We start from the raw sequence: 72089 nt of genomic DNA, 5'->3' as shown, positions 1-72089 counted from the left end.
TTTCCTCATAATCAGAACATCACTAACACCTTCAGTTGCTAGAGTGTTGTCATTTGCAAATTTCACCATGTTCTTCATTGAGGGATTTATGTTGACAAACCAATCTTTCCTTCCAGACATGTGTGATGAGCATCCTGAGTCCAAGTACCACTGGTCCTTGAATCTCTCTTCATCTCTTGTTGTAACCATCAGTAACGTTTCTTCTTCTTCGTGTTTCTCCAACTTTGCATAAGTTTCTTGATTCTTCTGCTTTTCTTGACAATCACTAGAATAGTGACCATACTTTTGACAATTGTAACACTGAATGTGACTTTTGTCTGGCTTTTGACCACCACTTATTCCTCTACCTGCAACACCACCTCTTTGGTTGCCTTGGTTTCAGGGTTTTTTCTGATTCGACCAGTTTCCTTCTTGCTGATTTTGACCAGTCGAATTGTTGTAGCCTCCTCTTACTTTGTTGTCATTCCAACTTCCTTTGCCTTTTCTTTCTTTTGCAGATTGAGTCTACAAAGCCATATCACTCTTCGACTTTCCTAAAACTCTTTCAGTCATTCTTTGTTCATGAGATTCAAGTGTCCCTTGAAGCTCTTCCTTTGTTAGTTTTGATAAATCATTCGACTCTTCTATGGCTACTACCACGTGGTCGAACTTTGGAGCCAACAACCTTAAGAACTTTCCAACAACAGATCTTGATGTCAACACTTCTCCATATACCTTGATTTGATTCACCAGTTTCGTAACCTTGGTGAAGAAATAAGTTATGCTTTCATTGTCTTCCATTTGAAGTAATTCATACGTTCTTTTGTGAGTTTGTAACCTCACCTCTTTCACCTTCTCCGCGCCTCCAAACGATTTCTCCAGAATTTCCCATGCTTTTTTCGCTGACTCTGCATCACTAACCTTTTCAAAGTTATATGCATTAACACGTTGATGGATTATAAAGAGATCTTTATAATCTTTCTTCTTCAATTCTTTATGTGCAACCTTTTCATGATTTGTCGTGTCTTCTACAAGCGTTGCTACTCCTTCCTTCACAAGATCCCAAAGATCTTGATAATAGAACACAACATTTATCTGCTTGCACCAATTCTCATAATTTTTGTTCTTGAGAATCAGAAGATTTGCTGGAAAATGCCCGTTTGGATGATTCGTTGCCATGGTGATTTTCTTCCCACGAATCGTTTAACCGGAGCTCCTGATACCAGATGTTGGAAATCCCCCAAAACCTATGGAGAATTTCAATCAATCTTGATGAACAAGATTGTTATCACCCACACAATGACAATAAAAGTAGAACAATGGAGAAATAAAGAAAGTAAAGAACGATGAAGGAGAAGAAGAATTAAATTCTACAGAGTTTCTCTCTGCCCACAAATTGTGGAAAACTTCTTATTCACTTTGCAACTGCAAAATACTGTGAATACAATGTTATGAATGCTATATTCATTTCATTTAAAAAATAAGGGTTACTCCCTCTATTTATAGATTTAGGTTAACTTGGACCTCAAGTCAAAGCCCAAAACTATAAAAGCCCAAAATAGCTAACACTACTAAAATAGGCATAAGTCGAAATCCTGTGTGAGGCAACATGCTTCGACACTTCGACACACTAACACAACTTAACATACTAGGTGGTTCGACACTTCCTTACTTTTGTCGAGCAACCTGCTTCGGCACAAGAAATTACAATTCAACAATTCTTAATTTAATATATTGAGATGCATGTGAAAATTTCTCTTTCCGCCGGCCTGTACTAGCTTCCCCTTACCTTTTTTTTGTTTTGTTAAATCTTGTTTTATGATTATTTCTTTCACTTTTAATTAAATAAATGAATATTAGTTTATTAATTATATAATGAAACGATTCTTTGGCTTTCCGGTTCCAAGTTCCATGATTTCTCATTGGAGTTTGATTCTGATGAAGATTCTAACCCTTCTTTATATCTTTGTCAACACCGAACATCTTTTTTTTCTTACTCTAGAATTGATTTACTCCTCTGGAGTGAAGAGAAATCTCATCTTCTTCGGCAAAAACTTATTCACATGATTTTTGGATGAAATCCAAAACTATTGATTCCTTAACTTGCTCATTTCCTCATTCTAAAATAATCAAATATAGACTTTGCAGAGTTTCTATTTGTAATCTTTTCATACTCTTAATATGAGATAACATAAATCAAAATGTTCCTGGATATATGATAATTTTTGTGATCCTTTCTTTGTTTCTCATTCATCAGATTTCTATCAAGCCTTAAACTATTAGCATCCAAAGGATTTGTGTAGTCATTTATGTTTCAAGAAAATGGATCTTTACCAGAACCAGAGCTCTGATACGAATTGAAGGTACAAGAAACATAAGAAAGGGGGTTTGAATTAGGTTCTTGGATATACAAACCTTTTCCACCCAATCTATCAAACAATTGGGATAATGATAAAGAAGACAAGTATTTTTATCCTACTTCACTTTTAACAAAGCTACTTTCAGTCCACCCACCTGAGTGATTTCGCCTTCAAAAAGGAATTAATTTAATAATCATATTGATTACAATCACAAAGGCTAACCGTCAATGTCTTCTTGAGAAATTCTGACTATATCCTAGTCTCTCAAAGGAGCCAACTCGAAGAAAAACTGTCTAAGACTTCTTGAGTATTCAGACTAACACTAGTCGCTCAAGGACTTAACCAAAGGTTAAGAATACCATGTTGTGTTTACAAAGATTGCTTCTCAAATAAGCATATAATAGACAAAATGTAGATCAAATGAATACACTTAAAAAGATATACAATGAAAGCTCTAAATGTTTCTCTCTTTGTTGTTGTTATGGTGTTGTAGCTTTCGCATAGGCAAAGACACTATTTTACATATTCTTCTCTCTAAATATATAAGAGATAAATAGATCCGTTGGAGGGAAGAATAGGAAAATTCTATTAATTCAAATACTATAAAAACAGTACAAAGATGTCACAAATCGTGAGGAGTGGATATAAAATATTTGATAGTTGTTGATAGTACAATCCTTCAAGATATGGTGTGCCCGTCCTTTTAAGGAAATCCCTTTTTGATTGTACTTTTTTTGAATATATTACTCTTCTTAATTAGAGGCTTCATATAAGAGTTTATTTAAAGCTTGAGTAGAGTTCAAAGGCTATATCTGACAGAGACTTTTGTCAGAACCGTTCTAAAAGATTCCTTATAGAAGCATTGACTTTGATAATCCTGACGCTTGACTTTGCTTTAAATACACCTTTATATTCTTTCTTTTTGTTCAAAGTGTGTCTTCACTTTAGAATCTGTCTTCATCTTTCTTCAGACTTTGTTTGCATTCAGATTTGACTTCTTCAGAGCCAAAATATGCTTTCTTTTATCTGCGCACTTAACAAAAATAGTCAGAGTACAAAATATGAGTGCAACTTCCGTTACATATGTTTTGTATGATGTCAAAACTAGGATACTTTAACGTAAACTTATATTGGACAATATCCTCTGAATCTCTATGTGCGTCTTAGCATTAAGAAGCATAAAAGTATTTGGAAACAACGTAGGAAAGGCCTCATGCATCAAACATACATGGAAAATCAATGTTTGTGAAAAATAGCAGTACAGGTCGACACATAGAGCTATAGGTCGACCTATGGAAAAACTTTTCTGGCTATAGGTCGACAGATAGAACTACAGGTCGACCTATGGAAAAAATTTCTTGGCTATAGGTCAACACATATGCTGCTGTATTAAAGCATGTGGCATTTGTTTCATGTGCCGAATCTTCAGGTCGACATATAAGGAGCACATAACTGTCATAGGTTGACACATGGCCTTGGACAGGTCGACATATGTATCGAACAGGTCGACACATAACCGGTATAGGTCGACCTATCCGATATTTTTCTTCAAAAATTCATATTTTTTATCCTTTTTTGCATTTCTTTTTCCCTAAATCACCCATGCATATAAATACTTCATACATGCATCATTCTCTAGTAAGGTTTCTAGAGTGAATAAGACCCACATGAATCCAGGATTTCAAAGCATCTCATCATCTTCAATTCAATCTATGCATACACATAATCAAACTACACATAATCATTTTTTGATTGGGTGTCATCCATGTTAGGATTGATAACATCCAATTAGGTTTGTTATACCGAGAATATTGGGTTGCGATCTTTAAGGGATTCATATAAGAAAACCGATTTAGGTTTTTCCTTCAAGTTCGTTAGGGTTTGAAGGTTTTTGAAAAGATTGTGAAATTCGGATCCGATCGAGTGAAAGTCTGTGTGTCAGCAAGGGAGTAGTGTGAAATGGTGGATCATGTTGACAAATCTTGGGTTCAACAAGTGTGCGTTTGGGATTAATTCAGTCGGGTGAAATGCTTGAGATAAGGAGGTTGTGCAAGGAAGTAGCAACAACAGGTGAATTGAAGCGGAATTGTTGGTTACACGATCATACGCTTCAGATTAATTCAGTCGGTTGAAAGCCTTGGGACATGGAGAGACTTGCAAGGAAGTAGAAACAACAGGTGAATTGAAGCGACATGGTTAGTTACTTGATCAAGATTGATCAAGGTTTTTGGAGGTGCTAGAGTCAAGAACAAACTTAGGGTTTGCGGGATTTGATTTCTCATCCCTTGTATTGATACTTTTGCAAGTAAGATTTATTATATTAATATCTCAATTCGAATTCGAATTGAAGGCAGAAGTACCCATAGCGAGGTTGATTGGGGAACTTCCTAAACAAATCCTTGTGTACTCTCTCTATCTCGTTTATTTATTTTTGTTCACAAATTGTTAATTACTTTGATCTCGTGATCAACATCGTTTGGATAATAACTTTTGAAATCTTTGATAAATTGTGTTGGTGTAGTAATCATTTACCATTTGGTAATGATTGGTTGTCAAAAACTACAAACACTACACTAATATCCAAACCTTGTTGATTGCACGCAAAGTGTTTGATAAATTATGTCAACAAGTCTTTAGTATGTTGTTGACATTGGAGATAGATAGTTACTATAGTAGAATATTCAATTTAGTGATTGAAGTATTGATAAACCAACTAGTGAATTATTATCATACAATTGGGACTCATACACATATCCGAGTGTTTCACTAGAAGATTTGATTAGACGATTTTGGATCCGAGAAATATTTTTAACTTGCTTCCGCGCCATAAACTTTTCTAAATCAAAGTTTTAAATAATTTTTTAATTTGGGATCTATTCATCCCCGCCCCCTGTAGATCTAGGCTTACCGTCTAACACAAAATTATTCTCTACATTTTGTTATCATTAAAACATAATAATAGTTGTAGAACTAAACTTGTTCCAACAAACCCTAGGTTTGACATAAACATATAAATACATCACTTCTCAAGGGGATAACAAACATACTCTAAGTCGTACACACTCTCCACAGTTCAAAGAGCACCACACTTATTACCATCTTAACATACATGTAACCATCCGCCTGTAATCCTAGCAGTGTCGGCCACCAACAAGGCATCTCACCTCGCGTGAGTTGGTCCCTTAAATAGCATGAAAAACCACCTTACAAGGTTTCTCGCCACCGTGAGCAATTCCTTACTATCAAAACGTGTTATACACCTACTAAGGCCTTTGAGTATCTCTGCCCTTGCAGGGGAAACAAACCCACCTATACTTTTTGACCAGTACAGTCACGTACACCGTGGGCCCCCGACAAAACTAACCTGAGCCACACCTTATCTCGTCACCATCATCCTTCCTGATGTGATCCTTCATTCCTCCATTTAGCCACCCTCAACTATGGTTGCTATGAGAGCTCTATCTCTTACACTGAAAGGCACCAACGATAACGGTGATGCCGACGTCATGGAGGAGATGCACACTGCCATGAATGAATTATGATTCTATAACCGGATGTTGGAAGATGACGTGCATAACATTAGATACCACCATAAAAAAGTCAATATATTACACATAATTTATGTGGTTATAATATACTTATATTATTTGAAGGCTTATAATTCTATTTAATTAGGAATTCAAATTTTATTTTTATCATCAATATCGATTGAACCCACTCATCTGATTCGTGAGTCAATATACATTTTTTTTAATAAAAAAATCACAAATGTACTTTCATATTTAACCACATATAAATAAATTATAATACATTTGTCCTGAATATAAAACCATCTTCTTAAATTAACCAAAAAAAAAACATCTTTAAATTTTGTTTCCCCTTTATCAAACACCTCTTACAATTTTAATTGCATATCAAAATATTTTTAATTATATTATGTATTTGTATAACTTTTGTGACAAATATTCCAATAAAAATATTAAACAATGAATTATCTTAAAAATAAAATTTATAAAATTAATATAAATTATCAACAAATTTATAAGTACAATTAATTTCTTAAACCATATGACTTGTTGAATAAGGTTATTAGTATTGAAGGACTATATAATACATAAATTTGAAAATGCTATTATATTTTCATTTCATTATAAAATATAATTAGATATATGTGTAAATACTTTAAAGTTATCATATTTATTTATTAAATTATCCGTTGATTTTGATAAGTGTTTTCTTCACTTCTTTAAGATATTACATTTATATTTAAAAATAAATTTAAATATCACAATCACAAAATAATATGAAAATCAACGGATTCATAACCACACAAATATATGATTTAATAGAATATATGTATTAAAAATTTTACACTATTGATATATAAATTAAATAAAAATATAATATAAAATAAAAAAAATTGGTACAAATATAAAACTCAAATTAAAGAATGCTTGTAGTGATTGCAACCTTTTTGAAAATAAATAAAGGAAGAGGAAGCATGCGGTGCATGCATGTGATTCGGTAAAGAGCACTTCAATAGCAATAATAAATTTTCTTTTGAAGAATTAAAAATTAAAAGTCTTTTAATGTAAAAAAATATAAGTTAGGGTGCCACGTTTCTCTGTAACGTGGCCAAACCATCGCAATCTATGAGATAAACTCTCATGATATAATGAATTAAAACTTCAATTTTTGAGTAAACGAAGTGTCCACCTATATATTTGAAATTATTTGATGTATCATTAAAATGCTTAATGATTATAAATAGGTTTTTAAGTCCGATAGCGTGTTTTTTATTTTCGTTCGCAGAAAATCTGTATGTTTATTTATGATTTTTAATTTTACAAATTAAAATTAAATGAAATACAATATTTTAAAATTTTATTATAATAAGATAGAAACAAAAAACAAAAATACGCTATCTTATATAAATAAATAAAAACTATTTAAACTATGTTTTATTATGCAATTTAATTAAAATATGTTTTTAGATGATTCTTGGATAATTTGAGGGATATCCCGCATTTTTTGGCAGTCTCATAATGATAAATATTTAAAAACTCATCATGTCCAAGAGAGGGAGTGATAATAGTCTTAATTTTTAAATTTTACCACAACTTTTCTGTTTTTTCTTTAGTCTAATCATCTTTCTCTTTGTTTACCACAACACCATCAACTTGTTCTGTGGGAACATAGACCATTTTTCTATACCTTTTCAAATATCAAAATTCATCTCCTCTATAAAGATTCACATATTCTCTTTTCATAAAGCATGCCCTTCTTCATTAAAGAATGATAGTTTATTTAGTGAATCGTTTGAAGTCATTCTTTCTTCTCGGAACGATTAGTCTTAAAATATGAATTAAACTCAGATGTCACTTGTTGACTAAGTGACTCAAAATACAATCTTACAGAGATATTAAGAATAATATTTGTGGTATTTACATGATTTTTTTAACCATTTAAATCAACCTTACAAAGATATAGTTGGTTTCATCATGATCAGCCATGAGAATTTTTTTTATCATTTGTGAAACTGTGTTATTATTGTTTCAGACGATGTAAGTTTTCTAAGTTTTTTTGAACTTTCTCTAATTCTAGTTCATTTTCTAATTTTTTTGACAATTTTATCTCATGTGACCATTCTTTCTAAATTGAAAATATGTAGGAGTAAATGAGATTTTTCAATCATTCTTTTGTTGTTCCTCTTACTGTTTTTAGTGTTTAATAAAATTTTTAAAGTTCTGAACGATTAATATCACTTTTATATCGAAGTTGTAATCTTTTTCTTCCTCGGTTTTGAGTACTAGAGTTTTCTTCTTCTTGTCACTTTTCTCATCATCTGTAAGTCTTTTCAGCTACATCTCGTGTTCTTGCAACTTACCAAAAAGGATAACCAAATTCATGGATCACAAATTCCTAGATTCATAAAGCGCAATGATTCTGGGTTTTTCAACTACTGTTTAAGAATCTAAGGACTTTTACAACCAAGTCCATATTTGATTTTTTTTCCTAAAGTTCTCATGTGATTTACAATGTAGATGAATTATTTTTTCATATCATAATATTTTTTTGGGTTTCATTCTAAAGAGTTCATACTTTAGGGCTAATGTGTTCATCTTTGTCATTTTTACCTCAATTGTTTCTTCATGGATAACTTGAGGGGTATCCCATATTTTTTGGCAGTCTCATAGTGATAAATATACAAAACTCATCAAGTCCAAGAGAGATAGTGATAATAGTCTTAGCTTTTAAATTTTACCGCACCTTTTCTGTTTCTTCTTTAGTCTAATCATCTTTCTCTTTGTTTACCACAACGCCATCAACTTATGTGGGTTAGTGGATCTTTAAGAAAGAGAGGTATTACATGGATTGAAGAACTAAGGTTTATGGCAAGATTTGTAGAAAAAAGGTTTACTCAGGTGGATTAGATTGATTACAATCAGATATTTCCACTTATGGTAAATCATTGTTCCAAAAGATTATTTATGGAAATTTCATTTCAATAGATCTTAATTTGGAACAGATGGATGTCAAATGACTTTTTCCATGGAGACCTTAAAGATAAAATCTACATGGAGAAACTTGAAGGTTTTGTAGAGGACACGTCTAAGGTATGCTCGTTAAAGAAATTTTTGGATGAGTTGAAACAAAACCCATAGAAATGGTGTTGTCGATTTGATGAATTTCTTTTTAAACGCGTTTTTATGAGAAGTAGTTATGGAAATCATAAACACATATTAAAAGGAATGGAAATCCATTTTCTACCTTCTTCTACATGCTAATGATATCTTGATAGAAAACTCTAGCAATGAAGACATTTGTAAGCACAATGAGATTTTGAATGGTGAATTTGAGATGATATATCTTGGTGAAACTAAGAGGATCACATGGATGGATATCATGAGAAACAAAACAAGGAGTGCATTTTTCTTATTTCAATATGACTACTTGAAGAAAATGACGGGGAGGTTTAGAATACAAGATCTAAAATCATTAAAACTCATTTGGTCTATCACATAAATATTTTGTTTATGCAATTCTCTCAAATTGAATAAGATAAGATGTCATAGAGTACACTCTATGCAAGTGGGGTTGAAAGTATCATGTACGGTATGATGTGTAGTAGACTATACTTATCATATGAAGTTAGTATAGTAAGTCGGCTTATGGCCAATCCAAGCCAAATTCATTGGGACGACTTGAAGTGAATGTTTAGATATTTGAAAGGTTCATTAAATGGTAGTTTGAAATACACAAAGTCAACTCAAGTTGAGACACTTTGAAAGGTTTTGTGATGCATAATATATAGGAAATTTGGACACTAGAGAATCCTTATTGAGTTTTGTATTTAAGTTGTTTGGAACATATATAAGTTGGAAGGAAAAACATATGTTTTTGTGTTATATACTAATCAATTAAAATATATTTTCCTTGTTAAAGGGGTAAAGGATGCCATATGGGTGAGATGCATGGTTAGGGAGTTAGAGATCACTCAATAATGTGTTAAGATACATTTTAATAGTCAAAGTGAATTTCACTTGGAGAATCATCAAGTGTATCATGAGAGGATAAAGCATAATGACATTCATTTTTATTTCATAAGAGACATGATTGAGTTGAAGGAGATTGTGGTTCAGAAGGTGGATTTAAAGAAATTTTGGCATATGTGTTTCCCAAGTCACAACCTAGTTCAAAAATCAAGCATTCCTTGGACTTGACCAAGTTTTTTGGAGTGTTATTCAAGCTTTAAAAAGAACATAAAGGTTATTAATGGGTAAATTGATATCACCATCGATTTTAAAGCCAAAGTGGCGAGTTATGGCGTTGACTTCAAAATTTAAGAAAAAGGTTTGCATGAACACAATCTGTTTGGCATGAACATAATGTGTCTTTCATTTTTTTTAGAAACGCAATTCGTTTTAGGAAAACGTAATTCATGATCTTTTGAAACCTTTAAAAGATAATTTCTAACCCCTTTTTAAGTAAAAGAGACATACAAGTGTTATTGAGGAATTTTATAGAGAGAGAGACTCTTAGAGAGGCAAAGAGAGATATTCTTGGGATCCACTTTTCTAAAAATTGGAAGATCTACGGGTGTATTGTATCTAAGGGGATTGAAAATACAAATAAACACCGAGTTTTTCCAATTCATATATTTAAGGGTTAATAATATTTTATCCCCTAGGCGAATTCTGATTTACCCCCCTATAAAAAAAATGTTGTAAAACTAACTTTGTCATACGAAAATTATGTTGTTATAGACTCTTTAAAATTGATTTTTGTAAAAATAATCTTTGTCATATGAAGATTATGTTGGTTTAGACCTAGTAAAATTGCTTTTTGTAAACTAATTATGTAAAGTTACTTTTTTTAAACTAACCTTGCCATATGAAAATGGAAAGGTTAGTTTTATAAAAAACAACTTTACATGGTCTAAAACAACATAATCTTCGTATGACAAAGTTAGTTTCACAAAAAACAATTTTACAGGGTCTAAAACAACAAAATCTTCGTATGACAAGGTTAGTTTTACAACAAAAACATTACAGGGGGATGTCGCGCCACAAAAAATACTGAATCGCCACCGGATTTTATTTATTCCAAAGGAAAGGGAAAATAGCGATAAAACCCCAAGAGAATGGTCTTCACAACCAAGAGAGGATTCAAAAGTCGGTTATGCAAGGGGGATGTATTATCACCCCTCACATTTGTTATACTCAATAGGAACTATTATGCTTGTATCATGCGTATGTATGTTATTATCGAAAGGTTACTTGCTATCGGTTAATGGAGTGAATAAGAGTGAAAAAGAAAATATAATTATTAATTTGAAAATAAAATGGAAATAATTATTAATGTGCTCGTCAAAGTTTCAAACCCTTGTGCTCCGTAGTTCTGATCACAAATGGAGTATTTGTTAATTATTTTTAATGGACAATGATAACATTCGTGTTCTAGAGGTTGAATTTGATTGTATGCTCACATCATGGTAGACTTAAGTGTTTGTTTGTTTGTGGTAGAATGGATGCGCTTGGATCATATTCTAGCAGTTAAACATTACTTGTTTGCTCACGCATGAGAGGCTTAAGCTTCTTCATGGTAGAACGAAAGTAACTTGTCCTTTGTGAAAAGGTTTTGAAAGATGCCCCAAGGAAGAAAATGGATTTGATTGGTTGTGGTTGATTTTCGTACAGAGACAAGTATCAGACTACAAGCTAGGTACAACTGATAATCTGAATACTTGGGAGTTGAGAGGACAATTCAATCCTAACCATTTTTTTTAATCCAAAAGGAGTTTTTATTTGTGAAATTATTTGGCAAGTTTTAATCATTGGTACTTAGAGGGAGACAAGTATCTAACTCTTGGCTAAGTATAACTAACAATCAGAATACTCGGGAGTTGAGAGGACATTGACATCCTAACCATTATTTTTCTCTCTCAGAGCACCTGATTGGACTCGTTTTATTGTTAGGTGTTTTGAATGGAAGTCAACTAATCGGGCTACAATCTAGGTACGACCGATAACCCAAGTACTTGAGTGTAGTGCACAAGTACGCACACCCCACTTTTGCATTCCAGTTTATTGAGAAAAGGTTCTGAAAAAGGAACTCGGCGTTGGATAAAGTGTTTTGAATTTATTGTGAAAAAGTGTGTGAAGAATGGAGATAGAGATAGAGATAGGTTGAAGAGTGAGAGAAAATGGAATGCATAATGATGATGAGGTACTTGACGTAGGATCAAGCAATCACGTTGCTTTCAAGTAAGTTTGATTTGGAAAACACTTGATAATGGATCAAGTGTGCTTTTTGTCTTTTGAAAAGTGTCTTTTTATCGTTTGATTTTATCTTTTAGTTAGAATGCATTGAAAGCAATAAAGGAAGATAAACCTAAGTTATTACACTTTCATGGGGAGGGGGGACATATGACCCACAATGGGGGGATGACACCAAACAATACAAAGAAAGGGAATGGAAATCATACAAGTTACAATCCAAGTACCATGCCTAGAACAATCAAGTGACATGGTGTCCTCACATGTAAACAACCAATACAAGGAAAATGATAAGCAATTATGATAATGGGAATATAACTTGGATCAAAATTGAAGTCACATGATCATGGTAAACACACAAGGCAATGGGAGTTAGTATGGCTCAAGGCAAATGAAAATAATACATCAAAGTATACATATTAAATGGCATTTACCAATCAATAGGAAATGAATTCCACATGGACAAATATGAAAGAATTATCTCATGAACATGGTGAAAGAAGTGACATACACAAGGCATACATCGCACAAATTTAAATGACATTTTCAATTTACAAGATAACCACAAACCAATGGACAATTTATGAATGGAATTAACCTTAGGTTAAAAAATCATCTAAACATGGCATACATGAATCAAGTTAGCAAAAGGAAATTAACATGAATTATCAAACCAAATCACATTTTAACCTAATCTAAACATGAACATGATAATTACAAGGCAATTAACATGGCAATTACATCAATCATATAGGAATGAACCAAGATCAACAATTAAACGTTAGCATGTAAAGTGATTAAAATGATCCATTAAAGCCTAATCTAAACATGCTCACATATGGATCAAGTATTCTACATGGTCATTAAACTCATGATTAACATTACATCAAAATGAATTAAAAACTCAATAAAATCCCTAATGAAAATTAACACAATCAATGGCAAATTAAACAAGTTTTTATCACAATCGATATGTCAAGATATAGTGGAGAAACAATGATAAAAAATGGTGAAAAATCATGTTAAAATGAGTAAAAACAGGGGAGGTCAGAATAACACAAAGGGTGCAAATAGAAGTTTCAGCGATGGCCCAATAATGGGCCCATTCATCAATCTGCCATTTGAACAGGGGGCGTGTAAGCAATAAATGGATGATATGCAGTAAAATGGCACAAGGCCCACAACAATTAAGCCCAAACAAGAACAAGCAATGCAAGTGTAGCATTCAACATCCAAATTTCAAATGGAATGAAATTTAAAACAAAAAAAGAAACGCGCCAAACAAAAATGAACACATTTAAAAGCTCGGGATGACCACCACCGTTGACCACCGTGTCGGAGGTTTCATCCGGCAGTGGTGGTGCCAAAAAATGAAATCAAGATCATCCTCTGAAGTTCCATGACATGTTGAGAAAGAATATGGCAATGGATTTGGGAAATTCTCACTAAGGAGCTTGAATCAAAGATGAACAGGTCAAGAACCCTAGGGACTCAATGTTAAATTAAATTACATATACGAGGAGTCAAGCCGCAAGACCTTAGGGCTTTTATTCCTCTAGTCAAGGATTACATGGTGGTTACTAAAAATCTGAAGAATTCGAGGGTTTTAGGAGTTACCTCGCCGGAGAAGATGACTGAAAAATGTCTTAGGTTAGCTCTTTTCTTTCTCTTTGCTCTTCATAATCTTCTTCTACTCTTCTTTTTTGTTCTTTCTTCTGAATTCTAGAGTTTTTGTGAGTTTTTATGTGTTTATTTAAATGAGGATGAGGTTCTAATGAAGATGAACGGAGGTTCTCCGGTGAAGATCAACGAGAGGTGTCGAGTTTTCAGGGATTGAAGTTAGGTGATTAAGAGATGAGAGAGTTCTGAGATTTTTTTGGGATTTGAGAGTTGAAATGAATGAATTTCTTTTATGATTTGTGAGAATGAGAAATAATGACTACTAGCCACTTGATTGAATGATTATTGTGTTATTTATAAGTGGTTAGGTCCTTGGGGATTTGTGCATTTAGTTGCAAAAGTTTGTTACAACTGAAATCGAGGGTAATTTGTTAGTAACTGTTTTGATCAAATGCTAAATTCGAGGCATTAGCTGGCAATGGAAGTTAAGTTTAGTTATGTTGATGTGACAATGTTAGTTAGTGATAGGGTTAGTCAATGATAACTTGTGATGTTGAATGGAATTTGCTGTTATGTTTTAGATATGTTCAGCTGGTGTATTTATGAACTTGCTGCTGGTGTGTTTTGCAATGTTTGATATGATATGTCCTGGTTTCACTACATGTTGCAAGGCTTGCACTTGATTAATTACATTGTATGTCTGCTCAATGGCAAGGCTTTGCTTAGTTGGCTGGCAGGTTCATGGAAAGTCCGTGTGGTTTGGACTGATGCAAGCATGTTGGTCTTAATGCATGTCCGTTTATGTTGTAGGCCAGGTGTTTGCTGCAAGTCTTGGTCTTGGCATCTTACTTGGTATGGTTGCTGCAAGGTTTTGTGATTTGGACTGATGTAAGGTTTTGCATTGTGCAAGCATGATTATTCTTGTTGGTTAGTTGCAGTTTCTTGGCTTTGGCAAGGTTAGCAAGATGCATATGATAGGTTTATGATCTGGTCCATTTGCAGGTCCATTTGCTGGTATGACCTGGTTGGCTATGGTCATGGACATGGGCATGAACCATGTAACTTGACAATGAAGAAATCAAAGGCAAACATGAATTTTGATGATGAATCAAGGCAAGATGGATGAAATTAGGTCTTGGGGGGTCAGTTGACTTTGGTCAATTGGTTGACCAAAAAGTCAATTGTTGACCAAAAATAAATTGTAGTAATTTTTTGCCAGATTATAATTTTGGTATGCACATGGATATTCTTGTAATAAAATGAACAATTTGTGAATGGAAATGATATTTGTATGAAATTGTATTGAATTTGAATGATATTGTATGATATTGAATGTATGGATTGAAAAAGAATTTGGACTTGTGTATAGAATGTGGAATAATGGAAACGCATAGTGTAGAAATCCAATGAACCAAGTGTAAGACCTAAGAACAAATAAACTTGAATGGGCGATGAAGGAATGACATGATTGAATGAACCTAAGATCAATGAACAAATCATCAAGACATTGACAGTGAGGTGGACTTGGATGAGTAATAACCAATGACCAACGACCAATAAAACCAAGGACTAATGTGGAATGAGACTTGAATGGAAGATCAATGGACTTATGGATAAGCATGAGTGGACCAATCAAGATTTACCAATGACCAGATGAAATGATCAAATGAAATGACTATGGATGGGCGAAGTGGAACTTGGGGTGCCATGAGAATGGACTTTAACCCAAAAGATACCATTAAACAATATATGAGCATGTAATGACTTGAAATGAACTTAATCCAATCAATGAATCCTCATAGTGAACCAAGAACAAGTGGCCTTGAATGTAGCTTGAACAAGCAAGTGAAGCATGCACAAACGAATGGTAGTGAATCAGATTTAGGGCTAGGTGTACCCACAACGAAGGACAACCACAATTAGGGTTTTACTTCACTAAGAAGTTACAAATGGTTCCTCAAAACAAAGTACACACATAAAGATCAAAGGGACAACCTGTTAGGGTTTTGGTTGGTTGAACAACCTCAAGTTGCTAGGAAACCCTAGCTTGTACACACCACAATGCTTTGAATCAAAGATATATGTCCTCTTGTCTTGAATAATGCCTATGCAAGTAAAATGACTGACCATGAAAATATGCATATGAATTAGGGTTATTGACCTAGATGAACATTGTGAAGGGTAAGATAAATTTTGGGGTATGACAGAAGATAAATTAGAATTCACCTATATGACAGGAGGTAAAATGACATTAATACTATATTTAAAAGATTAGATATTGAGAAATATTCTAATAGAAAAAAAAATATTCTTAAGAACTTAAAAGATTTTTTTATTTTTATAATTCTTATAATCTCTGATAATATTAATTGAAGTATTGTGGATCTTAAGAATTCTCTCTTTTTGAATAGTTTAGTTTCATCGAATTAAACAAACAAATTTTTTATATGCTCACATTTTAATTTCACAATGAAACTTTACACATTATGAGAGGATTGGATTAAAGCTACTTGCAAGGGCTATTGTAGCTAAACCTCTTTCAATACGAGAATATAATCAAAATCTAAAGATAAAACAAAGTCTAAGGAAAAAAACATGAGCATTGAAGATAAAAAAAAAATTAACACAACTTGACAAAATTGAACCAAGCCAACCAATTCTTCACCAGTTTAGTTAGTTTCCGACTATTTAAAATTTATTGTAAAATCAAACCAATTATTTTTAATTAATCCAAATTTATTTTCTCCCAAAATCTGCATCAAATTGTCCTTATATAAAAATTATGAATTAATGACAAAATTTAAAATCCTTCTTCAATAACTAACACAACCGTCACTATTCTGATTACATTGACAAATTCATATGAATACACACCTTTTTTTTTGTCTGAAAACGACTAAATTGTTATTTACAAATAAAAAATTATCTAAGCAAGTTGTCATGTTAATGAAACTAAAAAAATAAGTGACATAATCAATATTTAGAATTTTCAACTCAACCATTGTATTAATGCAATTTAATATTCATCTCCAATTAAATAATTTATTTGACTTGTACCTCTAGATTAACTGAACTCTCTCTCTCTCTCTATATATATATATATATATATATATATATATATATATATATATATATATATATATATATATATATATATGACAAAACATATTTACTACTAAAGAAAATATATATCATTTTCAATTTAATTGAAGATTTTGATGTAAAAGATCATAGTTATAAATTTCCTAATAAAATTATTCCATGTAACACCTCAACCACAACTCTTCAATTTCCACATATTCTATAATCCACAAAATTAACCAAATCCTTACACTTATTAAGATTTCTTCTCTCTCTTTTTTTCAACTCCAAAATCAAAATCTATCATACCCTTTTCTTCTTAGATTCTCTCTTTCTCTAATCCAACCAATTCGTTTTATCATCATCTCTCACAACCACAAATGTTTCTATCAAAACATGGCCCCAAGTTCTTCAAATTTAGAACCCCAATTTCATTCATATGTCATATCTATAATCTTTTCAATTTCTAAGTTACTCTTTTAATCTTTCCAAATTCTCTTCAACCACAAATATCTTCAACCATATTATTATTACTCTTTCATCTTTTTTTTTTTACTCAAATGGTTCATAAAAAATTCTACGAAATTTCATGCGGATTTATTGAAATGGCTTGGATTATGCTAAGTGTTGATTACTCAAGACTTTTATGGCAATTATTTGGTGTTTTTTCTTATGAGAATCATGAGTGGAAGCCTCGGATTATCTAGCATATACTTTCACTTGAATCATACAAGATAAGATTAATTAAATATAATTTCCCATTAATTACTTTTATTGTTAAGTTAAGTAAGATTAGTTGTTAAAGTCATGTTTAAGGGAAGAATAGGAGGCAAAGCTAAGCCTGGATATGTTGAAACTGATCCTTCCGGTCGATATGGACGGGTAAGTATTTCTAATAGATTCTTATATTTGTATATGATATAAATATTTTTAATTATTTCATTGAATAATTAATCGATAGAATTTGAATTCGAATTCTAATGAAAAATATCTTTTAGATAAAATTAATTCACATCCAATAAAAATTTGGATTTCTAAGCCATTTTCTTCTGAAAATAGGAGTATTAAGACATAGAAATCTGGTTAAATTAGAGGGATGTGAAATCGTAGACTCATTAGTCAAGAAAAAATTAGAATTGAAATCCTTTCTTTTTGCATAAGGATGCTACTCAATTTACATAAATTAATTCTTCCTATGAATCATAATCTTACTTTATGCCTAGTTTTGCTTAGTTTCCAATTTAGAGATTTTTTTTCATGGTTTTAATAAAAGGGGTCATATTTTTTATTTTACTATTTAATAAATCGATATTTTGATTCTGAAAATATATATAAGTGTCTATAATTTAGTTTTTTTTTTTACAAAATATAAAATTAGTTCATTAAACTATAGAAGATTCATCAATTTTATTAGTTTTGATAAAAATTAAAGTTGAAAATCCATCACAATTTTCAAGATAAAAAATAAAGTTGAAAATCCATCACAATTTTATTCTTTATAAAAAAATGTTCTTTTGAATTTAAAAATGAATGTTATATATAAACTATTATTAAATTCAATTCTTTTAGGACGATAAACAAATTAAGCATCATGTGTTATGTTTTATCCTTTTACCAAGTCTTGGATTGTAACTATGTGACACCATCACAAAAATTAACTCTCCAGTACATCCAAGGGCCATTTATATAAAATATATATATCAAAGTGAATTATTGATACTCACTAATGATATATTATTACACACCAAACTCATAAGTTTGACTTTTAAATAAAAATTTAAAACTAATTCAATTTTTTTTAAAATATATTAAATATACTTAATAATAATATTAAATTATTGTATACTACACATAGACAAACATGACTTTGACAAAAAAATAATACTAATATATGTTGGACACCAAAGATGAGTTAGATTAGAATAATGGTGTTTGAGATATTATTAATTAGTTATGATTATTGGTGTGTGTAGTTTAAGGATGTTCTTGGCAAAGGAGCTATGAAGGTTGTGTATAAGGCATTTGATGAAATCCTAGGACTTGAAGTGGCTTGGAACCAAATCAAACTTGATGATGTTTTTCAATCACCAGATCAACTTCAACGGTTGTATTCAGAAGTTCATCTTCTAAAGAACTTGGATCATGATTCTATAATTACCTTCCATAGTACTTGGATTGATATTGAAAGAAGAACCTTCAACTTCATCACTGAATTGTTTACCTCCGGAACCCTAAGAGAGTAACTTTTGAACCATTACTTATTATCATTACTCTCTTTTATATGTTTTGAATCGTTTTAAATCTTAGTCGCTGGTATGATTCTAAATTGTAGTTGCGATTTAAAATGTTGCAAAGAAATAAACATAATTAACTTGATGCATATATTTGTAGTTGCAAACCGTAATTTAGAGTCATGACAAATATATTTTCTTGTACTTTTCTATAATGCAAGTGTTTGTTAGAGGTGGATAACAAACAGAGTCGTTTTTGAGAGTATGTAATGCAAATTATTGTGCAGAGTCTCAAATTTATTAGGATTAAACTATAGTTAAATAGTGTCTTATAAAATATTATTTAGGTCAAATTTTGTCATGGTTAAACTTTGTCTAACCTACATGAAGCCTTCAAAAATTTGAGATGAATCTGAAAACAAATATGACTGTGTTATTTAGGTCCGTCACAAAAGTAAAAAAAAAACAAATTGAACCGGACAAACATAATAGACGGTGCAAATCAAAAATATTGACTTTCTCCAAAAAAGATAAGATAGAGTAGATCCAATATCACTAAAATCTAAAAGTGAAAAAAAAACATGCCAAAAAGTAGGATGGAGTAGAGCATGCATAGGAGATAATGTCGATTTTGAATTTTGATTCAATTTACACAAAATTATAGACAAAATAGATATGTTCGGTGAATTAGACATGTTTTACCATTCCTAACGTTTTCAATGTAACCACGACCACAAGCAACTTCAAACCTCGATCTCAAACACTTCCTAGTCGTTTATCATTTATAATTCTTATATGTTCTCTTTCATTTGTGATAACATTATTACATGTTTACATAATTTTTTAGGTATAGAAAGAAGTACCCTCGTGTAGATATCAGAGCAATAAAGAATTGGGCTCGTCAAATTCTAAATGGTTTGGTATATTTACATAGCCATGATCCACCTGTAATACATAGAGACCTAAAGTGTGACAATATCTTTGTCAATGGCCATATGGGAAAGCTCAAGATTGGTGATTTAGGTCTTGCAGCAATTCTTCGTGGATCCCAACATGCACACAGTGTCATAGGTAATTTCTCTAATACAACAGTTAAACTATGACTAATCTGTACTGAATTATCAAAAATTTAAAACAACACTCTGAAGAACATGTCATAAATTATTTTCATATGTTTAGATTGTTTTACTCTTGTAAATTATATGTTTATAAAATTGATTTTATTTTTGTCTTTGGAATTATTATTAGGTACACCAGAATTCATGGCACCAGAATTGTATGAAGAGGAATATAATGAGTTGGTAGACATATACTCATTTGGCATGTGCATGATTGAGTTATTCACTTCAGAGTTTCCATATAGTGAATGCACCAACCCTGCTCAAATATACAAAAAAGTTACTTCAGTAAGTTTAATTTAAAAAAAAAGCACTTATTCTTTTAATTCATTTACTCATTTATTAAAAAAAATATTAAAAATTGATATTAAAGGGGAAGCTACCAGAGGCATTTTACAAGATCCAAGATATAGAAGCTCAAAAGTTTGTTGGGAAGTGTTTGGCAAATGTATCAAAGAGATTGTCAGCAAAAGAGCTTTTGTTGGACCCATTTTTAGCCACAGGCCAACATGAGTCACCATTGCTTAGTCCAACTTCAATTCAAAAAAGCAATTTCAATGCAATAATTGCCAAACAGGAATTTTCATTGAATGATCAAAGAAAAAACACATTCATGACAATCACAGGGAGTATGAATGAAGAGGATGATACTGTTTTCCTTAAAGTCAAAATTTCTAACAAAGAAGGTATGATTAGTTTCATCACTTATGGTAGTTTTAGACAAATAGATTTTTTTTCTTTATATTTTTAAAATGATTTTTGTAACTATATTTTTTAAAATATAAAAATAAACTTATTTTTTATAAATTAAAAAAAAATATTTTTTACATTTAATAACATATATATACATTATTAAAAATTAAAATATAGTCAAAATTACAAATTCATTTAAAAAGATGTATTTCAAAAATAATTTTTAAAATAATTTTAAATTTAACTGATTTTTTTAATTTTAATATCTAAAAAATTATAATAAATAGTATTTTTTTTTAAATTATCTAAACTAATTTTTAATTTAAAAATATTTTAAATTTTTTTTTGTAAATATTGTTAAACAAAAATATGTAATATTATAAAAAATTATTTTCCAAGAAACTGAAACAAATGGGTCCATTATATAATTTTTATTTTTTGATATAAAAAAAACTTTTTTTAGGTAAATATCCAAACTGGTAGTTAGAAAAAAACAGAAACCTATTTGGTCTATTAGAAATAAAAAAATATCAACTTTATATTCTCTTAAATATTGGTCAAAATTATTCATATAAAGAACCAAATAATTCATGAAGTATATTAATTTAATCAATATTGGAGATGAAATACAAAATTGGTTTGTTAAAAATATTAAATTTTGAATATAGGGAACACAAGAAACATATACTTTCCATTTGACACAATAAAGGACACTGCCATTGAAGTTGCAAATGAAATGGTGAAAGAACTAGAAATTAGTGACTTGGAACCATTGGAGATTGCTGAGATGATTGAACAAGAGATTTCAACTATTGTTCCAACATGGAGGAATTGTGACAACTCTAAGTATGAAAAACAACATAGTTTTAACTATGATGAAGAGGATGATAATCACCATCCTTTCTTCTCATCGCCGCCGTCTCGATCTTCGTCTCATGGTTCTCTCCCTATGTTTTGTGCTTCCTTCAACAACAATGGAAATCTTTGTGGGAGCCATTATCCTTTTGCTCAAGATTGGCCACAAGGTACTTCTATTTTTTAAACTTATTGATCATTTGACTAAGTTGAAGTGTTTCTTGAAAAATTTAAATGGAAGGAGGCATCAATTTACTTTGGGAAATTCTAATGGTCTAGCTTTTTAGTTTGTGAGATTAGAGAATTTCAAAATGATGGTTGAAATCTAAATTCTTATTTTTGTCAGTCGCATAAGTTCAGTAAATAAATTAATTAACTGTATTTCAGAAGGTCTGTTAGTTTAAATGTCGGTCTCATATCTTATATGAGTTAGTCAAATAATTCACATAGTTTCTTTTTTTACAGATATTTTAGTCTGACGAAATATATTAAATAAGACATCAGAAATATATACAATTTATCGAACTTTATGATCGCGTTCTTTGCTTTTGAATTTACTCGACTTAAAAGAGATTTTTACTATAACTTTTAGTATTGTTTAAGACTTGGAACTATTTTGCAGATGATCATCAATATATGAATGATGATACAAGCTCACAAACCTCAATGAATTCCATCAAGTGTTTCAATTTCCATTGCAACGATTCATGCAACGAAGACGAACACGATTCAACTCTTCAATTAGAAGAAGAATCCTTTTGTTGCAATCCAAAAAGCAACAACAAATGGACAAGATTTTGTCCTCCGAAAGAGATGGTGGAGGCTGGTTTCACCAAACAGTTTTGCAACATGAAAATGAGTTCTCAAACTCACAATCATAGGAATCATCATGGAACAAAGAACAGATGTAAGAGACTAACAAGGATTAACTCATGTGTTGATGTGAGGAGACAACAATTGCAACGATCTTTGATGGAAGAGATGCAAAAGAGAAGGATGTTCAACACGGTTGATGCTATTGAGAATGTTGGGTTTCAAAATCTAGAAGGAGATGGATGTTTTTCTTGTTGATTTCATGCTCTACATGGATTAAGAATGTACTATATATTTTATTATTTTGTTGCTTTTAGGGTGTTTTTTATTTATTTATTTCCTTGGATTATGTTGTGGAATAATTGTAATATATTTTAACTTGTGCATATGTTAAAAGATGTTTAATTACTTGTTTGTGTAAATGAAAATATTAAATGTTTATATTTATTTGTAATCTAAAAAGATAGCAACCAACTTATTAACCGTTTGCTTTCTAATTTCTAATTTATGTAGTTAATATTACTATGAAGAAAATGTTTAGCATATAATTATTCTTTTTTCTATAATAACTATAGAGAGGTGTTAATTTACATTTGTATGTGGGATAATTATAGAGGGGTGTATATTTGCATTTGGGTGTAAGATTCTCACTTAGATTGCCTCATTTTATTTTTATTTTAAAGTAAGTTTTATCATGTCACACCTGACACCCCACATATTTCAATAAATAGGTTGTCTTTGAAAAAATTATAAATAAAATTTTTGGATAAAATATATGATAGAACAATTTAAAAAATAAGATATTTAACAAAAAAAATTCGATAATATATATGAAAAATCCTGTGCAAATATCCTAAATTTTTGCCTAGACCTGATTTTTGAAAACACTCGGAAGTTACCGGATACTTCGTCCATGAATGAAAAATCCAGTAGTTATAAAAGAATGAAAATTGAAAGGTTGAGGTTTTGCCGATATTTTTGTACGACTCTGATTACAACGACCGTTTTGTGTGGTCAAGAATGACTGTAAGTTGTATAAACATGGGTCATATGTTGTTAATAGTAACATCTTACAATGTCTCTTCCTCGGGTCTTGTTCAAAGAAGAAGTGTATTTCAACGAGGTGAAATCTCCTGTTGAGTTTCGACTTCCGGAGCACATCACATGTCTCGCCGTCTTGATATCCAAATTGATTGATTTGTTTCTGGACACCGATGACATAAAGTTGATTAAAATCGAGTTTCGATGGATCCACTATGATACCACCACTAGATATCACATGACTAAGGAACTTCACTTCTTTCATTCAGAACTCAAACTTAGACAACTTCACATACAACTTATTTTCTTTCATGGTTTGCAACACAACTCTCAGATGCTCTGCATGCTCCTTATCAAACTTAGAACATATCAAAATATCATTGATGAACACAAACACAAATTGATCCAAGTACGAACATAATATTCTATTCATGTACTCCATGAACACTCCAGGCGAATTAGGCACATCAAACGACATTAGAGAATACTCATACTGACCATATCTCATTCTGAACGTAGTCTTCGGAATATCGTTTAACTTCACACGAATTCGATGATAACCCGAATGTAAATCAATCTTTTCGAACATGCAAGCCTCAACCAACTGTTCCATCAGATCATCAATTCTCGAAAGAGGATACTAGTTCTTGATAGTAACCTTATTCAATTTTCGATAGTCAACACACAATCTCATGTTACCATTTTTCTTCTTAACTAACAACATCGACGTTTCCCATGCTGAAACACTCGCTCGAACAAACTTCTTCTCAAGTAGATCCTCTAAATGTTCATTTAGCTCACTCAACTCTGAAGCAGACATCCTATATGGAGCCATTAACGCCAAACTAGTAGCAGACACTAAGTCTATAACAAACTCCACCTCACGATCCTACGAAAACTCACTAATGTCATCTGGGAAACTTCAGGAAACTCACATACAACAGGTAGATCCATAATCATTATCTCGCTTCCCCCACTCAAGGACACAAACACCATGAACACTTGAGCACTCCCTCTCAAGGACATCTCTACTCACCTCGCGGTCATGAAACTCGATTCCGTACTCTCCTTGGATTTAAGAAACTTCACTGATTTATCCAAACTATTGATAAACACATGGTTAAATTCCAACCAGTTCATTCTCATAATAACATCAAGTTGACTTAGAGGAAAAAAAACTAATTCAATTCCAAGATCTCTACTATAAATTGTCAAAGGACAATTCATACACACCAATAAAGTAGTCACTGAACCATACTTTCTTCGGGTTCAGGAAACAACACATCCTCATCCAAAAATTTGCACTCTTGCAATAAGCAGCACGCTAAACCAACCCTCGACACCTGAATTACTCAGAGAAGCATAAGCTTCTCCTCCACTTGTTTGAATCTCGCTCCTGCTGGCAAGCAGTTAGAAAAACAAATGAGCACCGACAGTGTTTCACACAAATGTCGCATACTAGGGAACAAACAACATGAAAAAAACCTGGCCAGACGAACCGACCTACTATGATACCACTATGTAATACCCAGTTGGTGTAAGCCCTAGAGGCCAATACTTATGGTACTTGTATCGAATTATTTATTAATTATAAAAGGCTTTTTCTTTATTATGTTTGTTTAATAAAGTCCCTAGGATAGCTAGTCCGTTTAATGTATCAAGTATGACTTAATCATGAGATCACATTAAACATAAGGACATTATTCTTAAAGTATCCGTAGTCGAGCTTTATTGTGAAGTGGGATAATATTAAAGCATAAGACTATTATGTATATAGACTGATGATCACATGTCATGGATCATGGATAAGGAGTTATCAAGTCTTAAACATGGGTATGAATATTAAGAGTAATATCTATACTTGATTGACCCGCTATGAGAATACTATATAGAATGTTATGCAAAGTGTCATAAGTTATTCTCATGGTGATAATGGTGTATACCACCCTTCGACCTGAAACCACTATGGACCCTAGATGTAGAGTCGAGTGCTTTGTTGCTGATCAAACATTGTCCGTAACTGGATGACCATAAAGACAGTTGATGGGTACCCCACGAAGCATGCTAAAGGACATGAGTGGCTGTTACCACAAGAAATCTATAAGGCATGTTGAAGGCGTAATCAATAAAGTGCCTTATGAATGTAAGGTTTATACCCCATCAAGAGGTGGAGATGTGCCTAAGATAAGCAAAAGTTGAGAAAAACATAAGTCACCAAGAGATGAAACCGACAGAAGAATCATGTTTGGTCGAAAACCCATTCTGTCGACCGAAATAAAGACTGGGACTTAAGGAATTTCTAGTTGCATCAAACACATGTGAGACAGGGTCGACCTAAATACCTGGGCGGGAGAAGTTTGAAATTTAAAGTGACTAACAGTTACAAGGAGATTAAGCGCCGGAAGATGGAGCAGTTTGCAGAACGTGTAGGGAGCAGTTTATAGGTCGTGTGGCACGACGCCTGCTATTTTTTAGAAGTTTTTGCCTGTTGGCAGTTTCTTTAGTTTAGTATAAATAGGATATTCCACGAGGGGCTCGGGGTGTTCACCTTGTACTAAAATCACTTGTAAAAAACTTCTCATTCCCAGCGCGAGGAAGCAAGAGTTTTTAAGATTGCTATGTACTTGAATCACCATATTTATTTCAATGCAACTTCCTTATTTTTCAATTGTTCCCGTTGAACACTTTATTTTAATTTCATTTACCTTTGAGTTATCACTTTACGTTGTCATCTACATTTTCGACACTGATTTTGTTACGATAGTAGAGTTCACCAAAAACGTGTACGTCTTTTGAATGTTGTAGTGTTGTCGGTCATGAGTCACCCATAGGCTATAGCATCATTTAACATTTCGTGTGGAAAAAACATGCGCTTGTTCAATACTTTGTCAGGAGCCGTTCCTCACAAAGTTAATTATCTGTCGAATTGAATAAGCCACACTCACACTAGCACATGTCTTAGGATCAACTGGTCGATCCTGCAAGTAACCCTCAGTTGTAAGGCCTAGGGAGGACCAATGGTTGTTTACCAATTTTCACAGTAAATAAAATGGCACGCCCAGTGGGACAATGCTAGTGCAGTTACGAAATTGCATGAAACTTAGAAGTGACAAACTATATAGTAAGCCACAAGAAACTTTGAAAATGTCAAACTCAAATATAGATGAAGTGCCACAAGGGACTTTATCCACTACGGAAACAGTAATCTCGCAGGTTACAACTTTGCCGCCGATGACAAGTGCAACCTCAACGATGTCGACTACGGGTGCGGTTGGAGCATCAATTCCTTTACCTCCACCGGGAGGTTCAGGATCAACGATAACGACGTTCAGACCTTATGTGCCTTGCTTTGGCTCCACAGATCCTCTTTATGGAATGTCGTATTCCTTAATGCCAGGATATCAGTCGATATCAAGTACAACATTGTTTTCAGACAATGCTCAAAATACTAATCCCTCATTGCAAGGATCAGCGCAAGGGGGCAATGTTCAGAATAGGAATAATACTCAGAATAGAACCATGCCGCTGTCGAACACTTCAATAGCGGTGTTGAGGCAACAAATGGATGATAGTAACCATGAGTTGGTTAATATGTTAACCAATCAAATGGGTACAGTTTTTAATCCTGTGATACAGGAATCTGCTAAAACAAATAGGCAGGTGGCGAATCAATTGACGCGCTTGTGTAATTTTCTGGGGGCACCAGCTCGACAGATGGCACAAGTGTTTAGACAAACCGTTCCTGTTCAGATGGAGATAGGGGCAGCAGAAGATGAGACATTCCACGAGGGACAAATCCTTAGACCCCAACAAAATCAAGGCGTTGAATCAGGAGTAGCAGGACGTAACCAAATGATGTTGGTTAACCAACACCAAGACGCTGATCAAATTATCGATCAACATCGACAAGAAGACTTAGCAGTAGAAAATAATTTAACAACTATTGTCGAAAGGATTATGGTTAGGAATGGTATGAGTGCTACATTGCAAAGGCCATTATATGCTTCCCCGTTGGCTGAATTTATCCTCCAAACCGAGGCACCTAGAGGAATGAAAGTGCCTAAGTACACTAAGTTTGGGGGAGAATCTGGTGAGTCGAAAATAGAGCATATTGCCAGATACCTAACAGAGTCAGGAGATTTAGCTCATAATGAGTGTTTGAGAGTAAAAATTTTTCCCTCCTCTCTGACTAAGGCTGCCTACACATGGTTCACTTCGTTGGCCCCAAGTTCGGTTGATTCGTGGGCCAAGTTAGAAAAGAAATTCCATGAACAGTTTTACGAAGGACACTCCAAAATTAGTTTGGCGGAATTGTCTAGTATTAAGAGAAGGTTTGCTGAGAGCATCAACGATTATCTGAATAGATTCAGATCATTAAAGGCCAGGTGCTTTACGCAAGTACCAGAACATGAACTTGTTCAGATGGCTGCTGGGGGGTTAGATTATTCCATTAGGAAGAAAATAGACCCAACTTTTGTGAAGAGTATGTCACAATTGGCAGATAGAGTTCGACATCTTGAACGGCTAAGGTTAGAAAAGGTTAGACACAATAAGGCTAAGAAAGAAAAAGTAGCGTTTATCGACTATGACGCGACATATCCAATATATGAGGCTGATTATACCTCATCGACCGAATTAGAAATTGACGTGGCTGAGTTAAAGCCAGGATCTGCCTATGAGTGTCGATCATTACTTCCTGCGCAAGGAAAATGTCCTGTCGAAAACAATTCAAAATTCCCTTCGAAAACTTATACTTTTGATGTGACAAAGTGTGAGGAAATTTTTGATTTGTTAGTTAAAGATGGCCAAATGGTGGTGCCACCTGGTACTAAAATACCACCTTTAGAACAAAGACAGAAAAGAGGATTTTGTAAGTATCATAATTATCTTGGTCATAATACCTCTAATTGTTACCTTTTCAGGGTTCTGGTTCAGAAAGCGATTCAAGAAGGCAGGCTGAAACTTGTTGTCCGCAGAATGAAGATCGACGCTGACCCTCTCCACCAAGAGGAAGCTTTATTCGTGGAGCCAGTCGAGATCAACATGGTCGAGATCACCGAATATGATCAGGCCGACATGCTGGAGCAAACTGGTGAAAGCCCAGATATCGACATAGCTGAAGTTTACCCAAGGGCTGATGAAGACTTGGTAGATTTCCTGTATCGCTGCAAGAATAAGGGTTCACAAGTTTTCCTGTGCCCTAGATGTGGTGCTGTCACCGACAAGATAGCTGCTGAAAATTTCCAAAAGCTACAATTGGGCAAAAGCAAAAGAAATGGGCTGAACAGAGAGCGCCAGAATGAAAAAGTCCCAAGGAAGGTTGTGGAAAGTGCTCAAGCGAGGCCTAGGAGCTTCGTGCCATCGGCAAGTGTTCCTAGAGGCACCTGGGTCAAGCCTCAGGGGAAACAAGAAACTCCACAAGGGGTTGTTGCTGCTGCTAGAGGAGGTCTAGCAATTAATTACAGGCGTGAGTTCAAGTCTGAGAAAAGGACTCATGTCTCTGAAAATTATTTAGGGAAGAACCCCATGTTGAGGACTCAATGGAGACGCTTTCAGAGGCGTAAGCAGACCAAAAGAGAGGCTGCTAGAGGAATAGCTGGAAAAGGCATGGCCAGTGGGGCGAATGCTGGAAAGAAAGTTGTTATGAAGGTCGATACAGCAGCAAAAGAACGGATCAAGGAGTATGTCCACCGACCAACTGAGGAATGTTCTGATAAAGTTACTGATGACTTCAATTCAGAATCTGAAGCAAGTCTGGACATCTTAGTCAACGTGGTGTCAATTCTACCACAAGAATATAATTGCGTGACTGAAGTGGATGAGTCGGTAGATGATGTCGACGCTGAAGAAATGGCTTTACATCAGCCAAGATGCTACTTTGTGTTGAATGATGGCTCTGCTGAGAGCCAAGAAGCAGTTTTTGAAAGGCCCGCGATGACTATGAAAAATCATTTGAAACCATTGTTGATTAGGGCCAAAGTGGAAGTTGTGACTATCAACAAAGTGTTGTAGATTGTGGTGCCACTGTCAACATCATGCCACACCATATTCTAAGGAAGATTGGCAAATATGATATTGATATTAGATCCAACAACGTGGTCTTGTCCGACTACGGGGGCAAAACAAAAAGGACTATGGGTGTGATCATGGTGAATATCATGGTTGGTTCAATAACTAGACCGACACTTTTTATGGTGATAGATGCCAAGATAAGCTACAACTTGCTATTTGGCAGAGAATGACTCCATGGTCTCGGAGTCGTACCATCTTCAGCACACCAAAGATTGGTGATTTGGAGAGAAGATGGAGTGGTCGAAAATATCGAAGCCGACCAAGGGTACCTCATGGCTGACGTGAACAATATCGGCAAGAAGGAATTCGAGAGAAAGCTGGCCAACATTTCTCCTTGTTTTCCAGCTGAGGATGTGTACGCTAATCTGAGTGAAGCTTTTGTTTCTCTAACTCTGCACGAGACTCATGGCTTCATTTGGGATGTGGAACATTTAGATGATCCACCCTATACAGGTATCCGACCGACAGGCTGGGGGGATGTCACTGATGATGATTGAGCTAGAAGCTCTAAAAAGGATTTTGGCATACGTTGTCGAGAACAAAATAAAATCGGCTCTAGAGGATGAAGAAAACATGGCTGTCGAAGCCTATGTGTTAAAGAAAGAAGGTAATTTGGCTATTGAGCCAGAGCCTCCAGATAAGCCAGTTTTGGCTAAAGGAAACGTCAACATGCAGCGTTTGGACTATATTTATGACGATGAACCTTTAGGGTTTTAAAAAGACCCAAAGGCACCAGAGAAGATGCGACCAAAAGACCCATTAGAAGAAGTCGACCTTGGCGAAAATGGCGACAAAAGGCCAACATACATCAACACTAACATCGACAAAGAGTTAAAATCTGAGGTAATATCGTTACTTAAAGAATTTAAAGATTGTTTTTCTTGGGATTATAACGAAATGCCTGGTTTAAGTAGGGATTTGGTCGAACTAAAACTGGCAATAAAAACTGGAAGAAAGCCAGTAAAGCAGACGCCTAGGCGTTTCGCACCAGAGATCATGGCAAAGATAAAAGCTGAGGTAGAAAGGCTCCTAAAAAGCAAGTTTATACAAACTGCAAGGTATGTCGAATGGTTGGCCAATATTGTGCCAGTAATTAAGAAAAATGGGTCTTTAAGAGTATGTATTGACTTTAGAGATCTAAATGCTGCTACCCCCAAAGATGAGTATGCCATGCCCATAGCAGAAATGCTGGTCGATTCGGCCGCTGGCTTTGAATATTTAAGTATGTTAGATGGTTATTCTGGATATAACCAAATTTTTATTGCAGAAGAAGATGTGCTGAAGACGGCGTTTCGATGCCTAGGAGCCTTGGGAACATATGAGTGGGTTGTCATGCCATTCGGCCTGAAAAATGCAGGAGCGACATATCAGAGGGTAATGAACTCAATGTTCCATGATTTTATTAAAGATTTCATGCAAGTATACATTGATGATATTGTGATAAAATCAAATGGTCAACTTACTCACGTCGAACATCTCCGAAAGGCCTTTTTAAGGATTAGGAAATGTGGATTAAAAATGAATCCATTAAAGTGTGCTTTTTGTGTGCAGGCGGGTGATTTCCTTGGCTTTGTGGTGCATAAAAAAGGTATTGAAGTAAACCAAAGCAAAACAAAAGCCATTATGGACGTCAAGCCTCCGTCGACCAAAAAGGAACTGCAATCCTTGCTGGGTAAAATAAATTTTCTTAGAAGATTTATATCAAATTTAAGTGGCAAAACTAAGGCTTTTTCACCACTCCTTCGACTGAAGAATGAGGACTTTAAGTGGCAAGAAGAGAACCAAGAGGCTTTCGACAAAATTAAAGAGTATTTGACTAAGCCTCCAGTATTGGCCCCTCCTGTTAGGAATAGGCCAATGAGGTTGTATATTGCAACCTCAGAAACGACTATAGGAAGTATGTTAGTCCAAGAGGATGAGAAATGTGTCGAAAGACCTGCGTATTACCTTAGTCGAATGCTTAATGATCCTGAAACTAGGTATAGTGATATAGAAAAACTATGTCTATGCCTGTACTTTTCTTGTATGAAACTAAAGCAATATATTAAGCCTGTTGATGTGTATGTATCTTCTCACTTTGATATTATTAAGCACATGTTATCTAAACCAATTTTGCATAGTCGAATTGGTAAATGGGCTTTAGCATTAACTGAGTACTCTCTGACATACGTACCTTTAAAAGCGATGAAAGGGCAAGTAGTGGCATATTTCCTTGTCGATCATTCAATGGTCGAAATGGCGCAAAATTACGTAGACATAGTGCCATGGAGATTATACTTCGACGGTTCAAGGCATAAGAACGGATCTGGGATAGGGGGAGTCATAATATCTCCAGATGGAATTCCAGCAGAGTTCAAATACATAATTGAAGGAGTATGCACAAACAATGAAGCAGAATATGAGTCGTTGATTATAGGACTTGAACTACTGCTAGAATTGGGGGCAAGGAATGTCGAAATTATGGGACACTCTGAGTTAGTAATTAAGCAGGTATCAAAAGAATACAGGTGTGTGAAAGAAAATTTAATCATGTATTTTGTGGTTACTGTCGCTCCCCGGGATTTCCCGAATCCAGGTACAAACGCGAAAAGAGTGGCGAGGAAAAAAAGAGTAGAGTCGTCAGCTATGTACTTTTATCCCAAGAGAAGGGAAAGGTAGTACTGCATAACCAAGAGGGAACGGATAAAACAAAGTCTCGAACCAAAGAAAACTGAGTAAGGGGGCCGGTTACATGAAGGGAAGGTTATCGCACCCCTTCACGCCTGTGGTACTCCACAGGATCCACGTTTGCTATTTATGTCTAAAGTGTGTGTATAAAAAGTCCTATATGCGATGCGAAAGAGAGAAAATCAAAGTAGGGAAAAGAAAGAGTTGTTGCTCACACAGGCCCTACCCTGCTGCATACGTATCTCAAGAAGGATTGAGAATCAGAGCACCGTAGCTCGGCTAACCTATTTTTGTTTGTTTTGTGTTTTTTAGATGAACGACGTTACTACGCAATCTACCGGATGCTCGAGCTTTGGAGACTTACTCACCTGTAGTAGAAGGAGTTAGCGTGTTCTTAGGAGAAGAAAAAGCAATGAGTTTGTTTGTGTTTTAGGAATGCTCATACAAAAAGGAAGTCCTAGACGAAGGAACCGTACTACCTTAATTGACATGCAGACGAGAGACTATACGAAGTCTAGCAATCCTATGGGGAGACGATCACACCACACAAAAACATATAGCATAAAGTAAACATACCAACAAGGGGGGTTCAAGCATACATGGGTAGGGCTTTAGTCAAGAGGGGTCATATCAACCTCGACAAACAAGCCATGGAAAGGTAATCAAATGGGCTCTTAACCACTGACATTGAACGTCAGGGTGAGCAGATCAAAAGGGTAATGAGGATAAGCCCTCATAGCTCTTAACCCTGGACATGGTGAGCTAATGACAAAAAGTGGGGATTCAGGAAGATGGAACCCTCTCCACTGACTGACCGGACAAAAGATCTTGGGCTTTTGTTCTGAAGCATCGACACGTAGTGTGAGCATAAAGAACGACACACTGAATAACGGGGGATTGACTACTAATCCCTTTTATCCTTCAATTGCCTCTTCATGGAGGTCTTTAGCACTGGTGCCTCCTCTTGGAGGTCTTTAGGCATAAAAGTAAACACACAAAACATTGCCTCCTATCGAGGTCTTCCAGCTAAGAAAGCGGTAAAATGCTGAAAAGATATAAAAGGGATCAGAAGATCTACCACACGGATAAAGATCCGAAGTAACAGTAACTTAAGAAATAAGAAACCCAGAGATCTCTCAAGCTAGCACCATCAAAGAAAGCAAGTCAGCAAAGCAATCAGAATAAATCTCCAAATGGTATCCCACAAATAAAGTGGAATACCAAGCAAGCTATCTCTTCAAGAGTCATGTGAGCCCTCACAAAAACTCAACAAAAAGGTTAGAGAAACAAGCTGGGTGCAATCATGAGTTGCACCAAACAGAAGAATCATAGCAACCACATGAATCATGCTATTAAAGTTCACAAAAAGCGCACAAAAAGCAACCAAGGATAGGAGGCCTAAACCTCTTGTCAAACAAATGCATCAAAAGGGTATCAAAACTCAAAGTCAGGGGGCAAGGATCCACATATCAAGACATGACATACATACTAAAACATGTGCCCGGATGCAATAGAAAGCATGTCATAACAAACACAAAACAGATTGGAGAGCAAACATAAAAAAACAGCTACTGTCGCGATCGCTACTACTTCGCTTAGCGAAGCTTCGCTACAGGTTCACTTAGCGAGGTGCTAGCGAATGCCTGCGGGTTCTGGGTTTTTCTCTGATAATAGTACGATTTCCGAAACCCCTAAATCCTATGGTACCCATTTCAGAAACTGAGTGATCAAAGATTCAAGGTATTGTTCTACACATTCATGCACATCTAAACCCACATGCAAAACCTAACGATACCCACTCTTTCAAATTCACCCATAATACCTCATACATTCAAAAATTTAAAATTGAAAGCATAAAGTAGTGGAAATAGGGCAAACCTGATTGGAGAGATCGAATGAAATTGAATTGCACGGTTGGGTTTGCAAAGCAATGTTAGGGTTTATGTGAGATGGAAGTGAAAAAGTGTGTGAGTCAGAGTGAAAAGTCTCAGAGTCCGAGTGAATTTTTCAGTGTCTGGAGGCTGCTGCAGATTGGTTAGTTAGGTGAAAAAATAGTCTAGGGTTTGGCTCAATGAAATTTTCAAAATTTATACTCTGATTTTCGTGGCTTGGTGGGCTCAGAATGAAGGCAATTCAAGCCCATGATCTTTTCTGTTATATTTTTTATTTTCAAAACGCGTGGGCTTCGGCTAGCGAGCAAGACAGCTCAGGAAGTTCTTCTGGGCGCAGGTGACTCTGGCGGCCTTTCTTGGGACTCGCTAGGCGAACCATCTTGCTCGCCTAGCGAGCATGACATCTCATGAACAAACTTTTGCTCCTTCAAGATTAACGTTTTGAATGATGAATAGACCCCATTTGAACATGTTGGAAGTATCTCAAGCCATTCCCTAGCCATTTGACCCTTAGTTGACCAACAGTTGACTTTTGGCTTCATAGTTGAATTTTGACTTCACAGTTGAATACAATTCCCTTGTGTTGACTGACCATTCAGATAGAACCCACAAAGTGACTTGGATGATATCCAAGCTTCTTGGAAGACAAGCTCTTGGAGCTAATTCTGATGGACATGATGAAATGCAATATGAAATGTTAAATGACCTAAAAATGAATGCATGAATGAGGAGGGAAAATTTGAGGTGCTACAGTTACCATCAGATTACTCAAGAAGTTCGAGCAAGTAAGCCTCCTGCATATACCACGAAAAGAGAATCAGAGAGCAAACAATTTGGCGCAGGAAGCTTCAGGGTACAAAGCGTCGAAAGATCAGGATGAAGAAGAGGTCCAAGTAAGAGAGAAGGCACTAGCGACATTGTTATCACCATCAGACTTGTCGATTATAAAGTTGGGAGCTGTAGATAAATATCATTTTGAAATTCTGACCGTCTACGACGAGGGAGAAAGTGATTGGCGTAAACCATTAGTCAATCATTTACGTAATCCTATAGGGTCGACAGATCGAAAGGTAAAATATAAGGCCCTCAGCTATGTCCTGGTGAATGATGAATTGTTCAAAAAGACAGCTGAAGGAGTTTTACTAAAATGCCTAGGAGAAAGTGAGGCATATGTGGCTGTGTCTAGTGTACATAGTGGAACGTGTGGGGCGTATCAAGCAGGACTGAAGATGAAATGGCTTTTGATGCACTCAGGAGTTTATTAGCCTTCAATGTTGAAAGATTGCATTGAATTTGCTAAAAGCTGTCAGGAATGCCAATTGCATGGGGCATACAACATGTGCCTGCAAGCGAGTTGCATACACTTGTGAAGCCCTGGCCTTTCCGAGGGTGGGCATTGGATGTGATTGGAGAAATAAAACCAGCTTCGTCAAAACAACAAAGGTATGTTTTGGTCGGTATCGACTATTTCACAAAATGGGTCAAAGCCGTAGCATTGACAAATGTAGATCAAGAGGCTGTGATAGACTTTGTTCAAAGTCACATCATCTGCAGATTTGGTATCCCAGAAACAATTACAACCGACCAAGGGTCAGCCTTTACTGGTCGAAAAGTGCAAGATTTTACAAAAGAAATGGGAATCAAATTATTGACTTCTACCCCATATTACGCACAGGAAAATGGCTAAGTCGAAGCGGCCAATAAGGTGATCATTAGCCTAATAAAGAAACATATAGGCAAGAAGCCAAGAAATTGGCATAAGACGTTAGATCAAGCTTTGTGGGCATGTCGATTATCACCAAAAGAAGCAACCAGAACAACTCCATTTTGACTGGTATATGGGCACGATGCAGTGTTACCAGTAGAGATTCAGGTTTAGGCAGTCAGAACCCAAAGGCAATATGAAATACCTTTTGAAGATTATTTGAGCATGATGGCAAACTAACTGGTCGATTTATATGAGGAGAGAATGTTAGCCTTGGATTCACTACAAAGGCAGAAATAAAAAGTCGCCAGAGCCTACAATAAGAAGGTGAAAGGCAAAATGTTCACTGTTGACGATTTAGTTTGGAGAGTGATCTTGCCTATGGATAGAAATGATAGAGTTTTGGGTAAATGGTCCCCAAATTTGGAAGGACCATTTAAGGTTTTGCAGGTTTTCTCTAATAACACCTACGAGGTCGAAGAGTTGGCGCCAGATGGGCGAATCTTGAGGGTAAATGGAAAATACTTAAAAAAGTATATACCTCTCCTTCAAGAGGTCAAGATTTTGACATACTAAATGGATGTCGAATAAACTAGGTTGGAGAAAACTATATTTGAAACCAGCTATAAAGGCACAAAAAATTAAATATACACAGTGCTAAAAAAAATAATGACATAAAAATTGGCAAAAAAGCCGTTGTTCAGATATTACATAAAAATAAAATCGGTCAAAGTTGGCCGAATCTAGATCGAAAGGATTGATGCTCAAAGTTGTAGTGGAGAGACGTAGGTTCTAAGGTGTCGGCCTGGACTTTAAGCTGTTCAAGCCTCTTTTCAACGGTGGAAAGTTCTTCAGCTACCGCCAAGGCATCGCTGGTGGTCTGCTCCGCAGTATCTTGGATAGGCTTTATGGCCTTGTCGAAAATGCACGACTCCTCCTCAGTAATTGACTCCAACTCACTATCCAAAGCAGCAATTTAACGCCGAAGGTCATCAATTTGATGGCGTATCTCAGCAACCCTTGTTTGTTTGGAGGCCAATTCCTTTTTCTTCTCCTCAATCATCCCCAGCAATTTGGTGACCTCTACGTCGACATTCATCACCAACTCCATTTTTCCTTCACAAAGGCCTCAATAGTTACGATCTGGCGCTCATTTTCCCTAACGCTGTCGAGATGACGCAGCATGGGAACCATAAGTTTTTCTAAAGCGTCCGTTGCACACTTAGCATACTCTGAAAGTTGAAGCTCTTTGAGTTGGGCAAGCACATGCAAGATTTCCGGGCCGCCAGCAGGTTCACTCATAAGCACATGGGGGAGATCTGGATTCAAGGTGTGAAAACGAACCTTGTCCATTAGAGCTTTGATTTTCGTCGCCTCAGAACCCATCTTACCAGAATGATGAAGCTGCTCAGAATCAGAAGAAACATCACGTGATCTTACTAGGCTACGAAGCCTAGCAATTGCCTCTAGAGCAGAAGGCTTTATTGCCAGCCCCTGGGAAGATGAATGAGAAGTAGTTGATAGAGGAGTAGTCTGAGGTTGGTTTTTCATGGTGCCGACATCCCCTGGTTCCCTTGAATCCTGCAAAGGCAAGGAAGCTGAAGAAAGACTAGAGTCAGAACTAGTTGAACTGGAATCCATGTGCGTTACAGGGCTAGTGACTGAATTAGAGTCACTATCACTAATCTGGATAGGGAAGCCAATGAACTCACCAGTAGTGTCGACAAAGGGTGCTTGGTGAGTTGGAGAAGAAGCCGGCGATGAGGGAGTGTAGTCGGCGACAGGGTGAGATGGCTCACCAGAAGCATCAACCTGTTGTAAGAGAAAAAGATGTTTGTAAGAAAAGTCCAGTAATTCAAGGGAAAAGATATTAAAACAAGTGATTACCTGTGTCGGTGTAGGGGAAACGACATTTGGATTTTCTTCCCCCAAGACAACAGCAGCGGGGGTGCTGGTCGACTGCGAAGCCCCCACAACTGGATCAGGGACTTTATTAAGGAGGGGCGTGTCGACCACAATAGTTTTGGCGTCTAGAGAAGGAGCCTCTGGAGTGAGCACTTTGTGGTGTTTCTTCTTCTTGGCAACACCACTCCTAGAGGGAGAGTCATGCTTCTTCCTTTTATGGCCCTGATGGCCTTTGGATTTGTGGGAGTGCTGAGAAGATGGATGAGTCGACTGGGGAGTCGGCTGAAGACATGAAGAGAGGTTATAAGCAGATATTCTAGTCAGAAGATCAGACAAGCCGACAAGAAATATCTCAGATCCTGTGGCAGTAGAGCGTTTGTGTTTTTTGGATTTCTTGGAGTGAGAAGAGACAGTTGGGTCTGTCGAACGTGGTTGACCCTGCACATAAGTAAGAAGTTAGAGACCACGTATTGTTTGCCTTAGATAAATCACAAGGTTGAGTGAGATTGCTTCATATAGGTGCATACCGAAGAGCTGGGTTTTTTCAAAACTTGGGCAATGGGTCGCTCATCATCATTAAAGGACTTCTCAGGAGCAGCCTGCAAGAGGGGAAATGACAGTTAAGAATAAAAACCGAGGTAAAAGAAAAAGGTAAATCAGCCAGAGTCGAACCTGAGTCTCTTGTGTCGAAAGGATAAGTTCATTGGCAGGAACGTGATCCACATGGTCTAGAGGGATCGCTGTAAAGAAACATAAAAAGCAAGTAAGCAACGAAATCCAACTAAAAGGAGGTGTTAGCTTTCCAGAAAAGTGTTACCAATTTGTGTGGATTCGAACACGCTAACATATTGAGGATTAATATGAAGTGGCCCTGAGTAGTAGAGCAGAAATGCTTCGTCGGTATCACTCTGTCGGCCTTTTTCTTATAAGCATTTTGTATGTATGAAAAGGGATAATAATACCAATCTGGAACCGAATTGCCAAAGGCCAAAGCCAATGGGCTAGATGGCAAAGGAGGGAATTTGATGTTTCCAAAATGAAGGGCGTAAAGATACTTGTCTTTCGCGTAACCAGGGATTTTAAGTTTTAGGAGCCTGTCGGTTACCTTCTCCTTTAATTCGGACGCGGCCTCAGAGATGGTCCGACGAAGATTATCAGGTCGATGCACAACTCGGAAATAATTCTAAAAAGCGCGAATTTGTTTAGCATGGAGAGCCTTACACTTGGTAGGTTTCGCCTGCAAATAAACAAGAGCCCGAGTTAGTTCAGATAATTTGGCCTCAGGAGCGCCAATGTAAACAGCAAGATACGACTACCACCAATCATCAAACTCTTTGGTGCAAAAGAAGGATGGTTGAAAGGGAATGGAATGGAGCTTTGGTCGGTTTTCCCAAAGGGTCTCAAGATCTTCTTGGATCATACTCCAGGGTTGATCACAAAGGATGTTTGTGAGTAAGTCGGGAGAAGAATACGGGGACTTGGGAATAAACTGACAAAGGCCAAATTGTCTGGCTACCAAGTTGGGTTGGTAAGCAACTAGGCCAGGGTTGGTGCCGGAGGTTAGAACCGACAAAAATTGGGGGACCAGGAAACGTCTCCAGATGACAAAGGTTTCAATCTTATGCTCAGCCTCAGGCGAGGGAAAAGCCCTGGTGAACCAGTCAGGACCTTTAGTTTGGCGGCTGAAAGGAGCCATAGAAGGGTGAAAGTCGGCACGGGTCAGCATGAGGGTAAACAAGAGGCGAAACACCTTGACGTCAGGAAACGTTTTGTCGATGGGCATCAAAGGGATCAGGCGTTTCCAATAAAGGTGTCGTTCTTCTGGGGGACACGCAACCCTTCTCATCCCATAGGGTGCTATGTCTTTAGAAAAAGTGGCATTGAGCCACAGTTGTAAAAACCAAAAAGGGTTGTGGACTAAAACACTCTTCTTCTTTGAGTTCTCAGGGTCAAATAGTTTGATTTGGCAGACAACTTCAGACAGAGATTCATAAAGAGAGGCCACGATTAATTGGCCCAGAGCGATGTCACGCTATTGGCGAAGCTGGGTTGCCAGAAGAGAAAAATGTTTGGCTATCTGCATTGATCTAGAGCAGAACACAAAGCGAAATAGCCATAGAGTCAAAAAGGGCACATGTTCTTCAGTGGACACAGGGCCTGAAGATGTGGCATGGTGATCAATAAAATTGTTATATGTCGACTTGCGGGAGTCACCAACGTCGAACCTTAGAGGGATTAGTGTTACGACTTCACAGTCAAAGATTTCGCCAGTCGGCTTTAAACCGGTGATGACGGCAATATCCAAGAGTGTCGACGTAATCATGCCACACTTGATATGAAAAGCATTGGTCGAACTATCCCAAAATTGGAGGGCAACCAGTAACATGCCACAAGATTGAGGAGGGCCACAACGGGCAATCTGCAGGAGGGTATAAATACCTGTCCGTTTCTAATGGTCGATTTTCTCTGTTTCCAAGCGATCCATCCAGGCGAAAAACTTAGGGCAGTTCTTGGGAGGAGCAGTCCTAAAATTCCTGTCGACATAACGCAGGGAGAAAGGGTTTTGGGAAGAAACCAAAGGTTCAGAGAGATGACTGGTGGGGAAAAAGGAATCTGTTTTGGTTATCTCAGGACGTCGATTTTCTGGAAGTGGACCTAAGAATGCTAAAGGTTTGTCAGCCAGGGAAAAAGGGATTAATACCTGGGAACGCCAAATTTTTTATTTCTCTTCAGCGAATGGAGGTTCAGGAACGTAATCCTTGCCATCAATGGTGAACAGTTGTGTGAGCTTCGCAGCGGAGGGGAATGTTTTGCTTTTGCTTGAGCTAGCCATGGAAGAAGATGAAGGTTTGGAGAAGAAAGGTTTGTTTACTAAAACAGAATGCAGGTTGTTTCGTCTACTGAAGCAAAGGGATAAAAAAGGAAAGAAGAAGAAGGAACAAGGGTTTTATAAGGGTTAAACCCTAAGAAAAGGAAGAGTAAACGTTTGATTTCCCTCGCTGAGACCTGTACGGTCTGCAGACATAGGGGTGGCAAAACGGGTTCGGCCCGCGGGGCATGCCTGTTTTGCCCGCACTTTTGTGCGGGGCGGGCCAAGGATTTAGGCCCTCACCCTCAAATGTGTCCGCCTCGCCCTGCCCCGTTTTTTTCGCGGGCTTTTGCGGGCACGTATACTTACATAAATTTTTGCATTTTTAGGCTTAAAGAGTGCAGTGTCCGCGAGCTTTTCCCGCCCCGCCCTCACTTTTTTGCGGGGCGGGTCTAAGTTTTAGGCCCGCATCCTCAACTATGACCGCCCCGCCCTGCCCCGTTTTTTTGTGGGCTTTTGCGGGGCGGGCCTAAACGGGGCGGACATGCTGTAGCGGGGTATTCGTTACCATTAGAGATATTGACTAAATCCAAGGTAAATCATACAGGTCGAGTCATCACCGCACTTCTATTTATCCAAAGGAATGGTTAGAAAGCGAACAAAAACCTAAAAGTTTTATCGAATCAAAAACTAGTAAAAATGTCAGAGATCTGGGTAAGGGGGTTGGTTATGCAATGAGAAGGTGTTAGGCACCCAAAGCATCCTAGGTACTCCTAGGGAGCCCTTTTCACATTTGTTGCAAAGGTTGTTGTTTTTTTTTTAATTTATTTGTGCAAACATGACTGAAGGGATAAGAAAAGCGTGTATGTTTATCTAATGTACTACTTACTAAAAGAAGGGTCAAAAGAAAATGACTCGCACGGACGTCGCATCCACTGCATACATATCTCATCTGAATCTGAGAATCAGAGTCTTCGTAGCTCGGCTACCTATGGGTTAAAGAGGAGTGTGCTCGCTAAGACATCGCATCTTATGCCTACGTATCTCATCTGGGATGAAAATCAGAGCAGAACGTAGTTCGACCAACTACGAGGTAAGGGTTGTGTTTTGGGGTGAACGACGTTACTACGCAATCTACCGGATGCTCGACCTTTGGAGACTTACTCGCCTGTAGTAGAAGAAGATAACGTGTTCTTAGGAGAAGAAAAATCAATGAGTTTGGGGGTGTTTAGGGATGCTCATGCAAAAAGGCAGTCCTAGATGAAGGAACCGCGCTACCTTAAATGACATGCCACGAGAGGCTATACGAAACCTAAGAAATCGGTAACATGCGGGAAAAGTAAAGGGATCGAGAGATCTACCATACGGATAAAGATCCAAAGTAACAGCAATTAGAGAGATAAGAAACCCAGAGATCTCTCAAGCTAGCACCATCAAAGAAAGTGAGTCAGTACAGGTAATCGGAATAAACCTCCAGGTGGTATCCCACAAATAAAGTGGAACACCAGGCAAGCCATCTCTGCAAGAGTCATATGAGCCCTCACAAAACAAAACTCAACAAACAGGTTAGAGAAACAAGATAGGGTAATCAAGAGTTGCCCCCAAATCAAAATGTAACCACATGAATCATGCCATTAAAATTCACAAAAAGCTCACAAAAAGCAACCAAGGGTAGGAGGCCTAAACCTCTTGTCAAACACATGCATCAAAAGGGTATCAAATTCACCCATAATACCTCATACATTCAGAGCATTCAAATTAAAAGCATAGAGTAATGGGGATAAGGGCAAACCTGATTGGAGAGACCGATGAAATTGAATGGATCAGTTGGGTTTGCAAAACACTCTTAGGGTTTATATGAGAGGGAATTGGTTCTTTGCCGGTGAGTTCCCTTCAGTCTCTGGAGGTTGCTCTGAACTCTGTTAGCTCTTCTCTCACTATCTTTTTCCCTGCCAGGGTAATAGGAATAGAATGCCTTTTGTTTCACTGAAACTCTGAATTTATAACCTGATTTTTGTGGACATGTGGGCTCAAATGAGAGAGGCCCAAGTCCAAAATTTTTCTGTTATATTTTATTTATTTATTTATTATTTATTTTTTTTTTCGTTTTTCGTCTTTTTTTTAACACGTGGGCTTCGCCTAGCGAGCATGACAGTTCAAGAAATTCCTCTGAGCGTAGGTGATTCTGGTGGCTTTTCTTGGGACTCGCTAGGCGACCCATTCTGCTCGCCTAGCGAGCATGACAGCTCATGAACAAACTTTTGCTCCTTCAAGATTAACGTTTTGACTGACGAATAGACCCCATTTGAACCTGTTGGAAGTATCTCAAGCCATTCCCTTGTGTTGATTGATCATCTAAATAGAACCCACAAAGTGTCTTGGATGATACTCAAGCTTCAAACAAAAGATGTTAGTGACACATTTTTGTGCTTTTGGTTAGTAAACAAAAGTAAGAGAAACAATGATGTATAATTCAATCATGCTTGGTGATCTCAAACCAATCACAAGGAGTCCCACCCAAAGCCAAAGGGAACCAAGATGCTAAAGATCCTTGAGGCAATGCAAATGCAATGTTATGATGCCATGAGGGATCTTAGGGTCAAAATTGGGGTCTTACAGATGCCCCTATTTAAGGTCATTCTAGCCGGAGAAGTGAAGGTTAAAATCTTCGTCTCGACGGGGTAGAATGGGCTTAAATAATAACAAAGAGACGAATTTTGGTCCCTAAGAGACCTCATGATGCAAATGTAGGTATGAAAAATGGTAGCACTCTGTGGAGATATGTGTTCACAAAAGCAAAGAAATCAGAAGCCACTGATAATCCATATGAACAATTCACTCCATGGGACCAAGACCCTGGGGACTCTCCTGGGGATAGAAAAGGGATAAAAATGCACGAGCAGGTCACGACTCAAAGCATGGGGAACATAATTCCAAAGGGAAAAGATCCAATGGAAAGACTCGAGCTGACTCGAAGATGCATGTATTGGGGAATATGCCAATACAGCAAAAAACTATCCACAGCGGATACTTCGGATAAAATCCGGATGAAAGCAATCCACTAAGGGACTTTGCTGGGGATGTCCACAAGGACACTCCTGGGGAAGCAGCGGGACGAGGTATTACCGGTTACTGGGTAATAAGCTCAAGGAAACATGTGATCTGAACGCCAGGTATGAGGGTGAGAGATACAACATGCTCAAGAAGAGATGAATATCCAAGACCGGTATAAGGGTGAGAGATATCAAAACTTCAAAACGTCTGAGGAAAACCTAAAAGGTATACTTCAACTCAGGGATTCTGACTCCACAGGGGACAAAAAGTCATAATAGGGAGCAGAGAGGAAGGAACATCAGGGATACCGGTTACTGGGCATATAATAGGTGACCAACCAAGGCGTGAATTGGGGAATATTCCCAAAACACTCATCATCCAAAAGAGGGCTAAAAGAAAACTCGATTACAGGATGGATATTCGACTCCACAAAGGGGATACAAATCTTACTCAACTGGGGAAGAACAAAAGGCTTCAGACCCGAGAGTGCATGAGATATACTATCTATTACCGTCAAAATGTAGATAATATACTCGCATGGACGATTATCTACAACCGGTTACTGGGTTAATAAAGGATAAATCGACCGAAAAGAAAAGGCATCGGGATACCGAAACTAGGTATATAATGATGACCAATTCAGGGGAGAAACAATCGTTACCAACAACAACAAGGTAGACGAGAGATGACCCACTGGGGATAAATTGCGTAATCAGGGCAATTATCCAAGTAGATGAGGGGATATCATCACCGAATATTGGATGAAGATAACTGTCACCAATTAAAGGTGAGCAAAAATAGTTACTCTGCAAAAAGGGAAGAAATAGGGTTTACAACTACCGGTATGAGGGTAGAGAACCGCAGACTCCGCCGGGGATAATGATTACTAATTATTAAGCCATTATTCATTTACCACGGGGAAACAGGAAAAGAGTCTTAAGAGACCGATCTAGGATCAAACTAGATATGCACACCAAATCAAGACTTGTCCCGATGAGGATATAACTCAATGGGGAAAACCATCCCAATATATGTGTTGGGAAGAAACAAAAACAATCAACATCCACGAGGATATAACCCGGTGGGGAATATGGAAGAAAGGATAGACACTTTCTGCTTATGGAGCTGACTCTATATGGAGAGATCAGACACACACATCTGCTCGGGGAAGTATATCACCAAATAGCAGGAGACAGCAAACAACGATATATGGCAAAGAATGCAACATGAATATCTGAATGTTATAATTATGTATGAATATGCATGGTTTATGTATGATGTATGCTGGCAGACAGACATATCTAACACAACCAGGTCCAGGAATCAACCACCCGGTACTACATCTCAAGAGAGAAAGCCAAGTTCACCGGGGAGTATCCAATCTGCTGGGGATCAGAGATACCAGGAAGCAAAGAACTCTGCAAGGGATGAATCATCAATCATTCCAGCTGGGGACGAGAGTTATCACAGACAAGGTCCACCACACCAACAACTCTATTGGGGAATCTATCCGAGGAGATAAAGGATTTATCGGGATCAACCACCAAATACCGCTCTTGCCCAAGGAGATCCAAGCTGCTGAGGAAGAAAGATTGCTACTCTACTGAAGGGAAGAGAGGTGACTCTCAACAAGCAATCCACTTGGTAGGATAAACCATAAGGGGTTCCGGAGGGAGGAGATACAGTCATGCCAGGAATATGGACAAAAATCTTCCCCTTTTGGGGATCGTACCACCCTTGGGAGAGCACTGAGGATCTCCTAAGTATCCTTTCGTCATTGTGAATGTTCACTTTGTTTAAAAACAAATTATAAAAAATTTGATCGTTTAAAACAATGATATTTTCTTAATCAAAACATGCAAAACATTTGTTGAATAGGAACAAATAAGAGTGCCAATAATTGGATAAAAGACTCAAATTTATTTGATAGAATGATAGTCTGCGAATGCAAGACTCCATAGATCTTTACAAATTTGAAATTGGTGATATATATTGGAAAAGGGCTACATTGAACATAATGACCATTTCTCCACCAATTCTGAATCCGATGTATTTGAAGCTTTGGTTGATAATGAGCAAGAATCTCTGACGGACGACAGTTGTAGAATAAAGTCTTGTCAGGATGCAGTTACTTGCCAAATCCCTAATTTTTGCCTAGATTGCCCCAGGATGAGGTACTCAATCTAGCGGAATACCTATATTCATTTTTCATGTCTCTAACTTTTTCCTGGACCGCCCTTTCGGGTTTTCAATCCACCGAGACGTTCATTTTTGCCTAAGCCTCCCTTTCGGGTTTTCAACTTAGCGAGCTATTCAGTTATTCTTTTTTTAGGCGAAGTATTTCTTGACTGCATCTGAATTCACAGGACGAGTGAAATCCTCCCCATCCATAGTTGTAAGTATCAAAGCACCGCCTGAAAAGGCTCTCTTAACAACATAAGAACCCTCATAGTTTGGAGTCCACTTGCCCCTGGAATCGGGCGCAAAAGACAAAACTTTCTTGAGCACAAGGTCACCTTCTCGGAACACACGAGGCTTGACCTTCTTATCAAAAGCTTTCTTCATCCTTTGCTGATATAACTGACCGTGGCACATGTCAGTCAATCTCTTCTCTTCAATCAAATTCAACTGGTCATAACGACTCTGAACCCATTCAGCATCAGTCAACTTGGCTTCCATCAAGACCCTCATTGACGGGATCTCCACCTCTACAGGGAGTACAACCTCCGATCTTAACTTAGCGATCATATCGTCAACGTACACCTCAATCTCCTTATGCATCATGTCATGGAACAAGGTAGTCATAGCTCGTTGATACGTGGCTCCGGCGTTCTTCAAACCGAAGGGCATCACTCGATAACAGAATGTTCCCCAAGGTGTGATGAATGTTGTCTTCTCCATATCCTCGGGTGCCATTTAATCTGATTATATCCGGAAAATCCATCCATAAACGAGAAGACTTTGAATTTAGCTGTATTATCTACCAACATATCAATATGTGGTAGAGGGAAATCATCTTTCGGACTAGCTTTATTCAAGTCTCTATAGTCCGCACACATCCGGACTTTTCCATCTTTCTTAGGCACGGGTACAATATTGGCCACCCATTGAGGATATATAGAAGTCACCAGGAGCCCCGCATCAATTTGCTTCTGAACTTCCTCTTTGATCTTCACTGCCATATCAGGATGAGTTCTTCTGAGCTTCTGTTTTACAGGCATGCACTCAGGCTTTAGAGGTAGGAAATGTTGCACAATATCAGTATCTAGACCAGGCATGTCTTCATATGACCAGGCAAAGACGTCAACATATTCTCGTAGCAACTTAATCAACCCCTTCTTAACAGATTCTTCCAGAAGTGACCCAATCTTTACCTCTCACACACAATCTTCAGACCCCAAGTTGATTGTTTCCAGATTCTCAAGATGCGGCTGAATGATCTTCTCTTCATGCTCAAGTAGCCGGGTGATCTCATCAGGAATCTCTTCAACATCATCTTCCTCTGCCTCAAATACAGGGAATTCAAAATTGGGAGATGGTGTTGGGTCATTATGTTCAATGGGTTTAGAAATCAACCTGCATAATGATTTTGGATATGAAAAGCTTTTTAGAAATCAAACAAGGCAAATCATTATGCAGATGAGAAGATTGATTTTATTCTATTTTTTAGGGTTTTATGTGATCACCAATTTCATGCAAAAAGCAAAAAGGGAAAATAATTGGAAAAACAAACATTTTTAACATGAATTTTTTGAATGAAAATATCATTATACTTATGCGCCAACAATGTCATCACTCCTCCTTTTGGCATGGGAGAAGAGTTTTCAAACAAAGTGATTATTACGTTGACTTATGGACAACTGTTGGAATATCCACAACGACCCAATTGTTGCAGACCCTACCAGGGATGATGAAGTTGCCAGAATCCTTTGTATCTTCTTCCAGAATGGCAGCAGCCTCCTCATCTAGACCAGTGTGGATGAAACCTCCACTCTTGAATAACCCTTGCTTGTTGAAAGTACCAGAAGAAAAGCCTATGCCAGCCCGGGACTCGTTGTCTTCTAACTCAATCATTTTTCCTAAACCAGTGGTTGCACCACGCTCAATAGCCAACTTTGCATCTTTGTAGGAAGTAAATGAAGGAGTTCTCTTCTCAATAGGCTCAGCAATAGATAACGCTTGGAAAGGAGTTCCAACTTCAGCCTCAGCATCTATGTAAGAGAAGGAAGACAAATGGCTAACCAGGAGAGCCCTTCCTCCCCTACCATCACCAGCTTCTTGTTTTTCACGAATTTCAATTTCTGGTGTAGGGTGGATGTCACGGCGCCTGCTTCGTGAATCCATGGTCTGCCTAAGAGATAACTATACGATGGGTGAATGTCCATAACCTGGAAGGTAATCTGAAAATCACTTGGTCCGATCTTGATTGGGAGATCAACTTCTCCAATCACAGTTTTGTGAGACCCATCGAAAGCCTTCACAACTACTTCACTCTGCCTCATGGGAGGCCCTTGATATGATAGCTTCGAGAGAGTGGACTTTGGCAATACGTTCAATGATGACCCGGTTTACACCAGCACATTGGACATGGCGTCATCTTTGCAATTCATAGATATGTGTAAAGCCAAGTTGTGGTCTCTTCCCTCCTCAGGGAGATCAGAGTCACAGAAACTCAAATTGTTACAAGCAGTAATGTTTGCAACAATGCTATCGAATTGTTCTATTGTGACATCATGATCTACATATGCCACATCCAAAACTTTCTGCAGAGCCTCTCGGTGTGGTTCTGAATTCAATAACAAAGATAACACCGATATTTTGGATGGCGTTTGTAGAAGTTGGTCTACAACATTGTACTCACTTTTCTTGATGAGCCTCAGCATCTCATCACAGTCTTCTTTCATATTGCCACTCGGGCCAACAGAAGTAGGAGTTTTCAGTACGGAGGAGGGCTTAACAGCAAGTGCAGGATTCAGAGAATTCACAACGTTCCCAATCGGGCATTCAACAAAATCAGCATTAATTTGAGGCTTCGGCGGTGCTGAAAATACACGGCCACTACGGGTCAAACCGCTAACATCGGCAATATTCACAACAGAAGAAGAGGGCAAGGACACCTCTTTCCCATTCTCTACTGCTACGGCGTTGTAGCGATAGGGAACTGCCTTTTCAGAAGAGTAAGGCACAGGACCAGCAGGCTTAATGATCAGAGCGGGAGAAGCCTTCTGCTTGCTACCATTGTACTTGATGATAACAGGCTCGGGTATCCGGAACACTGGGGAGATCACATTGACCTCAGGCTCATTTTTATCAACATTCCTGTTTTGAAGGATCTCAATGACTCCTTCGTCCAGCATTTCCTGAACATCCTTGCGCACCTGGCAACAACCCAATCGGTTAACAGAGCAGACTCGGCATCTATCATGGTCATGCTCGTAATGACTGTAGTCACACAATAAACGATGCATCTGGACCAGAGACTGTTGAATATGACTGACATATTTGACCTTGTATTTTTCAAGGCAACCCTGGACCATGTTGACAGATTTCCCATGTTCGGGCAATGGGTTCTTCTTCACATTAGGGCCTACGTCCTCAAAACACAGAATACCACACCTCACAAGGTCTTGAACCTTGGTCTTCAAAGGGTAACAATTCTCCACGTCGTGGCCGGGAGCATCAGAATGGTAAACACAATGTAACTCAGGCTTATACCACCACTGGGGGTTAGCAGGTATAGCCGGTGGGTCTCTCGGAGTAATCAGCTTCCTTTCTATCAAAGAGGGATATAACTCTGCGTACGTCATTGGAATAGGATCGAAGGTGACCTTTTTCCTCTCGTAACTCGTGCTGGTTTGATTACTATTTCGAGGCTGGTAGGCCTGCTGCTACGGTCGGTGCTGTTGTTGCTGATATTGCGGATGTGGTTGCTGATTGTTACTATGTTGCTGATACTGTTGATTCTCTCTGAAAACAGGTGCTATAGCAGCCACCTGGTGCTGGTTACTGGCGGGACGCACAGTCTTCCTCCTCACAGAGGGTCTTTTTGGTTTCTCATGGGAGATCACATCATGTGCCTCTCCATCTTTCTTCTTTGCAAACGCCCCATAACGTTTGGCAGAAGAGCCTTCTTCTCTGGTTAACCGTCCTTCACGGACCCCTTCTTCTAGACGCATCCCCATATTTACCATTTCGGTGAAGTCAGAAGGAGCGCTAGCAACCATCCGCTCATAATAAAAAGAACTTAAAGTCTTCAAAAAGATCTTAGTCATCTCTTTCTCTTCTAGCGGAGGCACGATCTGTGCTGCCACCTCTCGCCACCTCTGGGCGTACTCCTTAAATGTTTCTTTATCCTTCTGGGACATGGCTCTCAATTGATCTCTATCGGGAGCCATATCCATGTTGTACTTGTACTGCTTGACGAAGGCTTCACCGAGATTATTGAAGGACCGGATGCTCGCGCTGTCTAAACCCATGTACCAACACAAAGCGGCACCGGACAGACTGTCCTGAAAGTAGTGGATGAGTAGTTGGTCATTATCGGTTTGAGTCGACATCTTCCTGGCATACATGACCAGGTGGCTTAGAGGACAAGTATTTCCTTTGTACTTTTCAAAATCAGGGACCTTGAATTTCACAGGAATCTTCACATTTGGAACCAAGCAGAGTTCGGCAGCAGACTTGCCGAAAAGATCCTTCCCTCTGAGATTTTTCAATTCCTTGCGAAGCTCAAGAAATTGATCGTTCATATCATCCATCTTCTCATAAACATCTGGACCCTCAGACGGCTCAGAATGGTAGATGGTGTCGTCTACCCTGGGCAAAGTATGCACGACAGGAGGAGGAACGGCAAGGACCGGGCTAGATGCTGGCAGAGAAACAAAGGTAGGAACAGGACCCTCAGGCATGAAATTGGGAGGCATCCCCCACGGGAACCCGGTTGGCATGGTTGTTGGAACAAAGTGTGCACTGGCAGCGGGCACAGTAGAGGAGACAATGTCGGAGATAACTGTCCTCTGGGGAGGAGTTGAAGGTGTCGGAGAAGACTGGCTCTGGGCAGCCATGAGTGACTCCATTAGGGCAGTCAATCTGGCCACTTCCTCTTTCAGCTCGCGGTTCTCTTGCTCTAAGTGATCCACCAGTCTTGAAATGTTGGCTCTAGTGTAGTACCGGTGAGTCAGCTTGTCTTCAAAATAAATGAAGGACGCAGAGTTAGACCACAGGGCAAGGGCCGGAAACAAAACCTGCTTATGCGTATGATGCATGCAATGTTTGTGCATATGATTTGTTTTTTTATTTCAAAGGAACTTTAGAGTTTTATTTGCAAATTCGGGAAATATTAAGCATTTTATCACATATGGAAATATCTCATCAAATAATATCAGGGAAAAGAAGTGCATCATCGTCAATCATGTACAAGAGAAAAGGATAATAATCGTCCTATGGATCCCTAGAAACAATCATCTAAAGCTCGGGACACAGGAAGATAAGATGCGCGAAGCCTCTTCACCTCCCTCTCGTAGGCTGCCTCCATATCGGCCTTCTCTTTGGCGAGTCGATCATACTTCCTCTTCCAGAACTTAGAAGACTGAGGAAGTAGAGAAATCCATACATCATCAGGGTCATCAATAACCTGATGCTCAAGAAACTCAATCAACGCATCCTTCTCCTTAATCTGCTGAAGCAACTCTTCACGTTCACGGATCCAGGCACGTGAACGGTCTTCGTCTCTCAACTCCTCTACTCCTTGATTAGGGAGGGTTGAAGGCCCAACCATAATCATAGGTGTAGGTCTCGGATACTCGTAAGGCATGAGATACTCAGACGCCCTCTTCCTAACCCAAACAGTGTAAGGCTCCAAAGCGATGCAATTCTTAGGACCCAACTCTTTCCTTCCTTTCCTATGAATCTTGCGCCAAGGGCGGACCATCCTAGCTTTCAAGCCTTGGGGATCTTTACCATCCTGAAAGAATACACCCTCTAACAGAATGTTATTGGGTTTATCCTTTAAGGGGAACCCAAGCTGCCGACGTGCCAAAACAGGATTGTAGTTAATCCCACCACATGTACCAAGAAGAGGTACATTGAAGAATTCGCCACAAGAGTCAATAATCTGCATACCATCATACACATGGTTATACCAAGAGATATCATCATTAGTGAGAGACATAAGTCTCGTGGACCACCGTAGACATTCCTTGTTCTCCTTGAAAGCGACCGTCTGAGGTAAGTGAGAAATAAGCCACTTATACAACAGAGGCAAACAACACACAATGGCGCCACCACCCTTTGCATTCCTCATATGAAAAGAGAAGTAGGTATCGCCCAACAGAGTCGGAATGGGATTAAGAGTAGAGAAGATCCTAATAGCGTTCACATCCAAAAACTTGTCGATGTTGGGGAACAATATCAATCCATAGATGAGAAGTACAAATATGGCTTCAAAGGCATCCTCACTCATGGCCTTCCCATATATAGTAGCTTGAGCAACGAGGAACTCAGAAGGGAGACCTTGAATTCCACCTTTGGTAGTCATATGAGCACCAACTAGAGATTCATCTATGTGTAACATGTCAGCTATCTCTTGAGAAGTAGGAATACTCTCCAAGCCACTGAACGGCAACTGGTCTAGAATAGGTATACCCACAAGCTAAGCATACTCCTCAAGGATAGGCAAAAGCTGGAAATCCGGAAACGTGAAGCAACGGTACAAGGGATCATAAAACTGCACCAATACACTCACCAATCCTTCATCCACCTGAGTAGTCAGAAGAGGAAGAAGCTTCCCAAAACGAGCCTTGAAACCCAAAGGATCTAATACATAGGATGTCAGATTCCTTAACTCTTTCAAATCTGGTTGCCTGAAGCTGTACTTCTTTGTATTCCTTCTTTGTCTTTCCATGTCTGAAAATTTTGCAAATAAACCCCTTAAGTTCCTTGAAAATTTTCTTATTTATTGATGATATGGATGCAAATGGGTGCATGAATGCATGAATGCAACAATCACACTCAAGGATCAAGCAAAGCACACCAAACAAAGGTCATGGGATGGATCATGTTATCCTTAATATCAATCATCCATTTTGGTGGATTATGGTTTACACCTTATCAACACCCAATTTCCATTGATATTAAGGATTCATGAACGGATCAACCATGAATCAAGGGTTTGTTGTAAGTCACGAGCATGGAGTTAGGTTAAGAACCACCCAAAAGGGAGTGTACTAGGGTTTAAACCTGCCAAACATGTTCTACAAGAGGTTCCCATAGTCATCATCCCATCTTTCGGATATTAATGGAGAAACGACTACTCGTATTCCGAAAATATTCTCAAGAGAGACTCTTATGAGTGTAGTATCGCGTAACAATCGTATCAAATCTTACACTTGAACGACTTTCGCACTAAATCCTAAGAATAGGCCAAGATGAGCTTGGTAAACTAAGGTCCTTGGCTTCTAAGGTCTATATTGGAAAGAGTAATGTCTAACCACAACTTACTTGTGTGACATTATTGATCCCAACATAACCTCCACCAAGTGAATGGACTTGCAAGTCAACTTGCTAAGGAATAACTCCACACAAGTCAACAAGACTACACCATTCTTCTATCCTAAGTGCACTCGAGTCCGGGTATAGAACTCATCTCACAAAGATCACCAAGCATACAAGGAATTAATATCAAGCAATTCAATCATTACATACAATACAGTAATCCCAAATTGCAAAAAAATATGTCACAAAACAAATACAATACAACAAGCATGAAAAGTCGGCAAAATCCACTAGGAAAATACACGTCCCCAGCAGAGTCGCCACTTTTCTGTAGCGGGGTATTCGTTACCATTAGAGATATTGACTAAATCCAAGGTAAATCATACAAGTCGATTCGCCACCGCACTTCTATTTATCCAAAGGAATGGTTAGAAAGCGAACAAAAACCTAAAAGTTTTATCGAATCAAAAACTAGTAAAAATGTCAGAGATCTGGGTAAGGGGGTTGGTTATGCAATGGGAAGGTGTTAGGCACCCAAAGCATCCTAGGTACTCCTAGGGAGCCCTTTTCACATTTGTTGTAAAGGTTGTTGTTTTTTTTTGAAAATTTATTTGTGCAAACATGACTGAAGGGATGAGAAAAGCGTGTATGTTTATCTAATGTACTACTTACTAAAAGAAGGGTCAAAAGAAAATGACTCGCACGGACGTCGCATCCACTGCATACGTATCTCATCTGAATCTGAGAATCAGAGTCTTCGTAGCTCGGCTACCTATGGGTTAAAAAGGAGTGTGCTCGCTAAGACATCGCATCTTATGCCTACGTATCTCATCTGGGATGAAAATCAGAGCAAAACGTAGTTCGACCAACTACGGGGTAAGGGTTGTGTTTTGGGGTGAACGACGTTACTACGCAATCTACCGGATGCTCGACCTTTGGAGACTTACTCGCCTGTAGTAGAAGGAGATAACGTGTTCTTAGGAGAAGAAAAATCAATGAGTTTGGGGTGTTTAGGGATTCTCATGCAAAAAGGCAGTCCTAGATGAAGGAACCGCGCTAGCTTAAATGACATGCCACGAGAGGCTATACGAAACCTAAGAAATCGGTAACATGCGGGAAAAGTAAAGGGATCCAGAGATCTACCGTACGGATAAAGATCCTAAGTAACAGCAATTAGAGAGATAAGAAACCCAGAGATCTCTCAAGCTAGCACCATCAAAGAAAGTGAGTCAGTACAGGTAATCGGAATAAACCTCTAGGTGGTATCCCACAAATAAAGTGGAACACCAGGCAAGCCATCTCTGCAAGAGTCATATGAGCCCTCACAAAACAAAACTTAACAAACAGGTTAGAGAAACAAGATAGGGTAATCAAGAGTTGCCCCCAAATCAAAATGTAACCACATGAATCATGCCATTAAAATTCACAAAAAGCTCACAAAAAGCAACCAAGGGTAGGAGGCCTAAACCTCTTGTCAAACACATGTATCAAAAGGGTATCAAATTCACCCATAATACCTCATACATTCAGAGCATTCAAATTAAAAGCATAGAGTAATGGGGATAAGGGCAAACCTGATTCGAGAGACCGATGAAATTGAATGGCACAGTTGGGTTTGCAAAACACTCTTAGGGTTTATATGAGATGGAATTGGTTCTTTGTCGGTGAGTTCCCTTCAGTCTCTGGAGGTTGCTCTGAACTCTGTTAGCTCTTCTCTCACTATCTTTTTCCCTGCCAGGGTAATAGGAATAAAATGCCTTTTGTTTCATTGAAACTCTGAATTTATAACCTGATTTTTGTGGACCTGTGGGCTCAAATGAGAGAGGCCCAAGTCCAAAATTTTTCTGTTATATTTTATTTATTTATTTATTATTATTTTTTTTTTGTTTTTCGTCTTTTTTTAAACACGTGGGCTTCGCCTAGCGAGCATGACAGTTCAAGAAATTCCTCTGAGCGTAGGTGATTCTGGTGGCTTTTCTTGGGACTCGCTAGGCGACCCATTCTGCTCGCCTAGCGAGCATGACAGCTCATGAACAAACTTTTACTCCTTTAAGATTAACGTTTTGACTGCCGAATAGACCCCATTTGAACCTGTTGGAAGTATCTCAAGCCATTCCCTTGTGTTGACTGATCATCTAAATAGAACCCACAAAGTGTCTTGGATGATACTCAAGCTTCAAACAAAAGATGTTAGTGACACATTTTTGTGCTTTTGGTTAGTAAACAAAAGTAAGAGAAACAATGATGTATAATTCAAGCATGCTTGGTGATCTCAAACCAATCACAAGGAGTCCCACCCAAAGGCAAAGGGAACCAAGATGCTAAAGATCCTTGAGGCAATGCAAATGCAATGTTATGATGCCATGAGGGATCTTAGGGTCAAAATTGGGGTCTTACACATGCCCGTTTGCCACCCTTATGCAGACACATGGGGGCGAAAATGTAGTTATGGCGGTAAGCACGTTTCAGTCATAAAGACGTGAAGTGATGGAGACGTGATTTTGTGTGTCTCGAGGAAAAAAGGGAGACGTTTGTCATGATTAGGTGACGTCATCAGCGTGGGGCAAACATAGGTACCACTAAGTAGAAGTGGAAGCGGTGAGGAGCAAGTCGACATCTCAAAGATACCATTATCTCACAAAAAAGTCGACATTCGAAAATGGCATCTCTGGGGGGCATTTTGTTACCACAAGAAATCTATAAGGCATGTTGAAGGCGTAATCAATGAAAGTGCCTTATGAATGTAAGGTTTATACCCCATCAAGAGGTGGAGATGTGCCTAAGTTAAGCAAAAGTTGAGAAAAACATAAGTCACCAGGAGATGAAACCGACAGAAGAATCATGTTTGGTCGAAAACCCATTCTGTCGACTGAAATGAAGATTGGGACTTAAGGAATTTCTAGTTGCATCAAACACATGTGAGACAGGGTCGACCTAAATACCTAGGCGGGAGAAGTTTGAAATTTAAAGTGACTAGCAGTTACAAGGAGATTAAGCGCCAGAAGATGGAGCAGTTTGCAGAACGTGTATGGAGCAGTTTGTAGGTCGTGTGGCACGACGCCTGCTATTTTTTAGAAGTTTTTGCCTGTAGGCAGTTTCTTTAGTTTAGTATAAATAGGATATCCCACGAGGGGCTCGGGGTGTTCACCTTGTACTAAAATCCCTTGTAAAAAACTTCTCATTCCCAGCGCGAGGAAGCAAGAGTTTTTAAGATTGCTATGTACTTGAATCACCATATTTATTTCAATGCAACTTCCTTATTTTTCAATTGTTCCCGTTGAACACTTTATTTTAATTTCATTTACCTTTGAGTTATCACTTTACGTTATCGTCTACATTTTTGACGCTGATTCTGTTACGATAATAGAGTTCACCAAAAGCGTATTCGTCGTGTACGTCTTTTGAATGTTGTAGTGCTGTCGGTCACGAGTCACCCATAGGCTATAACATCATTTAACATTTTGTGTGGAAAAAACCTGCACTTGTTCAATACTTTGTCAGGAGCCGTTTCTCACAGAGCTGATTATCTTTCGAATTGAATAAGCGACACTCACACTAGCACATGTCTTAGGATAAACTGGTCGATCCTGCAAGTAACCCTCAATTGTAAGGCCTAGGGAGGACCAGAGGTTGTTTACCAATTTCCACAGTAAACAGTGACCTAGATGGAATTTGCCCATCTTGTGTAACAGGATAAATGTCTATGGGCCCAATATTGAACTTGACAAGGATGACACGGTATATGCCTTGTATTCAATATAAACATAAGGGAAAAAGGGTAATTATACACATAAGTATTATCACATAAGAATTTGTCAGATCACATGAAATTTTCGTGTCTTGGGTAGCAGTGATGTGTTGCTAGATACCGCTCATTGTTTATTATGTTAAATGTGTGATTTAATATAATTGCCAATGCCGCGAAAACCTAGAAGGTCACACACAAAAGGACGGATTGATGAGAGATAGAGTAACTAAGGAACACCGTAAGGTACAGTGCACTTAAGTGAATTGTAGAACATCGTAAGGTACGGTGTACTTAAGTAGAATACGAAATATGGTAAGGTACCATGCGCTTAAGTGATTTTGGCATATTATAAGATATGGGCCACATACACTTAAGTGGGCTTTTTAGCTTGCAACCCACACAAGTGGTTCTATAAATAGAACCCTTGTGCAGGAGAATTCAGTGCAGTTGCAATTTCGTTCTCTCTCTCTCTCTCTCTCTCTCTCTCTCTCTCTCTCTCTCTCTCTCTCACTCAAAGCCTTCATTCGTAGCAGCTAGCACTGAGATTGAAGGAATTCGTTCGTGTGGATTGAGTAGAGGCGTTGTCATCGTTCAACGTTCGTGATCGCTCCGTAGATCTGCATCAAAGGTTTCAATCGTCACAAGAGGTAACGATTCTATCACTGATCATGCCCATTCGTAAGGATCACTAAAGGAGAAAATTTTAAATTCCGCTGCGTTTTGGACCGCTATTGTCCATTAGTGGTATCAGAGCCACTTACGAAACCATGCATCTGATAGCTCTTTATTTTCTGTATTAATATGATTAAAAGATAGAATGAATCAAAGAATAAACGAGTAATTAAATTTGGCATCATGTGTGTACGATTTGGATGATTGATGTTGACTATGCTTCGGAATCCGACATTAGTATGGTGAAGCAGTGATACATCGATCGTCCATAGGTTACACAATTGAGATCGATCAAGTTATATACATGATATAAATAATCCTAATGCAAAATACGGTATATATGATATATTGTTTCTGTTTCATTCATTCGAACACTTAATGGTTGTTTTCCTTTGAGCGATCAATGGTCATTTGCTTCGGAATCCGACATTAGTATGGTGAAGCAATGATATGTTGATCAATCATACTGAATCAACAATCGAGGTGTGTTTGACGGTCTGAAATTGGTGCATTAGGGTTAGTGACGACACAAGGGTTGTGCTGTCAAAGAGTTGTGAGTTGAGGGCCTGTTGGATCACGTCTGTTGACTGTTTCAAAGCGTTAATTTTTGCCGCGTGACGTTCGTCATGGGCCTGTGACGGTCGTAACAAGCTGGACATGACATTCGTAACATGCTTTATGACGGTCGTCACATTCACTGAGTCAGAATTCTCGGCGTTTCTGTTTTGTGACCGGTCAGCGGACCTCGGCTAACTCTGCATAGTGTGATCGGTCGCCGAAATTTAATTTGGTTTTAATTAATTAAAGGAATTAAAATTAATAATATTAATGTGTTTATTATTATTGTCTTGTGGTGATCGGTTATGGCCTTAGTTTTCCTTTATTTTGTTTTGGGTTTTTTTAAAATACGACCTACGTGTCGTGCCTCTCTTTTAATCTCTTAATGTGACTTCTTCTCTCATCTCACTCCCTCGTATGTAAAACGAGTTTATTTTATGTAATGTAATGTTATGAAGAAAGAGAAGAATTCAATATCAAAGGAGGACAACCTTGAAGATCTTGCTTGGAGAAGCTTAGATCGTTATTAGGTTAGCTTAGGTTCTCTCATTGGCTTGGGAGAACAATTGCGCTAGGGGCCATAACTGTTTCATTATGAATGTATGTTGATGCATGTGAATGTATGTTGGTGCATGTGAGAGACGATTTATATGATAAATAAGCTGGTGAGATCAGAACAATTGCAATTCCCTCAAATTAAATATTAAGTTTATGCTTTCCAAGTTTTAGCACTCATCAAGACTAGTATCGGATAATGTAGGTTTTGCCTACGCGAGGTGCATGTTCTATATTAGTAAGGTGAGATGGGATAATTGTAATATCCAATTGCTAAAACAATGGGTCAAACTTAACTAAACAAATTATAATAAGATTATTTGTGTTTAGAAGCAAGAGTTGGAAATGATCCATGTGATGGATTGGAATAAGGAGTTATTCACGCAACTAAAATATTCGAGAGTTGTATTAGATACAATTGAAAGGAGTTCCTACCTTAATAACCTAGTTTTGTGTAATCCGCCTACGCGAACTTAAAACAAAGTGAAATGTGGATCTCGACCCACTAGAAAATCTTCCAACGGGATTTTCCGAATCAAATGGTGAGGGTCATTTGTTTTGAGTAAAATAGTGGGAGCATATTTAATTAAAGGCCTAATTAAGTATGTTATTGATACTTATATTTTCATTAATTTCATGTAGATTACCATGACAACAAATACCTCTAACAACATTTTGCGATCAATCCTTGACAAGGAAAAATTGTCTGGGACAAATTTTCCGGATTGACACCAAAATCTGAGGATTATCCTCAAACATGATAGAAAGTTGTATGTCTTGGAGAAACTTGTTCCTGAAGAGGAACCTCCTAGTTCTACACCTAAGGCAGAAAGAGATGCTTATAAGAAGCATGTCGATGATGCCAATGAAACTGCTTGTCTCATGCTAGCTACCATGAACTCAGAGTTGCAAAAGCAACATGAGAACATGGCAGCGTTCGATATGATCGAACACCTGAAGATGCTATATCAAGAGCAAGCAAGGCATGAAAGGTTTGAAGTTTCAAAAGCCCTTTTTCAAGGCAAGTTAGCTGAGGGAGCCCCTGTAGGTCCCCATGTGCTCAAGATGATTAGGTATGTGGAAAACCTTGAAAGGTTGGGTTTTCCCCTCGGAAAGGAACTTGCGATTGATTTGATCTTGCAATCGTTTCCAGATAGATTCAGTCAATTTATCCTAAATTTCAATATGAATGATATGGACAAATCTCTTCCTGAACTACTAGCCATGTTAAGAACTGCTGAGCAGAATCTGAAGTCAAAAGGGAAGTCCATTCTGATGATCGGAAATGGAAAGAGACAGAACAAAAGACCCACCAAGAAGGGTGATAAAGGGAAAGGAAAGGAAATTGCCAAACCCAGACCCACTGTTGCTGCTTTGAAGCCTAGTGGAGGCATAGCAAAGGCATGCACCTACTTCCATTGAGGTAAGACCGGACACTGGAAGAGAAACTGCCCAAAGTACCTGGAAGATATGAAGAATGGAGTAGAGACTTCAACTTCAGGTATTTTTGTTATTAAAATTAATTTATCTACTTCTGCATCATAGGTATTAGATACTAGATGCGGTTCTCACATTTGTACAAATGTGCAGGGGCTAAAAAGGAGTAGAGATTTGGAAAAAGGTGAAGTTGACCTACGAGTTGGCAATGGAGCAAAGATTGATGTTATAGCCGTAGGAACTTATGTATTGACTTTACCTAGTGGTTTAATAATTCAGTTAGAGAACTGTTATTATGTACCTGCAATTAGCAGGAATATTATTTTCGTTTCTTGTTTGGACAAGTTTGGTTTTTCATTTATGATAAAGAACAACTGTTGCTCAATTTATTTGAATGATATATTCAATGCTACTACATGAATGAACAATGGACTATATGTCCTTGATCTTGAAACGCCTATTTATAAAATTAATACTAAAAGAATGAAACCTAATGAGTTAAATCCAACTTACCTTTGGCATTGTCGATTAGGCCACATAAATGAGAAACGCATTTCCAAACTCCATAAAGATGGACTCTTGGACTCTTTTGATTATGAATCATATGAGACATGCAGATCTTGTTTAATTGGAAAGATGACAAAGTCTCCATTCACAGGAAAAGGTGAAAGAGCTAATGATCTTTTGGCCCTCATACATACTGATATATGTGGACCACTGAACATACCAGCCAGAGGAGGTTTTCAGTACTTCATCACATTTACTGATGATTTCAGTAGATATGGCTATGTGTATTTAATGAAACACAAATCAGAGTCCTTTGAAAAGTTCAAGGAATTCAAGAATGAAGTACAAAACCAACTAGGTAAGAATATTAAAACTCTTCGATCAGATCGAGGTGGTGAGTATTTAAGCCTAGAGTTTGATGACCATCTGAAAGAGTGTGGGATCCTATCCCAACCTACTCCTTCTGGAACACCCTAATGGAATAGTGTATCTGAGAGAAGAAATCGAACCCTGTTAGACATGGTCCGATCCATGATGAGTCACGCCGATCTTCCAAACTCCTTTTGGGGACATGCACTACTGACAGCAGCTTACACACTTAACCGTGTTCCATCCAAAAAGGTTGAGAAGACACCATATGAGATATGGAGTGGTAAGAAACCACATATGTATTACATGAAGATTTGGGGTTGCGAAGTTTATGTGAAGCGACAAATTTCAACTAAGCTTGAGCCCAAATCTGACAAATGCTTATTTGTGGGGTATCCTAAAGAAACAAGAGGGTATTACTTCTACAATCCTTCTGAGGGCAAAGTGTTTGTCGCTCGAACTGGAGTTTCCATAGAAAAGGATTTTATTTACAAAGGAATCAGTGGGAGGAAAGTAGAGCTTGAAGAAATTCAAGAATCACAAAGCATTGATACACCTATGGAGGAATTAGAGCAGGAAACACAAGTAGTTGTGGAAGAGTAACCTGCTCAAGTAGAACAAGACCAACGTAGGTCAGGCAGGATATGTCACCTACCTGAGAGATATGGATATCTCATAACTGATCAAGGTGATGTATTACTCATGGATCAAGATGAGCCTATGACCTACCAAGAGGCCATAACTGGTCCCGAGTCTGAGAAGTGGCTAGAAGCCATGAAATCTGAAATGGATTCCATGTACACAAACCAAGTTTGGACCTTGGTAGAGCCTCCTGTAGGAGTTAACCCTATAGGATGCAAGTGGGTCTTCAAAAAGAAGACTGACATGGATGGTAAGGTACATACCTATAAGGCAAGACTGGTTGCAAAAGGATATAAACAAATTCATGGGGTTGACTATGATGAAGCCTTTTCACCAGTTGCAATGCTTAAATCTGTTCGGATTTTACTTACAATCGCTGCATATCATGATTATGAAATATGGCAGATGGATGTCAAAACTTCTTTCCTTAATGGGAATCTTCTTAAGGATGTGTACATGACACAACCTGAAGGATTTGACATACCTGGAGAAGCCCTAAAGATATGTAAGTTACAAAGGTCAATCTATGGATTGAAGCAAGCTTCCAGAAGCTGGAATCTTCGTTTTGATGAAACAGTAAAAAAATATGGATTCATCAAGAACGAAGATGAGCCTTGTGTCTTGTCATACGGTGAACTGACTTTATGTGTTTTTTGCTTTGGAAAGCAAATGTCGCGGTTAGCAAGAGTCGCCACCGACTTTTCTTTTATCCAATAAGGAAAGGTGGAAAAGAACAGGAAAGACCTTGATTAGATTTTGGGTTCGGGAGGTACATTATACAAAGGGAAGGTGTTAGCACCCTTTGTATCCATGGTTATCCATGGGCTCTTAATTGCTTGATCACTTATGTTTGTCTGGAAAAAGTGGTTGTGAATTGTTTAGAAAATGTTTTGAAAAGAGAATTTAACTTTGTAATGATTCTTGTATGAATGTATACAAAGTGGTTATCTCGTTTATTTTTGAAAGTTGTTTAGAAAAATATAACTCGGTAATGATTCTAGTATGAATGTATACCAAGTGGTGATTTTCTAAAAGATGTCTTGAAAGGTGTGGGGGGTGAAAAATATTTTAGGTTGTGAGTAAGCAATTAAGAGTTATACCTACCCGAGGTCTTTATAAGTATTTCCTATCCTTATGGGGGGTAAAACTGTCCTTACTATTGAGAAGTAAGTGGTTTTATCCTTTGGATGCAAAAGGGTCATCGTAGGGTCATCGATTGGTCATTGAAGGAAACATTTGTAAGGATACCTTAGCATTCGAAGGGACGATCATCATTTAACCGTAGGCTACGCCGAAGGGTCATCGAGGGACAAAATCATATATTCGCAAACAACATCCGAGGGACAATGATTTATTTTATGATGATTTAATCGAAGGGTCTTCACTAAGTGTATCCCCACATTCGCGGGACATGACCATAATACCGGAGTCGTAGGGTAACAAAGAGAGGTCCAGGATCACTTATTTAAAGGCAAAAATTTACAATTAATTAGATAGCCATAATCAATTAGGTAAGTAGAGTGAATTTCCACATTAAAATCGATTGAACAGTTAGGATGAATCTCCACATTAAAATCAACTAAATAATTAGGAGGAATCTCCACAAGGGTATCCCACAAATAAAGTGGAATACCTAGCAAGCTACTTGTTCCAAGGAATATGTGAACCTTTACAACATTCAGCACACAGGTCAGAATACCAAATGGGGGTGCAATCGAGGATTACACCGCAAAGGAAAACACAGCAGTAGGAATGTCAGGCAAAATAACGCATGATTAACATAGGACAGATCAAATAAGCGCAGAACAGAACATCCAAAATATCAGCGACTGTCGCGTTCGCCTCTGCCTCGCCTAGCGAATACTCGCTACATGCTCGCTTAGCGATGTGCTAGCGAGCGGCTGCGGGTTTTGAATTTCAGAACAGTATGACCTCAGCCTGCTGCACGCCTTATGGCGTCCAATACACAAATTACATGGTTCAACATTCACAATATTCAGGCACACTTAAATTCACATGCAAAACCTCAAATATGTTTATGAATTCAATTATAATATCACATGCAAATTAAGAACATAAAGCGGTAATGGTAATACAAACCTGTTTGCAATCGAATTGCAACCTTGAATTGGCAAGTCGGATTGAGTTGGGCGGAGGTGACCTTGATGCGGATGAGCTTCCTTCAGGGTTCCCTTTAGGGTTGCTCTGAATTCTCTTGGTTAGCCTCCAGGGTTTGTTGTGCCTTCTTTCTATCTCCGGTTTTCCTTCCGTTTTCGTTCTCCCTTTTTCTCACTCAAGTTGTGGTATTTATAATGCTCTTTTTATGACCTAATGGACTCAGAATGAAGCCCAGAATTTTCTGGTATTCGCAAGCTTCGCTAGGCGAGGGGCATAGCGAAGGGTTCGCTAGGCGAAGGATTTGCTCGCCTAGCGAGCATGCCAATTTGGGCCATTTTCTGGATTTGGCCGTCTGTGAGCTGGGTCTTTGTTCCTTTAAGGTTAATTCCTTGAGTAATGAGTTGGAGTGCCTTAAAAATGTCGGGCAAATTTTGGGGTATGACAGCTGCCCCTGTTCAATATTCTTCGACCGAAAGAGTTAGAATGGTGTATACGCCATTCGTGGTGTGGAGGTGGAAGATTATTGAACACTAGAATGCCCCAAAAATTTGTAATTGTTAATCGAAAGTTGGTCTTGATGGAGATGGGCTTAAAGATGCCATCCAGGAAGTCTGATGATGAGAGCTTCAGAGTGCGTCGTACATTAGACGATATCTGAAGACATGGGTGTCATACCGGGTCATATGCTAGACCGTATAGTGAGTCATCCATTATGCGGTCGACTTCGCTGGGGAGTCAGAGTGTGTTATACGCTGCTGGGGATAAGGGATCAGAATGGATCATACGCTAGACCGCATCTGAATAGCAGAGTGAGTTGTTCATTAGGCGGATGACTTTGCTGGGGACGCAAGATCAGAATGGATCGTACGCTAGGCAGTATCTGAGGATTTGAAGGTCCAAATGGGTCGTACGCTAGACCGTATTGGAGTTGCAGAATGAGCCGTACGTTAGGCTGTATCTGAAGAAGAAAGTAGTCGTACGCTAGACTACACCCCGGAATGTACCGTACGCTAGGCAGTATCTGAGGATTTGAAGGTCCAAATGGGTCGTACGCTAGACCGTATTGGAGTTGCAGAATGAGCCGTACGTTAGGCTGTATCTGAAGAAGAAAGTAGTCGTACGCTAGACTACACCCCGGAATATACCGTATGCTGGGTAGCATCTGAGGACTTGAAGGTCCAAATGGGTCGTACGCTAGACCGTATTGGAGTTGCAAAATGAGCCGTACGTTAGGCTATATCTGAAGAAGAAAGAAGTCGTACGCTAGACTACACCCCGGAATGTACCGTATGCTGGGTAGCATCTGAGGACTTGAAGGTCCAAATGGGTCGTACGCTAGACCGTATTGGAGTTGCAGAATGAGCCGTACGTTAGGCTGTATCTGAAGAAGAAAGTAGTCGTACGCTAGACTACACCCCGGAATGTACCGTACGCTAGGCAGTATCTGAGGATTTGAAGGTCCAAATGGGTCGTATGCTAGACCGTATTGGAGTAGCTGAAGGTCAGAATGGATCGTACGTTAGATCGTATCTGAGTTGAAGGAGTCATATGTTGAGCTGAATCAGAATGAACCGTACGCTAGGCTATATCTGATAGTATTTGTATATGTTGTATTTGCAATGCATATCTGGGATGGGCTTAGAGATGCCACCATTAGGAGGATATCCAAGTGTTTGTAGAATGAATGTCCATATGGATTGTATCTGGGAGATGTAGTTGAATCTTGAGTGTAATTGATAAAGATGTCCGTCTGAATGGACCTTTGTTTTGACTGTATCAGGAGGATAATTAACCTGAAAAATAAAGTTAGCTTCATGCCATGTCATGATGCATGAGAGATTTTATAAATGTGAACAATGTATGCATGCGTATGCTGTGAAATGATGTAATGAATGAATTATGCGTCTGAAAAGTTTCCTGGCGACTCCCTGGGGAAAATAAATCCCCATCTTCTGGTTGGAGATACTTGTATTGATGACCCTTTCTTAGCTAGGGATACTTGATTTCTGTTTGATGGTGGAAACACTCAACAGAGCCTGGCTGGGGGACGGAAGAGATGACCAGTCTGTCTGGTGATGCCAACCTCTTCTGGGAAATAGCTGTTTTTGTTGGGGAATGGAATTAGCAACCGGACTCATTGAAACGCATGGTTAGACCTTCTCCTCGATCCTGAAGTCTTTTGTAATTGCTATTTCTGTTTTATGCATGTATTTTTGATAAACATCGATCATATTTTAATGCATATATCAATTCAAACAGAAAAACCAAACAGAAAAAGTAAAACAAAAGCATCTTTTTTGGAAATAAAATTATATTGATTTTGAAAGAGGGCCTATAAACAGGCAATTTGTGTACACGGAGACAGAAATCCTAGTAAGAGGAAATTGTCGAGGACATAAAGAAAAGCTATGAAGGAAAAGTCCTATCGATTTTAATTCTGCTACTGTCATTATGTCTTCAAGCATCTCATCTCCTGCTGTCGGATAGAAGTGATTGGCTTGTTCAGTCCCTTTGACTTGGGTGAAGCTGACTGAGAACGGGACATAGTCATACGCTTTTAATCCCTAATTTTTTCCTGGACCACCTTTTCAGGTTTTCAGTCCACCAGGATACCCTTTTTTGCCCAAGCCGCCTTTTCAGGTTTTCGACTTGCCGGGTGTACATTTTTATATGTTTATCCCTAATTTTTGCCCGAACCCTTTTGGTTCGCCGGGATGCCCTTACTTTTGCCTAGGTACGTCGACCTAGCGGGTCTCTTTTATGCGTAGTATTTTTTGACTATGTCTCCGTTCACGGGATGTGGGAAGTCTTCACCGTCCATCGTAGCAAGTATCATGGCTCCACCAGAGAATACCTTCTTAACTACAAATGGCCCTTCGTATGTGGGAGTCCATTTGCCCCTGGGATCACCTTGTGGTAGAATGATATGCTTGATAACTAAGTCGCCGATTTGATACACCCGTCTCTTGACCTTTTTGTTGAATGCCTGGGTCATGCGCTTCTGATATATCTGCCCATGACAAACAGCCGCCAGTCTCTTTTCATCAATCAAATTTATCTGATCGAGTCGAGTCTGAATCCATTCATCCTCGTCTAAACCTGTCTCTTTCACGATTCTTAGAGAGGGAATCTGAACCTCTACCGGTAGGACGGCTTCCATTCCATAGACTAAAGAGAAAGGAGTTGCCCCTGTCGAAGTGCGTACTGAAGTGCGATAACCGTGAAGAGCAAACGGTAACATCTCATGCCAGTCTTTGTACGTTACTGTCATCTTTTGTATGATCTTCTTGATATTCTTATTAGCAGCCTCCACGGCGCCGTTCATCTTTGGCCGGTATGGAGAAGAGTTATGGTGTTTTATTTTGAACTGCATGCAGAGTTCAGTAATCAGCTTATTGTTCAAATTGGAGAGAGCAGGTTTCCCGAATGTATATTTGATAAGATCCATCTTAGAAATCAATAAAGTGGTATGATTCAACATATACTGTCTTAGTCGGCGAGCAGCCCAGGCCAAAGCACAACAAGCTTTCTCGAGTTGTGAGTATCTTGTTTCACAGTCGGTACCTTTTTGCTAAGGTAGTATATGGCATGCTCTTTTCGACCAGACTCGTCATGTTGCCCCAAGACACACTCTATTGAATTTTCTAACACGGTCAAATACATGATTAGAGGTCTTCCTTCAACTGGTGGCATCGGATTTGTAGGTTCTTGGAGATACTTCTTGATTTTTGTCAAAAGCTTCTTGACATTCATCATTCCATATCATCTCTTGATTTTTCCTCAGTAATGTTCTTGTCTACTTCAGTACCCAGATTCACAGTTTCAATTAATTATTCCTGCGGCTGTATGGTCTTTCATTCTTGCAGTAACAGTCTGGCAAGTTCTCAGGTACTTCACAAACTTCCTCACTTCCATCCTCGGCTTGGTAGATCGGATTTTCAAAGTCATAATGCACAGTAGCAGAATTATTACCAACAGGATCCAGAGTGGATATGGATCGGCAAATTGTTACGTGAGTGTGTGCAAGAAAACATAGCTTATTTGAAAAATGACAGGAAAGAGAAAGAGCGCAATATTTGAATGCAAAAAGTCCATTGATTTATTGAATGTGAATATGCTTATGAAAATGACAAAACCCTTAACAAATTAGCTATTGTGCCTCGGGCATAGACACAATGCTTTAAGAAGTTCAATTGTAAAAATAAAAAAGGATTGCAACACTAAAATAGACAATAATAATTACTCCTGACTAAAGGAAATCGGGATAGTGTCTTCAGCCTTCCAATTATTGAGTCCGTCACCAATTGTTGGAAAAATCCAGCTATCCAGGTCGCAATCGCTATCAGCATCTTCTACAGCATTAATTTGATCTTTGACCATCTTTTCAGAGTTAAATCCCAGACCAGACTTATCAGACTTGTATGGTACGTTGATCAGTTGACCCCAACCAGTACGACCACCGTTTTCAACCACGGCTTGAGCATCTTTTAGAGAAATCATGGCAGGAGGAGCACGAATAACCTTGGGCACCAGGGGAGTTGGCTTAAGGACAGGGCTGGTCGGAGGAACTACTTCAAATGACTGAGAAGCAGTCTCAAAGAATTCACCATCCATCTCGACGTATCTGAAGGCCTGCACACTACTGACAATATATTCTTCTTCTCCACACACAGTGACAACCTTACCCTCTATTGGATACCTCAGCTTTTGATGGAGAGATGAAGCTACAGCACTTGCCCCATGAATCCAAGGGCGTCCCAGCAAGCAGGAATAGGCAGGACGAATGTTCATTACGTGAAAGATAGTGTTGAAGACTTGAGGTCCTATCTTGATAGGGAGAACCACTTCACCATGGACAACACTCTTCGCACCATCGTAAGCACGCACCACAATGTCACTAGGCTTCAGTTCAATGCTTTTACAGTCAAGTTTATCGAGCACGGCTTTCGGTAGTACATTCAAAGAAGAGCCATAATCGATCAACACATGAGACAAAGTGATCCTCTTACACTCAATGGAGATATGCAGAGCTTTATTGTGATTCTTTCCTACTGGTGTCAGGTCAGCATCAGAAAAGCCTAGGCCATTGTCAACAGCCAGGTGAGCAACATAGTTTTCGAACTGATCGACGGATGTCTCCTGAGGTACATGAGCGGTCTTCAAGAATTTTATCAACGCTTTGGCATGAGATTCAGAAGATAATAACAAGGATAACATCGAGATCTTAGACGGAGTATGCCCCATTTGTTCTACCACATCAAAATCACTCTTGCGGATGATTTTCAGCATTTCTTCCATTTCTTGTTTGGCAACATCTTCAGTAGTAACTAAGACGGGTGTCCCTGACTGAGAAGGGTTAACTGGTTCCTTTCCTCGGATTTCAGGGGCGGGATGCGAGATTTCTGGAGAGAAGATCCTTCCACTTTGAGTAACTTTACTAGTCCCGACAATGCCATTAGGACTAGCATAAGTACCAACTTGCTTTACGCCATGGATGTAAACATCACCTCCATAATTCCAAGGAATGGCTTTGCTGGAGGAGTACGGTACTGGACCAGGTGCAGTAATGATTAGGGGAGCTACCTTGGGCTCAGCAGTAATCTTCACAGGTGCTCTGGTAGCGGTAATCTTCACTGGACCTTTGGACCTAGCAATCACAGATATTTCTTCAGTAGGGTTTTCCACCTTAGGAACCTTTTCGAAGAGAATTGTGCGATCATCCATCAGCCGTTGAATACCATTCCTCAACTTCAAGCACTCGTTGGGTCGGAGTACACAGCGATCGCAATTTTCAGCACAACCTGGAAATAAACCAGCTTGCAATAAATTCTTCTTGATGATCAGGAGAGGAGATGTTAAGTCCGCCACATTAGCAATGTGAGAGTTGTCATCCACAGAATTAACAGTCTTGTCATGGTTAGGCATAGGAGTAGTGATGACATTAAGAGTCTCCGGAGGATCAAATTCAATTTTTCCCGCGTCGATCATATCCTGAATTTTATTCTTCAACAACCAACAATCGTTTGTATCATGCCCGGGGCTATCGGAGTGATATGCACACCTGGCATTGGGATTATAACGAGGAGAAGTAGTGTTGACATTCGCAGGAGGGCCTCTGAGGGTAATTAAATTCGCCTTCAGCATACCCTGCAGTGCTTGTGCTAAAGTCATATTGATCTTGGTAAACTGCCTTCTTGGCCTGTCTTGTCTGTGCTGGAAGTTTTGAGCTGGCGGGGCTGCAATTGTAACTGCTCCGATGGTATGGTCACGGCTTTTCTTGTTATGACCCCTTTCACCATACACAGCATTTGACTCATTCTTTCTCTGATGGGTCTTTCTGGTGCTTGCGGAGGTAGCTGCCTGTATCTTTCCACTTCGAATACCACTTTCAACACGTTCACCCGTCAATATAAGGTCAGTGAAACCTGATGAAGAACTTCCCAGTAGATGGCTGTAGAATGGACCAGTCAGTGTACCCATGAACATGTCCACTAATTCTCGATCAGTCATAGGGGGTTTGACCCTGCCAGCCAAATCTCTCCATTTTTGAGCATATTCTTTGAAGCTTTCTTTAGAGCCCATAGTCATATTCTGCAACTGTAGCCGAGTAGGCGCCAATTCAGAATTGTATTGGTAGTGCTTGTAGAAAGTTGTCGCTAAATCAGTCCAAGTGCGGATGTTAGAGCTCTCGAGCTGATAATACCACTCCAACTGTGTGCCAGACAGGCTCTCCTGGATGAAATGGATCCATAGTTTCCTACCAGTGGTATACGGCTGAATCTTTCTCACATAAGCTCTCAAATGCATCTGAGGACAAGACGCACCATCATACTTAGTGAAAGTGGGGATCTTGAATTTGCGAGGAATGACCACATCAGAGACCAGTCCCAAGCTTTCGAAATCCAGACCGGGCGCCTTCTGACCCTCCATAGCTAGCATGCGTTCTTCCAACAACTTATACTTATCCTCTTTTGAAGAGTACTGTTCATCTTCATAATCTTCATCATCGTCCTCCTGGTTGAGGGGATCAACATTCTCATCTTCCGAATCATTTTCCGTCTCCTCTTCTTGATCTTTCGGAAGTCTAATCTTGATTCCCGCAGCCTGTCCTTTACGCCTTCTTCCCGGGTTAATGTAACTCACAGGTTTCTGGTCTTTCTTCTTCTCGAGCAAGAGAGCCTTCAGTTCCTCCTGCCCCTTGGATAAGCTCAACATCATCTCCTGGAATTGAGCCTTCTGAGCCTGGAGATCTTTGACAGTTTGTTCGAGAGCCATTTTTCTGTTTGGAGGAGAACCGTGAGAACATTGATCACTTTAGAGTACCTGTTATGCAATGTGATGTTATGCTATGCAATGTATGAAATGTTTTCAATGTTTAAAGTCCTTGAAATGGTTAGCACAATGCCACGATGTCATGATGTTATGATGTTATGATGTTATGATGTTATGATGTTATGATGTTAAATAAATAACAAGCACAAACAAGTCACACAACAATCATTCTTAGGTTTTAAGGCTTGCATGAGTTCCATAGGTAAATACCCTCCCCACTAAAGTTTGGTTGGTTCAACCTGTCCTAGAATAGTAATCGGGTTCTAGAAGGATCTCAAATCATTGACCTTTCCTTAAGTCCACTTCAGTGCAACACCAAGTGGCTGACCGAAGCTTCCCTAAAGTCCAATCTCAAAGAGTGTAGTATCGAGTCTCAACCAACCTCAGTCGGAACCGAAGTCAGTTATCTCACTACTTCCTAATGGCTAGGATGAGTCAATTAGGGTTCTAAAGGTCTGGTTAACGTTTTGATGACACCACGCGGGAGCCAAATTTTTCCTCAAGTAAACATGAGGAACATCAGGACATCCAAAGTGTCACGTTAACTGTAGCCATCATTTTAACCATTCCAGTATACGCCGGATAGTCGCGATGATCTTTTGCTACTTACCTAAGGTACACTAGATCCGGGTGTAGGATCTTTCACTCAAGCATAAAATACCCAAGCAACCCCTTAAAAGCAAATCAGACAATTCAAATAAGTGATCTTGTTTTTAAGGTAACCTCTCTTTTTAAGTATCCCCAGCAGAGTCGCCAGTTCTGTCATACGGTGAACTGACTTTATGTGTTTTTTGCTTTGGAAAGCAAATGTCGCGGTTAGCAAGAGTCGCCACCGACTTTTCTTTTATCCAATAAGGAAAGGTGGAAAAGAACAGGAAAGACCTTGATTAGATTTTGGGTTCGGGAGGTACATTATACAAAGGGAAGGTGTTAGCACCCTTTGTATCCATGGTTATCCATGGGCTCTTAATTGCTTGATCACTTA

At 38.4% G+C, this 72089-nt stretch overlaps 1 protein-coding gene across 1 annotated transcript; it reads left to right on the top strand.

The window, feature by feature from the left end:
* Positions 1-17011: 17011 nt before the first annotated feature.
* Positions 17012-22976, top strand: LOC127105220 (probable serine/threonine-protein kinase WNK5). Its single transcript, XM_051042386.1, has 7 exons — positions 17012-17701; positions 18793-19058; positions 19898-20121; positions 20299-20456; positions 20542-20854; positions 21530-21886; positions 22339-22976. Exons 1-7 carry the CDS (start codon positions 17627-17629, stop codon positions 22785-22787), a joined length of 1842 nt encoding a protein of 613 aa, XP_050898343.1. The 5' UTR covers positions 17012-17626; the 3' UTR covers positions 22788-22976.
* Positions 22977-72089: the final 49113 nt, after the last annotated feature.

Source organism: Lathyrus oleraceus, chromosome 7 (genome assembly GCF_024323335.1).
Source record: "Lathyrus oleraceus cultivar Zhongwan6 chromosome 7, CAAS_Psat_ZW6_1.0, whole genome shotgun sequence".
NCBI classification, from domain to species: Eukaryota; Viridiplantae; Streptophyta; class Magnoliopsida; order Fabales; family Fabaceae; genus Lathyrus; species Lathyrus oleraceus.
Note: the sequence above shows the minus strand (reverse complement) of the source record. Positions and strands in the feature narration are given on the sequence as shown.

What these genes read in the sequence shown, in the direction of transcription:
- LOC127105220 (XM_051042386.1), top strand. Translation starts at nt 17,627, where the DNA reads ATGTTTAAGGGAAGAATAGGAGGCAAAGCTAAGCCTGGATATGTTGAA. An exon ending in ACCTCCGGAACCCTAAGAGA is followed by an intron (nt 19,059 to 19,897) that starts GTAACTTTTGAA and finishes ATAATTTTTTAG; the next exon opens with GTATAGAAAGAAGTACCCTC. An exon ending in TATACAAAAAAGTTACTTCA is followed by an intron (nt 20,457 to 20,541) that starts GTAAGTTTAATT and finishes TTGATATTAAAG; the next exon opens with GGGAAGCTACCAGAGGCATT.